At 46.1% G+C, this 69942-nt stretch overlaps 5 protein-coding genes across 10 annotated transcripts; 1 reads left to right on the forward strand and 4 right to left on the reverse strand.

The window, feature by feature from the left end:
- Positions 1 to 5110: 5110 nt before the first annotated feature.
- On the forward strand, positions 5111 to 7203 carry LOC133126874 (transcription factor HES-1-B-like). The gene is made up of 4 exons (XM_061239335.1): positions 5111 to 5505; positions 5665 to 5760; positions 5972 to 6059; positions 6380 to 7203. The coding sequence occupies exons 1-4, from the start codon at positions 5398 to 5400 to the stop codon at positions 6898 to 6900; spliced, it is 813 nt and encodes a 270-aa protein (XP_061095319.1). The 5' UTR covers positions 5111 to 5397; the 3' UTR covers positions 6901 to 7203.
- Positions 7204 to 46951: 39748 nt separating this feature from the next.
- Positions 46952 to 52523, reverse strand: LOC133126842 (platelet glycoprotein Ib alpha chain). 2 transcript variants are annotated; one of them, XR_009708554.1, is made up of 3 exons: positions 52430 to 52523; positions 48661 to 51311; positions 46952 to 48303 (listed from the first exon to the last, which is right to left on the reverse strand). XR_009708554.1 is itself a non-coding variant. In XM_061239266.1 (1 exon), the coding sequence occupies exon 1, from the start codon at positions 51298 to 51300 to the stop codon at positions 48748 to 48750; it is 2553 nt and encodes an 850-aa protein (XP_061095250.1). In that variant the 5' UTR covers positions 51301 to 51572; the 3' UTR covers positions 46952 to 48747. The 2 variants fall into 2 exon arrangements, 1 of the variants encoding a protein (XP_061095250.1); XM_061239266.1 differs by lacking the exon at positions 52430 to 52523 and having other exon boundaries at positions 46952 to 51572.
- A 1941-nt stretch (positions 52524 to 54464) lies between these two features.
- LOC133126856 (carboxypeptidase N subunit 2-like) lies at positions 54465 to 57084 on the reverse strand. Of its 3 annotated transcripts, none has more exons than XM_061239288.1 (2): positions 56964 to 57084; positions 54465 to 55895 (listed from the first exon to the last, which is right to left on the reverse strand). In XM_061239288.1, exons 1-2 carry the CDS (start codon positions 57031 to 57033, stop codon positions 54478 to 54480), a joined length of 1488 nt encoding a protein of 495 aa, XP_061095272.1. In that variant the 5' UTR covers positions 57034 to 57084; the 3' UTR covers positions 54465 to 54477. The 3 variants fall into 3 exon arrangements, with proteins under 3 accessions (XP_061095272.1, XP_061095274.1, XP_061095273.1); XM_061239290.1 differs by having other exon boundaries at positions 56968 to 57042; XM_061239289.1 differs by lacking the exon at positions 56964 to 57084 and adding an exon at positions 56082 to 56288.
- A 682-nt stretch (positions 57085 to 57766) lies between these two features.
- Positions 57767 to 63389, reverse strand: LOC133126840 (slit homolog 1 protein-like). 2 transcript variants are annotated; one of them, XR_009708553.1, is made up of 3 exons: positions 63278 to 63389; positions 59384 to 62222; positions 57767 to 58588 (listed from the first exon to the last, which is right to left on the reverse strand). XR_009708553.1 is itself a non-coding variant. In XM_061239263.1 (2 exons), the coding sequence occupies exon 2, from the start codon at positions 62209 to 62211 to the stop codon at positions 59485 to 59487; it is 2727 nt and encodes a 908-aa protein (XP_061095247.1). In that variant the 5' UTR covers positions 62212 to 62222; positions 63282 to 63356; the 3' UTR covers positions 58674 to 59484. The 2 variants fall into 2 exon arrangements, 1 of the variants encoding a protein (XP_061095247.1); XM_061239263.1 differs by lacking the exon at positions 57767 to 58588 and having other exon boundaries at positions 58674 to 62222; positions 63282 to 63356.
- Positions 63390 to 65148: 1759 nt separating this feature from the next.
- On the reverse strand, positions 65149 to 69803 carry LOC133126841 (slit homolog 3 protein-like). 2 transcript variants are annotated; one of them, XM_061239264.1, is made up of 2 exons: positions 69689 to 69803; positions 65149 to 68588 (listed from the first exon to the last, which is right to left on the reverse strand). In XM_061239264.1, the coding sequence occupies exons 1-2, from the start codon at positions 69756 to 69758 to the stop codon at positions 65869 to 65871; spliced, it is 2790 nt and encodes a 929-aa protein (XP_061095248.1). In that variant the 5' UTR covers positions 69759 to 69803; the 3' UTR covers positions 65149 to 65868. The 2 variants fall into 2 exon arrangements, with proteins under 2 accessions (XP_061095248.1, XP_061095249.1); XM_061239265.1 differs by having other exon boundaries at positions 69693 to 69780.
- Positions 69804 to 69942: the final 139 nt, after the last annotated feature.

Raw genomic sequence — 69942 nt, forward strand, 5'->3', positions numbered from 1 at the left:
GGGCGTTTGTAGTTATCAAGCGCTAGCCTCGATAATGCCGTCTTTCTGCACGCCGGTCCGCCCAGTCCCTCAGAGCAGCGCCGGACGCAGGCAGCACACACAGCGCTTGGGGGAGCGGGCGGGGGGGGGGGGGGACTGGGTTTAGAACTCAAAAGGTTGCAGGTCTGATTCCCGTCTGGGGTGCTGCCTGTCTGAGCTGTGAGGTCACAAATGTGATTAGAATGTTCTTAAGTGAGTGTTCTATAATAAAATGGATGGTACACCGTGCTCAATTTTTAAAAATGTATCCCCTCAAACCCACCTGCTCGGCTTGCCTCACTTTGGGGCCAGGTGAGCGCAGAGTTCTGGATGAAAGCTCCTGCATGTCTGAGAGGTTTGGGGTTTGAGTTCTCCCCTCTCAGAGGCTGGCAATGCTGCTACTCACACACACACACACACACACACACACACTCACACACACACACACACACACGCTGTGTGAGTCAGCACTCTCCTGCTTCTCTGCCCCTGAGCTCCTGACCCAAATCTGCACCCCACTGTCTGGAGATGCTGCACCTTGGGGGTGGGGGCTGTGGGGCTGTGGACGATCTGCAGAATGTCCAAGCCCTGTTCTCTCTCTATCTTTCTCTCCCTCCCTCTCTCTCCTCTCCCTTTCTCTCTCTCTCTCTCCCTCCCTCTCTCTCTCCCTCTCTCTCTCTCTCTCCCTCTCTCTCTCCTCTCCCTCTCTCTCCCTCTCTCTCTCCTCTCCCTCCCTCTCTCTCTCTCTCTCTCTCCCTATCTCTCTCTCTCTCCTCTCCCTCCCTCTCTCTCTCTCCCCTCATGTTTGACTGCCCCCCAGTCTGGTCTCGTCTCTCAACCAGCTCAGAGACAGCTCGCCACACTGCCTTCAGAATACAAACTCCCACACACACATATACACACTCCCACACACATGCCTATACACACGCACACTGCCACGCACACACACTCTCATACACACACACACCCTGGCTCACACACACAAACACACATACACACATATACACACTCCCACACACACATATACACACTCCCACACACATGCCTATACACACGCACACTGCCAGGCACACACACACCCTGGCTCACACGCTTATACACACACACAAACACACATACACACAGACCCACGCACTCACACACACTTCCACGGGCACACACACACACTCTGAAAGGCAACATTACTGTAAGGTGTTACCCAAGCTTGAAAGCAAATTACCTAATGTTCTGTCCCATTTTCTTTTTTTCGGTTTCGGTTAATATCCCAGACACCGTCCTCTGGATAATCTCCAGTTCAGCTTGGCACGGACGTTCAGAGACCGGTTACGTATTAAACGCGAGCTGAGCGTGATTGGTTTGGGATCGCGCTCTCGCGCACTTTCCCACGTACTTCAGCCCCGCGTGATTGCGTTATTGCTGCGTGCGAGAAGGCCGCGTGCGGTACATCAATGAGCACGCGGCCATGAGACGGGATCTCTGCGGTGATAAGCCTTGGCCGCCGGTAGCGTCTCAGACTGGGACATAAAGTCATTAACAGCCGCCAACCCGCAATTTATTTAGGTCTGACACCGGTCACTGACCAACACGCTCTCCACTTCATAATCAGGGGTGCCGTAATGGAGGGGGGGAGGGGAGGGGGGTTTTTAGGATCATTCCAAGACCCCTGACTGACTGGGACCCTGAAAAAGTTTTGTTTTTTTTATGTTGTTGCTGTTCTTGTTCTTTTTCTGCTACTTTGTAAAGTGCCCTCATGACAGTTTACTGTAAAAAATGGTATACAAATAAAAATGTATTTTGATTTGATCCAGAATCCCTGGTGGCACCTCCACTCATAATCTAAGATACTTGTGTGTTAGATTCAGTGATGGAACCCGATTAGCCCCATTCCATTCCAACAGCTTTTATAAGTGCCATTGTATGAAAAAATCCTGACCAAATATTCACGAAGTTTGATGAGCGTGTGTACCATCTTCACCTTTGCTGAGCTGTTCTGCCATAGATAGAAACTGTCTGAATGCTAGAGCCAAGGGCAGTTATAGAGATGGCATTGTACCGAAGTCCTAGACATACTGGCAGCCAACAGGTGCTTGCACCACAGTTGTGCCAGTTAGTATATCAATCCGAAACAAATTGTTTCTCCTTATCAATGTTGTTAAAAGTTTGTACTGTGCATTGGGCATAGTCTTTCAAAGAGCTACACAGTATCTCCACTCTAGCTACTAGTACTGAATTTAGTACATTCATAGTTTTATATTTGTTAATAAAACGTTGCGCCATTATCCGTGTAGAATGCGAGAATTCTAGTTGGGAAGCTTCAGTAAATCATTCAGGATCAAAGCATTTTCCATTCCCGCTTTCCCAGCCTATGAGTCAGAGGGGCACTTTGCAAATTTCCCCCCTCTCTCGCCCTCTCTTTCTCTCCTCACCTACAGCCGGTTTCCTCGCGTTATTTTTCTCACGGTGGTGCGTAAACAAAGCCGCGCGTAAAACTCGTGGGTTCGGTCTCAGTCCGTAGGTGCAGATAAGGTTCAGGACGCCGAAGGAGAGTCTTCCCGACTCACTGACTCGGAGACCTCCCGGAATCGGAGCGTTGAGAAGTTGCTCAAGTGGAGAGATGAACCCGTTCTTTCTATCTCCTGGCTGCATCATTTAATTATTTAATTTGCATACCATTCCGTCCTTTAAAACTGAACTTAGAATAAGCAAGCTAAAAAGCATCCCAGGTTAACCTATAGGGACTGCGTTTGCTTTGGCACTTACGTTTTTCCCTTAAGATAAAATTAACGGGTTGATAACCACAAACGTTAATTTATAATAATTCATGGGAAACTGGGGGTTTTGGCAACTTAACTGTGGGATTCCACTGTGTTATTGCAGGGAAAGTGTTGCTTCATAAAAGCAAAAAAAACAACAACAGCATATTAATCCATATTCTTATAAGAACTACACGGCGTTTGCTTGGGATCAATTTCCATTTCAGTATCAACAGGAAATCGCCTATACAAACGGATTAATACCGTTAGGTTCGACGGCAAAGGGGCGAAGCGTTTCGCAAGTCCACCCATCGAACTCCTGATCTGCGCGCGCGGGTGAGCGCAGCGTCGCGCAGCTGCCGGCTGCACTCCGGCGCGAGGAGCGCCTTCCCCCGGCCGCTTGCCCGCCACGTGTCGCGGGGTCCGGAACAGCTGGACGCCACCCAGCGCCAGCGGCACGAGGTGGAAGAGCAAACAACCTCCCACGTGCTCATGACTGCAACGGTATAGGAAACTGTTTATCCACCAAAACTAACAAAACACACCTTCCTGGAAATTATATTAGGCGATAAATTGTAGTAGGCCTAGGCTTTTTTTTCTTCTTTTTTTTTTTGCAGTCTGATAACGTTTATAGGACAAATGTAAATTGTTGGTGAAATCACATTCACAAAGTATATTTCCAATGCATAAGGAAAGCGAATTTCCAATCGAAGTAATACCAGACTGGTTTATTTAGACTCGCTAAAAGTTAGCATTTGAGTTGGGAAATTCACAACATTCTGTCTCAATTGTTGCTTATTTTGATTAATCTGCTTTAACTGTTTCCGACCAAGCATTCACATTAATGACGCTCATTCATATATTCTAAACTAGCTCCAAAACGTTCATAGATATGTTTTTAATTAATATACATGTATTACCAGTGGAGTGAATAATGACGGAAATGTCTTCAAATGATAGAATGATAATACTGAAATAATTGCATTTCATCAGAGGTTATTATAGTTACAATAAATGCCCATTGAGGTTACTCTCATACTGTTGTGAATTATGACATGACTGACGAGCGCCCCCCTTTTCCTTAGGCCACACGGGGTAGTGCAGGCAGCAGTCCGTCGGGCTTCTGCAGAAATAACTGCGCTGAACTCACATTCCAATAAGCCCGATCCTGCACACGGTGGGCGTGGTTTTCCCAGGCTTTTAAACACAGCAGCTGCTGTTTACCTTCCTCCCCTCTCTAATGTAAACCACCACCGCCACCCCCAGCCCGAAACCCGCCCGGCCGCCAAACCTCAGCCCGCAAGCGGCGATAAAACATCCTGGCACGTGCTCCGCGCTCACAATGCCGATCGCACGCCGACAGATGTCAAACTGCCAGGCTTGCGCCGAGCCAGCGCAGCGCTTTTTAAAGGCGCAGCGCAAAGTTATACTGAGCCCGAGAGTCGAGTGCCAGCAATTAAGACTGCGCCCGTAAAACTCTTCTGCGTTTAAACTTGTTGTTAATGGCGATGCGCTAATTAGATGTTCATTATAGATCCCTGAAATTAACACTTTAAAAACGTTTTTTTATTATTGTGTTCAGCTTCCTAAGACGTATTGTAATTCACACCACGCCACAACACAATTAAAGAAAGCGTCTTTCCCCCTGCGACTGCAGTTATTACAGTTATTTTATTTGAAACCCTCACATTTATCCATTATTAATGGGCTAATATAAACGCTAATAGCAATGTCCTAAGCATAAACTAAATAAAACTTCACGATTTGTGATTTGACCAAGACACGTTAAAATAGTATGCATCTGGTAATTTGATTGCCCTATTTTGGACACATTCTAAGTATTTATTTTCTAAATATGCATTTTAAGATCACAGTACAGGCAAACATTAGCCTATTCCGCTGTGTGTAATTGATAGTGAGGCTTGCTACTTGGCACTTTATAACTTCAAATGGGTTTGATCATTTTCATGCACACTTTTGGCACTGGTTAATTTTAGAAAACATTTAGCGGCAAAGCTGAAATCCTGCCACTTCTCTCTGGCAGTAAGAGCCGAAAGCGTTAACATGTAAAAAGACATGATTGATGGCGGAGGCCCGCTCGCGCCCTGACCGGGGCCGGCAGGCAGCGTGCCATTGGCCGGCCGCTCGAACGCCACACAGCCAATGGGAGTGCGCCGACCACGAGCCGTCCTCCCTGCGGGCCGCGTGTCCCGCACGCCGATTGGTGGAAAGTTACTGTGGGAAAGAAAGTTTGGGAAGTTTCACACGAGCCGTTCGCGTGCAGTCTCAGATATAAATAAGACCCGCAAGGAGTGCGATAAGGCACTCGCGACGCTGACAGGCCAACTGTGAACTCAGAGCTGGTCACACCGTTCCTACTGCAGCTCCATTGGGGACACACTTTTCATTCATAAAAGGTGTACCACTGCAAGCACTGCCTTTCCCCCCCAATCATCTCAAAGGACAAGGGATCATTTTATACAAAAACTGGGATTTAAATATTTCTCAAGGAGTTGTTTTTTTTTTTTTTTGGTTTTTTTTTAAGACTACAGTTGTCTCGGCAACAGTATTTTGAGGGATCCACAGATTCGCCGTTGCTGTGCGCGTCGGATATTTCCATCAGAAGATGCCAGCAGATATGATGGAGAAAAACTCCGCGTCCCCGGTGGCTGCGACTCCGGCGAGCATGAACACCACCCCAGATAAACCCAAGACGGCTTCCGAACACAGAAAGGTGCGTGGTCTTGTCGTTGCTACCACACATTATGACACTCACAATTAACAATGACACGATTATAGAAATGTAGTGCAAGTCGCAATATCTAATTTAATTTTTTCTCTCTCTCTATCTCTCTCTCTCTCTCTCTCTCTCTCTCTCTCTCTGTCTTTTTAGTCGTCTAAACCGATTATGGAAAAAAGGAGAAGGGCAAGAATCAATGAAAGTCTGGGCCAACTGAAAACGCTAATCCTGGACGCGCTCAAAAAGGATGTAAGTAACACTGCAGTTTATGTAATAAGTAATATGAACATCAGCCTACTATTTACAGCCCAAATTCATAAGCCGTCCTGGCGTATACCATGCGTAAATACTGGTAGTTTTGCTCCGAGTACTGTTTTAGATGGTGTGATACAATCCTGTTTACTTTATTGCTGAGATGTAGTCGACAGGCTTCTAAGCGACTTGAATCATATTTACACAGAGCTCGAGGCACTCAAAGTTGGAAAAGGCGGATATCCTTGAAATGACAGTGAAGCACCTCCGGAATCTGCAGAGAGCGCAGATGACTGGTAAGTTTATGATCCTTCGACGTGTCATTGCTCATTTATCCAAATTTCCGTCTGCGGTTAGCACTCAGCTGCACTTTTACCTTTGACTTGGCTTCGGGCGCATCGTCTACACCTATCATTCTTTATTATACACGTTTTTAAAGGTTTAAAGGTTGTTCCAGGTGAAGTTGCTCAACATTGAGTCATTTACTCATCGTTTGTTCTGATTAATACGCTTTGGGCTAATAGTGTTATTTAATAAGTTGCTTACTCGAATGTATCTCGGTTCAAATGTCACCGAGGAATGAGCGCTTACGCCGTTTTAATTTGCCTCCTGACAGCTGCCCTGAACACGGACCCCACCGTTCTGGGGAAATACCGAGCGGGATTCAGCGAGTGTATGAACGAAGTCACTCGCTTCTTGTCCACCTGCGAAGGGGTCAACACCGAGGTCAGGACTCGACTTCTCGGTCACCTCGCCAGCTGCGTGACGCAGATCAACGCAATGAGCTACCCCACCCAGCACCAGATCCCCGCCGGCGCTCCTCACCCCGCGTTCGGCCAGCCCATGGTTCAGATTCCCAGCGCGTCGCCGCCAGGCAGCGTGCTGCCACTGAACGGGGTTCCCTGCAAAGGCGGCTCATCTGCCAGTTTACAGTCGGAGGCGACGAAAGTATACGGGGGTTTCCAGCTTGTCCCGGCCACGGATGGACAATTTGCCTTTTTGATTCCCAACGCCGCATTTGCACCCAATGGACCAGTTATCCCAGTGTACGCCAACAACGCCAGCACGCCGGTTCCAGTGGCGGTTTCCCCGGGCGCACCCTCACTCACATCGGACTCCGTATGGAGACCCTGGTAGAGAGGCGGGATCATTTACCAAGACTTTGAAAACTGACTTAGATTATTCTTGAAATGTTACGAGATTCTGTTCAAAAAGTTTTGTTTTTTTGTATGAAAATGTATAAAAGAGAAGATTCTGCACTATATTTGTATATATGAGGGAGAAGTTCATATTGAAATGAGATTCGTATTGTCAAGTGAATGAAGTGCATTTTTTTTATATTCACGGTATGTTTTTACTGTGTGATGCCAAAGAAATGTTGAATGCTCTTAAAAAGTTCTTCATTTTGGAAGACAAATAAATTTCTAAAGATATCCAGAACATCACGTTGTCTCCGTGTTTACAGTTTGCTCCGATAAAACTGCATATGACCTAGGGAAACCGACGTTTCATTTCTTCATCTTACTTTGCCAAAGTTTAGTACCATGCATTAATTAAAAAGAAGAGGTGAAACACCGACACAAAGCAAAGCAGAGGTAACGTTTAAATAATAATAAATTAATTAAATAATGTACCGCCTATTAGAATGTAAAGTAGTGTCCTAATAGTGTGCGTAAAAACTACTCCATCGAGTTTTTCCCAGCGGGATATATAGCCTACCCACTGTGACATTATCTTGCTAATCGTAAATCGTTAAAGCAAACAGTCTAAGCTGTCTCATGACCATATCGTTTCAAAGTCTTTTAGCAAACCTCTTTAGTAGACGTATGCTGATGAGCGAGGGAAGAGCATGTCATATGTATCTCAGTCTTTGCCAAAATAATGCTCACATAGTTTAAATATTGTTGATGGTCTCATAAAATACGAGAAAATGTATTAGATCCATCAATTCTCTCTCTCTCTCTCTCTCTCTCTCTCTCTCTCTCTCTCTCTCACACACACACACACACACACACACACACACTCACTTAACACTCACTCACTCTCTCTCTCACACACACACACACACACACAGCACGAGATGAAAAAAACAGCACCTATCTAGTTGGATAATCACGTGCTAAACAAACACACTGCCTCCATAAGCCTTCGGTTCTCATCTGAGTGCGCACGGAAACGGACTGAACCCTACATTACAAGAGAACACGGTCTGCACATAAACACTTCCAGGATCCCACAGAGCAGGATCTACTCGCCCCCTCCAAAGCCTTTTGGATTTGGTCCTGGGCCAACCAGGTGTTTCACCAAATCCAGGTGATTTCAGAAATACAAAAACATAAGCAGCGGGAAACGAGACGAGACAGGATCGGGATATACGTTTTTGAAGTAGCTTTAAACGATTATAAAGCAAGTATGTCTACTTTACATTAATGTAGCGTGTTGTAACCTACATTCAAGTCTTATTCTATAGGCATTTGAATGATAAATTCCGACTCAACAAATTAACAAGTTACTTTCCAACCATATTTACTGAGACCGTTGTTAGTCTTACCACTCCTGTAATACTGATGTCATTAATATTGACGTTGATTTGGAACGCGTGGTATCATTCTTCGATCACTGGCGCCATCTAGCAAGATAAGCGTTTACTGCCCCTGGTCTGGAGCCAACAGTGGCGATCGACGAGCTTTGCAGAAGATAATACGTGTCTAATACGATCACAATCGGTCTATGGTCACAATGCAGACATTGCAAAACTCCGGGAGGTAAAAAAAAAATAAAAAATTTTGGGCTCTCATTTTGCGTAGTCTATATGTACAACAGAATGACAGACGTGAGTCGCGAGCGCATCCATAACTAATTGTGTGTCAAACTGTCAACGGAGTGCCGCGATGGCTGGCACGACATTGTTATTTTTACAATCTCCCAGGCAGCCTACAGCGGAAGAGCAATTACAAGCTAAAATTACTGAATCATTAGAGACGGTTAACGTTTTCTTTGAGGTTCATTTGTGAGCGCTCGGGAGAGTAAAGAGAGGGACAGTCGTCTTTCATCACCCAGGAGCCGCTCTTTGCTGGGCCTTAACGCGCTATTGTTTGGAGGCCCAAGAGCGAGGCAGTTAATACCCAGAATTCCCTGCTGCCAGGTTGGGAAGATTACGCTACATAGAACCAGACAGTCCCGCGTGTGAAAAATGCCTTGAGAGATGGTCACAGGAGAATGGCCAGACTGAAGGCGACAGTAAATGAAATAACCGTTTGTTGCAACAGTGGTATGCATAAGAGCATGCTCTGACCACACAACGCATCAAACCTCTTAAGTGGATAGGCTGCAGCAGCAGAAGATCAACACGTCAAATTAATAAGTGTAATAAATTCCTAATGAAGTGGTTACTGAGTGTACATTTCACGCCAGACAGGGAAGAATTAACACTGAGAGTCAGAAGGTCTCAGAATGCCCTCACACATTGTTTTGGGCACAAAATATCATTTTCTTCATGGCTGATGACGGTTCCCAGTGTGTGCGGTGAAATGCAGCGATACCCTCCTGTTGCAACAGAACCCCCTGTTTCTAAGTGCCACAGATTCCCACCCACATTCCTATGCCGTTCCAGTGTGGGCAGTTCTGGGAAGGGCGGGAATTTCAGGTGTTTGCGGTGAGAAGTGCGTTTGAGAGGCACGAGGTGCGAGTTTCCATCGCGCCTTCTCACCGGACCGGACCGGAGAGGCTGGAGCCACATGAGAGGCGGAGAGTCCGCGGGGAGGAACGTGTTTACAAGCTGTGAGCCTTTATCTGTGATGCAGAGCAGTCATCTCTCGTTCTCTCACACTCACACACTCACACACATGCCCTCACGCACACGCACACTCACACACATACACACACATACCCACTCACTCACTCACACACACACACTCACACACATGCTCTCACACACACACACACTCACACACTCACACACTCACACACATGCTCTCACACACACACACACTCACACACATGCTCTCACACACACACACACTCACACACACACACACTCACACACATGCTCTCACGCACATTGACAAACTGACACACACGCATATGCACAAACACACACACACACACACACACACACATACCCACACACACACCCATTCACTCACATGTGCTCACACACACCGACACACTGACACACACACACACACACCCATTCACTCACATGCTCTCACACACATACCCACACACGCACACTCACGCACAGACCCACCCAGACACACACACACACACACAGACCCACACACACACACACACACACACACACACTCACGCACAGACCCACCCAGACACACACACACAGACCCACACACACACACACACACACGGCCACAGTAGCCCTTCTACTACTGTATTGGGGTCTCACTGTCGATATCGCAGCAACGTGGTGCGATGAATCGCACTGGGAAAACCGGGAATTGCATGAAGGGGCTGAAGGGGGTTTGCACTTTGTAGGGGGTGTGTGTGTGAGGATGGGGGGGAGGGGGGGGTTATGGTGGAACCGCAACCATGTGTGTGTGTATGTGTGTGTGAAATGACTGTCCATCATGCAGACCAGCGGTGTGTCGGCTGCTGTCAGTTTTCCCACACTCAGCGCGTGCAGGCTGGGGGGGGGGGATCTCTCCCTGCTTGTTTCCTCAACTGCTGCTTAAGTGGTTCCATATGGAGCCAGCTCTCAAGTCTCAAACACACTCCCTCTCACCTCCTGCCTCCCCCACCCAGATACCCCTGTACCTCTGTCTGTAACAGGGAGGGGAGAGTGTGATTTAAACCCAGTCCCTGTGTGCTCAGTATTGCAGTCAAGGTGGAGATTTAAAGAAATATAATATCATTTTTTCTTTCTCTCTCGTCTCGATTGACACCCCCTTCCCCCCCACACCCATCCTGACGGCTATGGCTGTTTTCTGGCAGGAAATGAACAGCTCCCAGATGATCTCAGGAGCTTGAGAGGTCGTGAGAAAACGGCAAAACTCCCCCCTCCCTTTCCCTCCCTCTCCCTCTCCCTTCCTCTTTCCTTCTCTTTACCTCTCTCTCTCCTTCCCTCTCCCTTCCTTTCTCCCTCCCTCTTTCCCTCTCTCCCTCCCTCTCCCTTCCTTTCTCCCTCTCTCTCTTTCCCTCTCTCTCTCAAGTGTGTCTCTGCGGGAGTGTGTGAGAGGTGTGTGTGTGGGAGCGGGTCTCTGGGGGAGTGTGTGAGAGGTGTGTGTGTGTGAGCGGGTCTCTGCGGGAGTGTGTGAGAGGTGTGTGTGTGGGAGCAGGTCTCTGGGGGAGTGTGTGAGAGGTGTGTGTGTGTGAGCGGGTCTCTGTGGGAGTGTGTGAGAGGTGTGCGTGTGTGAGCGGGTCTCTGCGGGAGTGTGTGAGAGGTGTGTGTGTGAGAGGTGTGTGTGTGGGAGCGGGTCTCTGCGGGAGTGTGTGAGAGGAGAGTGTGTGAGAGGTGTATGAGAGCAGGTCTCTGACACACGCATCCCTGCTGGCGATCACTGAGGGACACGCCCGCCCAACACTGAGGGGGGGGTTACACCAGGTCCTGGCATCTCCTCGGTCCTGGGCTCCATGTCAAACACCCGACCCATCCCTGGCGCGTGTGTTTGTGCATACCTGCGTGCGCTCGTGTGTGTGAGTGCGTGTGTATGAGAGACGAGTGTTCTGTATTGCAGAAGAAACCCACATGCCCCCCCCCCCCACACACACACACACACCCAACACACACACACACACCCACCCCTCCATGGGGTCCCCACACAGGTGCAGCACCCACTGATTACTGTACCCCTCTGTAGAGAGTATGGGGGGGTGGGGATGGGGGTGGGAGTGGAGTAGAGCGGCCATTTTAAATGTGACCATACTGTGCACGTCTGAGCCAGCCACTTTTCTGTATTTACTGTACCAGAGTGTGTGACCTCTTCTTACTTACAAGAGCGAAAATGAGCAAATTAGAGTTAAAAGGACCAGGAGGATGTGCAAAGATCGTTTGGTGTGTGGAAATATTACTTCTGTAATAGCTAGTTTGTTTGTTTTTTCAGATATATACAGGACTGTTTTAATACACGTCATACCTATTAAGGTTTTTGCACCAAATACCTTACCTCTGCCCCCTAGTGGTCAGGGATGGCTTTGCAGCTGGTGTACGGCAGGGAATTACGTCACGTCATTGAGTTCCTGAAACGTCATTAGAGGAGCGTCTCAGAGCGTGTGCGTCGAGCAGGGGAAGCGCGACCCTGGAGGCTTGCAGGGTGCGCCGGATTTCACCGTTAATCAGCATTTCACTGATCAATTAAAGCTGCCGATTAATCGCGGTTTCTCTGTTCTAAACAGCTTGGTGATTTTGAGGTGATTGGAAAAAAATTAAAAAATAAATAAAAAACATCAGCAGATCCTACAGCTTTTCAGTCCTACACTCAGAATACACTGCAGAAACCCAAAAATAAGTCAGTCTCGACAAGTATTTTCATCATTTACCTCTTATGCTATTTGGGGCCCTTGGGCTGATATTTCCCATCCTATCCTCCCCTCTGTTACTCTGTACAGCATATGTGGGACAGTCTGTTGTGAAAAGCGCCGTGCAAATAAAATCAAACCGAATTGGCAATATCTTTGTCACATTCAACAGAACATGTAATAGTATCGATTGAAATCATCTGAATACGAGTCTGGATATGAGACAAGAATGCTTGATAAGATGGGGCTTACTGTGCTGGCGCAGTGCGTGCCGGCCGTGGCTCGCTCCAGATCCAGGTTCTGACGACAGCGCAGTCGTTACGCCACTCAGCACCTCTCCGAGAGGGCCTCCCGCCGGCCCGCTGTCGGTTTGTGAGTCAAAGCACAGCGAACGGCCCTGAGGGCGGAGTGAGAGACAGAACTCCGCTCCGGCAGAATCGATACGCAGCTCTGCGCGCCTGAGTTTCATTATTTCATTATTTCTGCGCTGCTTGTTCCTCCGCCTTTGCACTGCTGGAGAAGGAAGAAGCCGCACTATCGATGAAATGATTGTTGAAATACGTCTAATGCTGAGTCTAAATACACGACTACATTTTTAAAGATTTATTTTGAGTTTTCTTTTGCATATTTCCTGTAAATAAGACAAAATGTTTGCCAATGTGGTGAAGACAATTTGAGTAATTTCAAGATTTGCCAAATGATGTGAGACAATTTCACTTGAGAAGAAACAAGCAAACAGTAACTTAAAACAAGCTTAATATTTTCCTCATTACAAGACTAAAACACTGAAGACTTTTTTTTTGCAGTGTGATCCAGAACACATGGCTTGATGGGAGTTTGTGTTAACATTTCCCCCATCCTACATCCTGTGTGTGCGCATGTGTGAGAGTGTGTGTGTGTGTGTGTCCGTGTGTGAGCATGTGCATGTGTCTGTGTGCGAGTGTGTGCGCACATGTGTGTGCGTGTGTGCGTGTGTGCGTGTGTGAGTGTGTGCATGCATGTGTGTGTGCGCGTGTGAGAGAGTGTGTGTGTGTGTGTGAGTGTATGTGTGTGTGTACGTGTGCACGTGTGTGTGTGTGGGAGTATCTGTGTGTGTGTGTGTACGTGTGCATGTGTGTGTGTGTGTGTGTGTGTGTGTGTGTGTGTGTGAGTGTGTGTGCGTGAGTGTGTGTGTGTGTGTGTGTGTGTGCATGTGTGTGTGTGTGCATGTGTGTGTGTGAGTGTGTTTGTGTGTGTGTGTGTGTGTGCATGTGTGTGTGTGTGTGTGTGTGTGTGTGAGTGTGTGTGTGTGTGTGTGCATGTGTGTGTGTGTGTGAGTGTGTGTGTGTGAGTGTGTGTGTGTGTGTGTGTGCATGTGTGTGTGTGTGTGTGTGTGAGTGTATATGTGTGTGTGTGAGTGTGTTTGTGTGCATGTGTGTGAGTGTGTTTGTGTGCATGTGTGTGTGTGTGAGTGTGTGTGTGAGTGTGTTTGTGTGCATGTGTGTGTGTGTGAGTGTGTGTGTGTGTGTGTTTGTGTGCATACCCGCAGGGATTAGCTCCACAGAAACAGAGCCTCGTGCGATGGCGTTACCCTCCCTCCTCTCACACTGTCCAGGCAGGCTTACGCGTCTCCACAGCGATGTTAATCACATTTCCCCCGGAGTGCCCGCGGCAGGACTGGCACACACCTGGGCACGGCGATAACGCCCCTGCAGCCTGCGCCACATGCCATCCCTGCTTCTGCCTCGCAAAAACACAAAACCACTAAACCACAACACCACAACACCAAATACAATTTACACTCACTGATGCTCTTATCCGCTGAAAGATGGTGTGAGTGCTATCTTACCAACATTTTGAAGTTGCCAGATTTTCTCCACAAAAACTGTAAATGGGACAAATATTGTCCTCATATGTAGACTTTAAGTCTAATTTCTATTACTTTTTTGCTAACTAAGACAACATTATTGCCAATGAGGTAAGATTTATGGTGACCTCTGACACACGTCTTTAAGTGGCCGGCTGTCCCCAGGAAAGGTCAGGTGCCTGCGCCAGGTACGCGACTCTGCCAGGTGGAGCCGGATCGGACACGAGCTCAAACAGAGAGGTCCGCCTTTAACACCGTCACGTCTGGGACAGAGGCTCAGAGAATCACACAGAGAGACAGAGAGAGAGAGAGAGAAAGTGAGTCAAGATAAAGAGAGAGAGAGAGAGAGACAGACACAGAGACAGAGGCTCAGAGAATCACAGAACCAAGAAGAGTCAAAAAGAGAGAGAAATAAAGAGACAAACAGAGACTCAGAGAAGAAGTCAAGAAGAAAAGAGACAGAGACACAGAGAGGAAGAGAGTCCAAATATATAGAGACAGACACAGAGACAGAGACAGTCCAAATAAAGAGAGAGAGAGAAAGACAGAGACAGAGAGAGTCTAAATGAAGAGAGAGTTCAAATAAAGAAAGGGAGAGAGAAAGTTATAACTGCCCCAGGCTGAAGGAGAAGGCCAGGCTCTTGATTAAGCTGCTGTCAGAGAAAGTGGGGTAGTGTTTAACCCTTTGAAGAGCAGGCTTTCAGAAAGTCAGAGTCCAGTTGCTTTCGATTACCAGCAGTGAGTTGTTATCGCTACCCGTGGCATTGGGGGAAGGCATTACCTGTGGTGAGTGGGAGGTGTCTGTGGGGGGGCGTGCAGGTGCAGGTTTTTAGTTCTAGTCCAGCACTAACACACCTGATTCTACTTGTCAGGGTCCCCTCTGACCATTTACATTTACATTTTTGTCATTTGGCAGACGCTTTTAATCCAAAGCGACTTACAAGTGCATAGGTTCTACCATAAGTCAGAGCATCACATCCAGAAACTAGCAAAATACACAGGAAATGCTGTTCTAAACATAGTTGTCATGAGAAGTACATTTTTTTTTTTTTTGGGGGGGGGGGGGGGGGGGGGGTTAGACAAGGATAGGGATATCAGAAAGGAGGGGCAGGGGAAATCAGGAGGGAGGACTAAGGTAGAGTTTGAAAAGGTGGGTTTTGAGTCTGCGTCGAAATAGGGGGAGGGGAAAACCTGGGAGCCAAATGGTTGGTGGTTCAAGCCCCAGTGTAGCCACAATAAGATCAGTGCAGCTGTTTGGGCCCTTAACCCCACATTGCTCCAGGGGGGACTGCCCCCTGCTTAGTCTAATCAACTGTAAATCGCTTTGGATCAAAGCAGCAACTAAATTATGAATTATAAACGATAAACCCAAACCCAGAATTTCCCACAATACCCCTCTCTCCATTCGCCCGCCGCTTCCCCAGACTGTCAGGCTCCCTCCCCAGACTGTCAGGCTCCCTGCTGACCACCAGAGGGACACACACAGGGACACACACAGGGACACTTGTATGCAAAGTCAGGCGATATAAAAAAAAAAAAGAAAGAAATTCTTTGCATATGAATCGTTTTAAAAGCGAAACGTGAAAAGCTCGACCTCAAAAGGAGACGCGCTAAAAACGCATATTTTTCTCATCTGCTTAGCGGTGGTGACCGATTCATTTCTACTCTGACGGCTGTAAACGTCCACAAAAGGCCTCAAAATAATGCGCAGTGACTTAAAATACGGGCGTCGCGGAGCGCCGTGCCCTGTGACCAATTGCGTTATAACTTCCCTTTGTGTCGCGCGCCTCTTCAGAGGCCGTCGGTAATATCCGATTTGTGTTAAGACCCCTTTGAGGACGGAGCGCGGTTTTTATTAACATATTCAAAGTGGAACTTCAATGCGCGAGTTTTTTCCCGAGGGCCTTAATAATAGTCACGTTCAATTTACCTTAGCGGTCGTCGCCGGAGTGACAGTTTGCGGTGACAAGGGCTAATATAAGGGCTTTGGCTCTTTTGGATTCAGATGGTAATGGGACAATTGTAGTCCAATCACTGGTGAACAGATGTATGCGTTTCACAAGGTCCTTTGATGCAAATGTGTCCCTGTAGTTATATTGATTTAAAAGCTTTCCCGGCGTTTCCCATGAAAAGCCAACTGTACATAATAGAGATTGTCCGAGGCATGCCTTCAACCGGGCGAATCGTTTGCCCTGAAAACGGCTCTGACGTGACAGAAGATGAGAAATAGACGAGAGAAGTAAGCCGATTCACACGTCTCCACCGGGCTGTACTGTACTATGCGTGATTGTAAATAATTTGAATTAAATTATCGAATAATTTGGTTACCGAAATTGATTGACACGGTAGGTCAAAAGAGTGATGTTGAAGGTTAAAGTATAAGGAGACACTTTGCACACAGCCACGCGCACACACACACACACACAAATATGCATGCATGCATATGCACATGCTTGCTCTCCCACGAGTGCACACACACACACACACACACACACACACACACACACACAGACACACCGCACCCTCACTCAGCTCAGGCGAACACACAGAACCACACCACTGTCTACAGCAGGAAAGGGCATCAGCACTGGCTGTACAGTGTCACATCCAGTTGCAAATGTCCAAAATTGTCTGTCTCTGCCCAAAACCGTTTTTTTTTATAGCTGTCCAACAGAGGCCACATGTTATAGGAGCCTCTTTCCAGAGTGTCTTTCCAAGTTGAGCCCTTTTCCATAAAGATCTTTTTCTGTGTGTGTGCTACAGTTCTTTTTGATTGTTCACAGAAAGGATAGACCAAGAGAAAATGTTGGGCCTTTTTTTTTTTGTCATGGCTGTGTTGACGTCCTTGCGTCTTTTAGCCATTGTGAATGCTTGGATACTTGAAAGGCTTATAGACAACCAGAAAGATTATCCAACCACAGATTTACAACAACAAAAAAACCAGGGGAAAGAAATGCTACTACGGTGACAGTATTATGTAGAACGTTAAGAACACGGTGAATGAAATTGTAAAAGCTGAGGTTTTTGCTCAGTATCATACAGCTCTTCAGAATTGGGGGGGCGGGCGATATGTGTGGGTGGGGTGGGGGGGGGGGGTTCAGGGAGAAAGCAACAGGTGGTCATCTCAGACGCACGGCGAGGTGAACTCATCGCAGGGGTATCGATTTCAGAGAGATAGGGTCCAAGGTTTGTTGCCTCCCCCCCGTTTTCTTTTTTTCTCAGGAGGTGTGAAAAGATGGAAGACTCTGAGCTCCTTGTCTTTAAGTTGCGGGGGCCTTGGCCTTCATGTGGGGGGGGGGCGGGGGGGGGGGGTCTTTTATCCACCGGATGTGAAGAGTGGGGTGCCTGGGACCCCCTGCTCCAACCTTTCACCGCACGGATCAAAACGACCCGTCACGACCGACCTAACCCGCCACTAACGACCTGACACGAGGACAACCAGAGGAGGGAAAGAGGTTCAGGAAGTGCTCCAAAACCCGAACTCATACACGCCAAATAAAGGCACAAAAACTGCCCATAAAGGTACAAAGGCTTGTCGCTGGGGCGGTACCCTACACATACAGACTTGTGCCCCTAGCCAGCAATATATCCTTCATTTGTACCTTTTCCGCTCACAAAACATTATCATTTGGACCCTGAACTGTACTTTCAGGGTACATTTGGTAAATTTGATCCTTGAAGAACAACACTGTATCTCCCCTGTCACTTCATTTCTGATAGTGTACAGAAGAAACTTAGCGTAGATACAGCAAGTCTTAATTCCAGCTCAATTAATACATTTAGGAGCACACTAACGCATCCCAAGTAGTAGATGGGCACCAAACTTATTCATCAAGTGAGCAGACATGACATCGGTATTTTTAGTTGGCTAGGTAAGCAGTGTTTGGATAGTTAACTTTGGTCACTTTTGCTCTGTTTGTTTCTTTGTTTGTTTCTTTGTTTCTTTGTCCGTTTGCCCTCGTCCTTATCTTTGTTGTACAGGTAGCAGTTGAAATTGTACTTCCCTCTAGGGTCTTTCAGCGAACTTATCCCTGGTTATGGGTATGCACTTTGTTGTACGTCGCTCTGGATAAGAGCGTCTGCCAAATGCCAATAATGTAATGTAATGTAATGTGACATGAACTCTGAGAAGCAAATGCTCCCAACACGGGAGCAGCGTACAGCGCTGGGTAGCGCACAGGGCCGCGATGCTCGCGTTTCATCTCCTCAAGTCGAAAAAGCCGCGTATTGATTCCTTCCTACAATATTTCCAATACTTCCTGCATGATTTTTATGGTGATCTATCACAGAGCCGAAGTCTTTGAATGCGATGTGGGAAGAACAACAGCAGATACCAGGGAAGGGGGCTAGGTTTCTGTCAAGTTTTTTTTCCAGTTTTTTTCTGTGCTTTCAGCACTGAATCTAACCTGACTGTGGGGGGGGGGGGGGGGGGGGGGCAGAAACTCAGGAGCCACACCTGGGGGGGGTTGGGGGGTTGGGGGGTTGGAGAGGGAGGGGTGGTGTGTCAGGTTCAAGGTGTGGTGAGTGAGAACAGAAGCCACCCCACTCCACCCCAAAACCTCCAACCCCGACGTGTGGCCCAGCTGCTGCCAGGCCCTCATCTGGAGTTTCAGGGGGGGGGCGGGGGGGGGGGGGGGGGGCACAGGGCGGGGTGGGCTTGTGCTGCTGTAACTAAAGTCAGGTGATGACAGACAGAAGCATCGAGGTGCGGGCGGGTGGGCGGGCAGGCGGGGGGGGGGGGGGGTTAAGACCGCACGGGTGGGGGCTCAGGTGTGTGGTTAAAGGGGGGGTGGGTGGAGGTTGAGTGGGTAGACGGGCCCTTTTTAAAAAAAACATTTTATTGTGATGATGTTCTGCTCGAAGGAGCCTGAAGAATGCCCATGAGAAAGAGCTCCTTTCACCGAGGGCAGGACTCCAGCCCCGTTCAGCTACCCTCAGCACAGGCCTTATGAATATAAACTACAGGCTGGAGATTATCCCTGTTCAGGTTCATCCTAACTCTTTCACAGGCGAGACTCCTCTGAACAAGGTGCGCTAAAACTATCCCAGTACCTTAGAACCTATCTCAGTACCTTAGAGCCCATCCCAGTACCTTAGAACCTATCCCAGTACCTTAGAGCCCATCCCAGTACCTTAGAACCTATCTCAGTACCTTAGAACCCATCACAGCACATTAGAGCCCATCACAGTACATTACAACCTATCCCAGTACCTTAGGGTCCATCCTAGGATCTTACAGCCCGGTTGAGGAAGGGGTATCCTTATCTGAAGGATTTGTTTTCCTGTTTTATATTTGAAAAATCTTCTGGAATAAGAGGGAGACACACAAATTGACGTAAAAGAAGGGGAAAGTTTACTTTGGGTTCCCTGAATAACCTCTCAGACTAAAATGACTCCATTGAATGAGTCATTTAAGAGGTACAAAAATACACAGTTCAGGGGAACCTAAATCAACTGTCAAAAAACCTTGCAGATTCCTGTACCCACCCTCCTCCTGACCCTCGTCCCTCCTCCCCCCCTAGGGTAGCGGCTCCGCGGCCCTCCTACAGGCCCTCTGAAAGACCAGAAGCAGGAAGACGCTCAGCACTCAGGCGCTAACGAGGCCTGCAGGCCCGCGTACGACCTGGGAAGGGGGGGACGAGTCTCACGTTTCCATCTGAAAGTCTCTCAACTTTTTATTCCATCTTCCATTGCCAGGCTTTTGTTCAAGCCCCCCCCACTCCACTCCAGCATCCTACCCGCTGTATCCCAACCCCCCCCCCCAGCCATGCCACTGTGCATCCAGCGTCCAGCGAGCGGAGGGGTGCGGGGTCGGTTAAAACGGCGACTGTTCTGCCACCGTTGCCCAGCCAGGACGGCGCTCACACCGCCCCGCTAGGGGGTGGGATTACGGGGGGAGCTCAGAGCGCGGAGCGGGGGGGGGCTATAGAGCGCGGAGTGAGCGGTGTGGAAAGCGGAGCTGACGTGAATGTGAGGGGGGGCCCCGGGGAGGGGCCGTGGGGGACGCCGCCCTGCGAGGCCGCCAGCGCCGAGCGTCCCTTTCACACCCCGCCACTGCCCCGGGACGCGGCGCGGAGGTGGGTACCCTTTCACATTCAAAACAGCCCCCCCCCTGCCCCCCAGCCCCCCCACCTCACTCAGCTCAGGACAGGACAATGCCAGCCTGGAGATCAGCTGGAGGCCAGATCGCACTTCGTCTGCTCAATTATGGGGGGTTTTTTTTTCTTCAAATATTTTTTTCAATATCACTGTGACTGTGTGGTATTTAGGGATTTTCAAAAAATAGTTTTTGATTTGTTTGTTATGCTGTTTTCATTAAATAATAATTCCCAAAAAGAGAGCGACAGGATGAAAAAAAGGCACTCCATGCCACTGCACCCCCCAGACAAAAGGGGGCCTTGACCCCCGTCCCCCCTCCCTCCACAGATCCCCAAGCAGGACCCCCGTCCTACCTGTCAGCACCGGCGGGTCGCCCCTGCTCTTTCATGTTCACCCTGGGAAACACATCGTACCCCACAGCTCAGGCCCTCCCCCCACCCCTCACGTCCCAAATAAATATATTTAAATGAAATATATCATCAAAGCTACTGCAAATCTTCACATTATTATAAATAGTAAATATACAAACTGTTGCCACTTTCAAGATATTAAAACACATAACAGTGAATAAATATTTACTGATATATCTGCAAATGGTTAATCACAAAAAAAAATGTTTCGTGTACTCATGCATTTCCACAACGGATATAAAATAAAATAAAATCCATATAAAAAACCCTTTAAGGTGTGAGGTCAGAAATATGTGATTAGAATGTGGTCACAATCAGGACTGGTAAGTGAAAGAAGTGGAAAAACATTGACTAAAAGCATAAAAAACTACTCATAAAATTTTTAAACCTTACATTTCTATACCCAGGATACATACTCTGTAGACTAGCTCATATGGTCCATGTGTCTTGCCCCGGAGATGCTGCAGTCAAGCACTTTATTACACTTTTTAAATATATGTTCATTGTGTTCATATGTTCAGTTCCCTGGTCCACAGTCAGCAACAACCCCCCCCATACAGTTTGTGATTCCTTCCACCACTCTTGATCACTTCCCTCCGCTTCATTCTTGTTTAGGGCCACCACTCTGATGGGACTAATCACTAAATATCACAAATCTTCTCTGTTATCTGTTCAGTTTAGAGCATATAAGAGCTATAAGCCCCTATTTTCCCCTAGTTTACCACAATGCCAGAGAAAAGTGCTTGACGTGTTTGACGAATGAAATGTTCTCAGCCCAGGTTGTGTCGTCTTAAGTAAAGAAGAGTGCCGAGATTGGAGGTCAGAGGTCAGGAGCAGAGCAGCGTTCGATGCGATTCGATCCTCCTCTTTTGATGTGGAGCGGAGGATGGCTGTTTGGGGATCACGTTGCAGTTTCATTTTCTCCCCGGACCCCGGCATGAAAGAGTCTGGAGACCCGAATCGCAGGAGCACGTTTAAACTCGCGGGGAACGTGTGGCCTGTCAGTTTTAGATTTACACCCCCCCCCAATAAACCAAACGCACAAAAGCACACTTCTACACGCTTGTGGCTATTTTTCCTGCTGTGTGCCCCAGTGACAACATATCCTATTCCCGTTGCCGCTGGCAAAACGGATTGAAATTTCAGAACTCAGAAGAAATAGTTTTTGAACTCTCAGACGTGTCAAAGTAGGTATATTTGGTTGAAACAGATGTAAAATATGAACTGTTAACACTACAAATGCACCACCACTTAAAAGGAGAAAAACATTCTTCCAATGTTACAAAGGGAAGATTTTATTTTATTCCGGGCCCACATTTGTTTGTGTAGGACTTGCCACACAAAAAGGATATGACTCTTCAAAATATCTTGAACCATGCACTTTTGTTCCCATTAGTTGCCCATTACGGTCACATTTAGCGTGATTTGTGTTCCAGTGTGTTTAGAATGGCAGGAACTGTACACCTCTGTACAACGCCAACGGCAACATATTAGCAACAAATTACAGTAATTTAAATCGGAGATCCCAAACCGAAATACTGCTGGGCTGCAGTGTCTGCTGGTTTTTATGGTACGTCCCAGAACTCTAGCGATTAATCTAAGTCATTGATTGGGTTCTTTCCGAGGCCTTAAATCCAAGCAGGCTGCTCACTGTCAGGAAACCGCAAAAGAACAGCAGACACTGCGGCCCTCCAGGACTGGAGTTAAACCTGCAGACACTGCGGCCCTCCAGGACTGGAGTTAAACCTGCAGACACTGCGGCCCTCCAGGACTGGAGTTAAACCTGCAGACACTGCAGCCCTCCAGGACTGGTGTTTGAGGCCCCTGTTTTTAGTGTTGCCTGAGAGGGAAATTGTATTTGCTATTATTATGAATAGTAGTACTGTAGTAGGCTAAGAGTTGCAGTAGTCATAGTAATAGTCTGAAGTAGTGGCAGTTAGACATTCAACAGCTACAGCAGGGCTGCCCAACCCTGTTCCTGTAGGTATTCACTCCTGAACTGCCCTGTCCAGCACATTTCAAACACTGTTTTTACACGTGAATAATAATGTCAGAGCTGTTAATGTAACAGAGCCTAACTCGGTCCGTCTCCAGGGGAAAGGCCAGGGGCTCTGCTGGCTGTGTGCTGCAGCAGGGGGGGTCAAACGTGCCGGAACATCAATCCTGCCGGCCTGAAGGTCCATGAGAAAGCCGTCCGCAGCTGGACGCTTGTGACTAACGTTCATCATCACTTATCTCCTGCCTCCCTGTGTTCCAGGCCTGGTCCTTCCAAAACGAATCGTTTTCCCCAGTTAATTATTACAGTGCAGCCCTTTATCTGGGGCTACACCCCCCCCCCCTACAACCCTGCAAAAGGCCCCCTGCCCCTCTGTGGATGTGCAAATTACATCGTTCAGGTCCAGCCTGAAAACTAACAACCGCGAAGGTTCCCAGAGCTTTTTGCTGACGTCGGCCATTAGCGGAGGATGCGAAAAGGTTGCCCCGAGTCCGGGACACGTCACGTTTGACGGATTCTCCGGACGCTGCAGAGCAGAGTCAAGTGATTCTTTCAGGGCAGAGAATTTGGGCCTTTCACTCTTTTCTGTGACAAATAGGCAACACGACCTTTAACCCCTTGATGAGTGAGCTTTCAATTTTCTTCAAAATTCCAAGTCAGTGTTCCAGAACTCCGCCACTTTCACTTGCCAGCAGTGACTGTGACATCAGCATTAGAATGTTCAGCTAAGGACATTCCAATCGCGTATTTGTGACCTCACTGCTTAAAGGGCTAACGTGTTCTCTGCACGATCTGCATGGAAAGCATAACAACTCTAGGACACAAGGTCCGGTCTCAAAATGGGTGCTCAAATATTGCGGTCAGTGACTGATTTCAGCTGCTCTGTATCTATGATCTGCTTCTCTATGATCCACTCATTTCAGCTTCATGCTCCGGACCTGAGGGGACATCAGGACAAAATGAACCCACAATAATGAGCATACTTTAATCATTATTACACTTTAATTATGATACTATAATCATTATGATACTTTAATTATGATACTATAATCATAATGTTAATTTAAACATTACTGTGGGTAATAATGATTATACTGGAGAATTCCAACTGCTGCCGACCTACAATAATAATAAAAAATACTCAAGATTTGTGACATACACACACACACACCTACACTCCCACACACGCACACACAAACACACATACTCCCACACACTCGCACACACACACGTACACTCACACACGGACACGCACTCACACACACACGAACATGCACACACATACACTCTCACACACACACACACACACACACACATACTCCCACACAAACACATACTTTCACTCTCACACACACACACACGTACACTCACACACAGACACGCACTCACACACACACACACACACACACGCACACACACACACACACACACACACACACACACACACACACTCACACATACACTCCCACACGCACACATACACACATGCACACACACACACACACACACACACACACGTGACGGGGAGCTGTTTCTAAACGCCTGCACCGCCAGCCTGGAGCCCAGTAGGGGGCGCTTTCCTCTGCTGTCACCCTGACGACGTCATGGCAACAGGCAGTTACAGGCGACGTGCGCCTCCGGCAGCTCGTCAGGCAGTTATTATTCATATCCTACGAGCCGGCTGCCTTTCATTTCTTGATCGTGTTCTTTTACCCCCTCCCGGGGTAACTGTGTGTTCTGCCCGGCTGGAGTCCAGAGTCTGGGGGGGGGGGGGGGGCGGAGAACAGAGAGAGCCACTGAGCGGTTTGCGGCGGCTAATCGAATAACCGGCGTGGCATGGTGCCCCAGCGTGGGGCCTTTCTCAGCGGGGATGGGTTTGGGGGGGGGGGCTACAGGTAGCTTTCCTGCCCCCAGGCAAGCAGGCCGTGGGCCCACAGACGTCCTGCTGCTGAAATTTGTCGCTGCGTTGCGCTCGGAATCAGTACCGTCATAACCTGGGCCCCGGCAGGAGGTCTGCTGATATGACAACTCCATTAGGACCCCGAATGATGGACGATCTGGGGCCACAGAGGTGCCTGATCCCCCCCACCTCCTGAGGGACATTCGTTTATGAGAAAATAACCCAAAAATGGCGTAAATAAATTATGTAAGTGCCAATATATTCTGCAGTGTAGAATACAATGGCCATCTCGTTTTCAGGGCAAAACCAAGCTGTCAAAAGTGCACAAAGTGAGCGAGGTCTGTTGAAGACAGCTTCGGCTGCAAAGTTTCAAGCAAACATTACATTTATTTCCAGCCTTGACAGAACAGAGTTGTGGCCCGTGTCACTTTCACGGTGTAAAATCATTGCAGAATTAACCTAGATTTTCACAAAGCAGGAATTTTGACTGTCCGTAGGGAGCGTGCTGATTTTGCTGACGTCGGACATCAGTGGAGGATGCGGAAGAGCTGCCCCTAGTTCTGGACGCGACACTTTTGACGGATCATCTGGACGCTGGAGAGCAGTGTGAGGCGATTCTTTCAGGGCAGAGAATTAGGGCCTTTCACTCTTTTCCGTGACAAACAGGCAACACGACCTTTAACCCCTTTGGAGAGTATGTTTTTTGGAATGTTTTTTTCTTTCTTCCAAAATTCTAAGTCAGTGTTCTAGAACTCCTGCTGCATTCAGTAGTGAATCATACACCTCCTCAGCATCACAGCCACATTCATTCTCCGAATTTTCTGAGCTGCACCAGGTCAAATCAGAGCTTCAGCAATGTACAAAATAAAATGAAAATCATGTCCAAAAAAACCGGTATAATGGAATCCATGGAATTTAGCGAGGACAATTCGGATAAACAAACATCCTCACATTACACACAGTACCTGACGACATTTTTGGCACGTACATTTTTATACCCAGCCTACATTAATTACTGACTTCAGCCGCTATTCTTAAAATTGCCACCAAACATGTATTCAAGACCGACGATCATTTTGTCAGAGGACACCAGCAGGAAAATACGGAAATTACCACCGGTATTTTCCTGTATCTGAAATCAGCGGCCCCCCCGACTTCCCACGTTTTTGGTGGGAAGCGGGGGCTCTAATCGCGCTGTGAATGTAACGTGACCCGTAGCCCCGGCATGACAGACAGCGTTAGCCTCCGAACATGACAGCGCTCCACAATCAGCGCGGCTGAGACGCATGAAATTTAAGCGGCTCGTATCCAATGGCGCCCGTCGCCCGGTTGTCATGTGAATGATGTCACTGTAACCTGATTTTTTTTTTTTTTTACAGTGGACATTTCATTGGTTCATTTCAGTTGTATTCATACTGTCGTAAAGTGCCCCCGGGCCAAATTCCCACTTGTTGCCAGACAAAATTCCTTAACTTGTTGATAACTGTGATACGTAAGATATGTAATATCGTTTCATATAAAGACAAGACTGTCATGCACAATTCACTCAGCTTACTCTTTCTTTAGACCAGAATTTGCTAGACTATACTTTTAATAGATTATTAATTTGTGTACATTCTGTACGTGCGGCAAACTGTTTGATGACAAGACATATTGAGACATACTGAAACAAGCTAGGTTTTGAAACCGTAGCTGGTAATTTCAAGCAAGTCATAGCTGGATTTTACAGCAGGTTACTCCCGCACAAAATACTTCAAATACTTCTGCAAATGCCAATAATGTAATAACGTAATACTTCAGTCAAAGTGCAGAGATGGGGGAGGGCGCGTGACAACTACATCAGTACGGCCTTTTTTGTAGACGCTAAGAAACTAGTGACAGATGAAGATTGTTCTACATTAGATGTTTTCTGGTCATTTTAAATAGCATGACAGTGCGTTTTGAGAACGAGGTTAATACTAATACTAATAGCATACAGAAGAGACTAATTCGCTATGAGCTAATTTGCTGTTACCCGTCTCTATAGTTTCCAAGTTTGTGATGGTTTTCAATCAACTGGCGTTTCATGAACAAACTGTGATATCAAGGCACACGTTAAGACATGTTGATTGTTTTCTAATACATTAATTACTCACCTGCAACGTGGCTGGGTGCTTGAAATGCTACCGCCATTAATTTACTGCACGTGAACGGAAGTGGGGTAAGTAATTTGCAAACGAAAAAAACGCCATTGACTAGTAAACGATCGCTATTTCACTAATCGAACACTTGTGACGACCAATTTATGCAAACGCGACAAAGCGAGAATGGAACGGGTATTTTTTGTTCCGTCTCTCAGCGATCGCGATGAGGAAATTGCAATTGGGGATTTATTGATTCGTGGAGATGACAAATTGGACATTTCTCAGTATTGTGTGGGAGATGTCCCCGACCCCTGTCAAAGTTGGTCTCCGATATGTTGTTAAAAAGAAAAAGAAAAAAGAAAATATACCTCCCAAATGTACGGGAGGCCAGAAAACCATATGACGTACATAAATTCATAAGAATAGGTTACATATTTCATACGCAGTAAAACGATCATGTACATGTATTGCTAACAGTTTACATGAGGCCAAATGGGATCAAATGCACACATTTCGCATTTTGCTCTCCAGCTCTCTCTCTCTCTCTCTCTCTCTCTCTCTCTCTCTCTCTCTCTCTCTCTCTCTCTCTCTTTGTGTATGGATAACTAGGCTATAAACATGATCTATAATCCACTCTATCATTCCCTGTTCCAGTCCGGTTTTGGCATTCTGAGGCTCCATTGTCAATTATGTTCACATCACATCTCCGCACGGCCAAACAAGACAAATCCAGCGATATATTCCTGCTAAAAACCAACCTGGAGCCTCCCCTTTGACGGTGAGACCATCGATGAAAGGGGGGTTCAAAAAAGACAGCACCCAAAAAGCAGGCCCCTTCTGTGTCCCTCCAGCCCCCTGTTTGAGGGCCGCTGGGCCGGCATAAAGGAAGGGGGCAGTTCTGTTTGCCCAGGGGGCGGTTTAATGGTCCCGGGGCAGAACAATAGCCCCCGCTATTCACCAAACCCGAGGGGCTCATTACAATTTTCGGAGGGAAGAGTTTCGGAGGGAAAAAGAAGAGAGCATTCCCATTGCAGCTGGACCGGGGGGAGGGTTGGGGGGGGGGGGCTATGAAGGTAATGGACAGGTTACACTACATTACGTTACATTATAGTCATTTGGCAGACACTGTTATCCAGAGCGATGTACAATAAAGTGCACATCCATAACCAGGGACAAGTGCGCTGAAAACCCTAGAGACCCTACAGTGATCACAGATAAAAACTGAACTCTTAGTTCTGCATCCCCCCCCCCCACACACACACACACACCTCACACCCTCAAAATGCCTCCTCACCTTGCTATCAGGCTAGAGCCTACCCCCCCCCCCCCAACTCCCCCCCCCCCACCACACCCAAAATGTACAATGGCCAAATTTAGTGTGTCGAGAGGGGCCCCTGAAATGTCCAGTGTAAGAGGGAAGATAGGAGGCCATTGAGAGAAATATCAACACCAGGGAAAGGGCATGTCCCTACCCCTCTCTCTCTCTCTCTCTCTCTCTTTCTCTCCCTCTCTCCATTGACCCGGGACGTGGATTCTCTTTCCTTTTTAATTCTTTTCTCCTTTCTTTTTTCCATTCAGTAAAAAAAACCCTCAGTAAATCTCTCCCTCGTTCCTAAAAAGAAAAAAAAAACTCTCGGTTTGATGCTATTTTTCCCATACCTTGCAAAGGGGTCGGACGACAAGAATTAAAGTTAGTTCTGCTGGTCTCCCTGGCCCCCCAACCCCCCCCCCACCCAAAACTCCCCTCTTAACCCTCCTCCCCCACCCCCTTCTCACCCCCTGGCAGGTATCTGGGGGAAATGGTGAAAGGCTCATTAAGGACTTTTTGAGGCCCAGCGGTTACTTTTCCCTCCCTGGTCTGAATGGACCGTTTACCTGTGTCTAAATACCAGGGGTTTTGGGCCCCATGAAAAGATCACTCACTGGGCCCCACCACTCCAGAAAATCCATATCTTTTGAGGGGCCCCTGTCAGTCAATCATACCTAAATTTTACAGCACCCCTGCCAACCACAAAAACACGGTGTTATATTAAGTCTTACAATGTACTGTATATGTGGTTCCTATTGCAGTAATATCAATTCTGCATTCAATTAACACTGGATATATCACTGTACATGAGGGGCTGTGGGTGTATATGTCAAAAAATGGAGTGGTCAATTTCTACCGTATCCAGTTTGAACCGACAACCCCATCAGGATATAAGCCTAAATTCAGACTAGGCTTTCCTGTGTGCGAGAGATAGCTGCAGTTTGGGTTACTCTGCTGGAAGTAGCATCGGTGAGCCAGTAGGGGGCACTGTTTCCTCTAAACAGAAATCCAATATCCTATCAGAGTGATGGGGGTACTGTGTTGTGGAATGTGTCTCCCTTGGGGTGAGTCCATGTTAAGTCCAGACTATTAAAAATAAAACTGCATAAAGTCCACCGCTTTCGTTAATTTATAGCTATCGCAACAAAAACGAACAAAAAAACATCTTTCCTTAATCAAAGCTATACCCTCTCTCAACACGAGTATTTCAACCGGAAGGTCTCGGAGATGCCCCAAAGGATAATTTAACTTTGCGATAATTGCAATAAATTACTTTAAAATAAATCCTTTGCTTTGCACATTTGATGAAGATGAGATGTTTGTTTTTCCTCTTCGGGGAGTGATGGAAATGGTTGCTTTCAGCAGGACTGGCCTGCGTTATGCTAACGGCTGTATTTGGGAAATGAATGCAATGTGGACACAGGAAGGGCAGGGGGTTCCCCTACAGCCAGTAATGACAGCAAATTACTGTCAGCAAGACAGTCTCAATCTGAACTGGCTAATTCATCACAACTACACTCAGTGTCAACATGAAAATATTACAATGTAATGCTATATATTATTACACCTACCCGGTGTAAATGAAAGTCTGTAACATATCAAGGTAGTATTACTTCTTCCAATAAACATGACATCAAGTCTTAAGCCTCCTCTTCTTCTGGCCTCCCCAGGCACCTCCAGTGTGCGGATGGAGTGAGCTGCCCCCCACCCCCACCGGGCAGGAGTTTTTTGGGGTTCCCCAGAGATCCCAGGGGTCCCCTGTACCCCCCACAGGAAGTACAGCCACCTCACAGCGGGGGCTCCTGACCTCTGCCTGCGCCCCGCAGGGTCCAACACAAGGGGGTACCCCACACACGGCCCTATTCCCAGAGACACCCCGAAATTCCCGGCGGGGTGTTACAGCACCCCCCGCAGGGACACAGAATGGGCCCCCGTCTCTCCAGAGCCAGACACCAGACTTGTCCCTCCCTGGGGGAGCCCACAAGACTCCCCTCCCCTCCCTACAAGGGACAGGGGGTCCCCCGTACCCCACAATACCTCTGTCTGCGTTTCCTTGTTCACAGGGAACTTAGACACTCCAACTCCAGTGTCTGCAGCTTTTTTTTGGGTGATTTCCTTTCAATCAGGGCTCCAATTTAGGCCTTCGGAAACAAGGCCTCTGCTGTGTGTGTGTGTATGAACTCTCAAAGCCAATCAATGGCTTAGACTGAAGCACTCGAAGGTTACAGAAACACACAGAAAAACCAGGCAGACACTGTGCGTGACCCCCCGTGAAGGATCTCAGTCTGGGATTCCTGCGTCTGGTAGACACACAAAGCAATACAAGAGGTTCCCCTACACTGCCTGCCCAAGAGCCCGTCTGACTTTAAGGGCCTTCTCCATTGAGCGCCACCTGAGACTGAGGAGGTTTAAATTACATTACGTTCAGTTAGCAGACGTTCTCACCCGGAGTGACTCACGCTATAAGAGGACATAAGCGCTTCCACCTGAGTCATGTGACCAGCAGGGGCAGACCAGTCTGACGGCTCTCCCAGATCAGAGAGAGAATGCGCAACATCACTTTAACACTAAATGTAAGGCAACTCACCCCAGCCTAGAAACATAAAACAAATGATAGATTAATATAGCTAACATCCATATAAAACCACAAAGCGTGCTATAACAGTCCTGAAGTTGTCTCTTGAGAGGAGGGTCCCGGGGTGTGGGGAACAGGGAAGGCCCGGGCGATCGAGTCTGCTTCGGAAGATGGCTGGAGATTCTGCCGTCCTGACATCCATGGAAAGTTCATTCCTTCACTGGGAGGTCAGTACAGACAGGTGTCATGACTAGGCTATAAACACCATCATCCATCGTTTTTATATAACAAACAATAACCTTTTTATATATATATTGTGTGGTTAAACTTACATATTCCAAAATGAATTTTTTCTTCGAGTGAATTGACATTGCGCAACTTAGGAGCTACCAAAATAAAAGGTAGTTGTGTTGTTGGGTCTTTGTGGAAGTCTCTCAGCGACAATTTCCCCAAAGCTTGAGACACTTCCACTGAACATTGTTCCACTTCTCTCTGGGTAAAAAAATATATGTAAGTGGTACCATAATTTAGTTTTCTAAATAGATAGTTCAGCGATTATATAACAACACGTGTTATTTTTGTGTACCCCCCCAAAAAAATACGAAATACTCGAGAAATAAAACGCGGATGAGAAATGACCTTGGACACGGATCGCCCGGAGAGTTTCTCGGCATAAAAGCAGCCCTTTTTCTCAGAATAAAAATGAGGCATTTTAGCTGCCGGGGCCAGGAAAACGAAGCAGCAGCCCGCCAAAAATGATGAAGCGCTTGGCAACCGGCGAGGTTTAAGCTAACGTGCTCCCAGCGAAAGCCGCGCGCCTTTCAACAACACTTCTTTTCCTACAAGTCGGCGAATTTACAAGCGCAACCGGCCTCGGAGCGAAAGTCTTTTGCGCGCTTGTGCGCAGAGTCGGAGCAGCGGGGGCGTAAGAGGATGTGGTTTTTGATTCGGTCGGGCTGGACCGGATCGCCTCAGAGCGACAGAGGGCTGTGTTGGCGATCTGAGAAAAAAACAAAACACAAAAAAAGGAATTCCTGGAAAGCGTTCAGCTGACCTCTGACCCGGGGTGCTGGCTCTGTATCCATAATCAGCTCGGTAAACAGCGTCCCGGAACACTGATCCTGGATCAGCTCAAACGACGCCGTTGTCTGCCCGCAAAAAACATTTTGAACATAAAACTGAAATGGAGCCAGGGTCTTTATTTATGGATTCAGGTGTGCAAGAAGACAGGTGAGAGCTGCTACACTTGCTACATGGAGGCTGGGCTGTCTGACTCATAAAATATGTACTGTCTACTAAACACTCTTTAGTGTGTATAGAGGGCAGTATGCAAGAAATATATATATTTTTTGGTGTTGAAAAAGAGTATTGTTACAAGACTTCTAGCCCCACAACTTCCCCCTCGTTTATGGGACCTCCCACACAGATCTGTGGGACATTCCTAAAACTATGGTTTGCATCCTCAAAAGTGTGCACTCAGTGTAATCCTGGAAATAAGTATATAATCCGTGGATCTTTAGTAGACTTCATTTAGGAAAAAAAACTTACTTCTACTTTTTGTTCCACCTGAGCTCGAACACACAAGTTTGATGGATGATTAAAGAAACGTCCTGAAACGTGGAGTGCCTCCAGCACACAGTCTCCTGCATTCATTAACCCTGATTAATTACAACTAATTAAAAGGACTTGAATTATGTAGTTACAGTCTATGTGTATGTTTGGATGCGGCAAATACCAGGACCTCTGATCTCTGACACTCCAGGACCTGGTTGCCGACCCCTGCCCTAGTCTGGGTTTGGGAGGGTTACTGGAGGATACCAGGGAAACCACGGCAGCCCCACAATGCTTTGCACATTCAAATAAATCGGATACCAGCCTGGAATTGAATCTCAGGTGATCCTCAGGTGAATTCTCCCCTTCAGATGATCTCACTCAGAACCGAAGTGCAATGCCCCCTGATGGGGTATTACAATAAAGGCTCTTATCCTTTTCCACGCGTGAGGAGCAACCGAGGCTAGTCCGGGAAAGTGGACTCACTCGCGGTGTGTATTACCAAGCAGGTGCGTTGCGTCACACTAAAGTAAGTGGATGTTTGCAGGGAGACCGTAAAAGCCACGGACGCACTTAAGAGGAAGTGCTTAAGAGGTCAGCTGATCTCTCTGTCATCCCCCCCGGCAGCTGAGGAACCCAGATTTCCCATAATCCCATCTGGCACAGTCGGGGGTGTGATGCAACGCAGTAGCAACAGAGCGCTCGTTTTGAATTCCGCCGGGCGAATCCTCCTGGCTGTATTCTTCCGTGCGAGGCCTAATCTTCTGTATAGTTTGAACAAAGACAGACCTAGAAGCAAGAGAGTTGTTGATGGTGGAGGTGTTTTTTTATGGAACTGAAGCAGTTAGGTTATTGTATAACCACAACACAACACAACATAACATAATGGCAAAAACAGGCTGTCCAGCCCAACAATGCTCACCTTTTCCAACCACCAAAATGTACCTACTGTTTAGTTTTCCTAAAAGTGCAATAGTACCTAGTACCGTATCAAGCCTGGTCTTAAAACCCCCCAGAGTTTCTACATGTCCTGGTAAGCTATTCCACACAGTGACCGCTCTCTGTGTGAAAGCGTACTTCCTAATGTCTGTGCGGAATTTATCCTTTGATCATGTTGTTATGTTAAGTTATATGATATTATGTTATGTTTGTTACATTGTGTGGTGTTATGTTATGTTATGTTATGTTATGTTATGTTATGTTATGTTATGTTATATATTGTTATGTTGTGTTATGTTTTCTCATGTTATGTTATGTTATAATCTTAAAAAGGTGCTGTGGGGCACCATGGTTCCTGGGGGTGCACAGCGTCAGGAGACTGGGGGGGAGGATCAGGTGACACTCCGGGGGCTGCTGTGCTCCGGACAGGGTGCCGGCTAAACGCCAGGGTCATGGGCCCAGGCTGTCAGGCCATGTGTGTGCGGGCGTCTGGGGGCGAACGCTCAGCTTCCAGGAGGGACTGGACCTCCCGAAAAAAAACCCCAACCCTCTCGCCCCCACTCACTGTCTCTCTGCACCTGTAATTGAAAATGCGTTCGCCGTGCGCCCTGGGGTTGCGGCGGTGTGGAGAGAGGGGCAGCAGCTGGTGAGAGGGGCTGGGGTTTGGGTCTGGGTTTGGGTTTGGGTCTGGGAGGTGGGAGGTGGGATCTGGATGGATGGGGGGCTGGGGGTGTTCTGGTTGCTCCACTTTTCCCAAATTTCCCAGCACGCTTTGCATCAGCGTTTTTATCCTCCTCTCTCCACTCTCCCGTGTTATTTTGTTGTTTATTATTTACACCCAATATTACCGCCAATTCACACCTTTCCAAAAAACGGTTATTTCCTAGGGAAAACTGAGGAAAGTTGTTAAAATTGCAATTCTCGAATTTATCTTTTCGATTCATGCTCGTGTTGTAGTCAATGAGTTGAAGACATGAAATTTGCTTTCTCCGTGTACAACAGAAACAAAATGATAACCCATGCAAAACTTTACAAACCACAAAAAACATACTGAAAGGACGTGTGAGCACAAGATAAACATCCAGACAGGTCTGCTACTCCATCTCGTAAAGGAGATGCACTGCACTTGGTGGGAAGGCCTGTTTATAGTGGGTTGTCCATGTCTTTTGAGGGATCATCCTTCCTGATCTGGCAGGGTTTTGTGGGAGTGAGCCGAAGATAGCTGCTTCGGCACGGACGGGCGCAGGATTTGGGATTTAATCCCCTCCCCTTCCTCCTCGGCTAGCCTGGCCATCTCCTGTGTGACCAGCCAGGAGAGGAGGAGGAGGAGGAGGAGGAAGAGGAGGATGATGAGGTGTAGACCTCCTGTTTTTCATTAGACTTTAAAATAAAAACAGAGCCCAGTGTGTTGGCCTCTCTCGAGCAGACCCCACGTGAAAGGCCTGTAAAATGTGATTATTTTTTATGGGTTTCCCTTTTCAATTGGGAGAGTGTTGCTGCCTGTGCAACACGGCTCGCTGCCATCCGTGGGCGTAGGGGAACGGCGGGGCGAAGGAGATTTGGGAGTCTTTCTCCTCTTGTATTCACAGTAATCATGCATTCCCAGGTAATCTATAATTAGACACACTTTCCATCAGATTAGTCCAGTTATTAGGACTGATGCTGCAGCTAAAGATGATTAGGTTAAGCGATGTTAACTTTGCGTTTAATTTGGTTGCGTAGTTTGTAGCTAGGAGATGGGAAACCCTGGTCTTGTGGACCAAGAGATGTTTTTGGTCTTTGTCCAGTAAACCCCTAAATACATCACATAACGGGATTAATCATTAGGGTTAATTAACACCGGTGGCCATGTGACAGAGGGACATCTACCATTTACTGACAATTCTGGCTCAGCCTCATATCAGACTTTAACGAAATTTGCAATGTTTGATTACTTATTAGCATTTATACAGGACCGATTGCTCTTTTACAGCAACACCCTGTGAACGCAGCCTAGCCTGACAGTCTTTGGACAGTTTTGCACGGGGAGAACATCCAAACTTCACGCAGAAAGGCCCCGGCCCGGATTCGAACCCGGGACCTCCTTCCCGTGAGGCACAGTGCGATCCACCGCGCTGCCGAAATGAACGAGCAATCCTGCTTGCGCGGAACAAAACCTCTGAGATTTCTGGACCATGGTTGCGTGCCCAAGCTGTTCAGTGTTGACTGTTGACTAAGGAATATTGTCTGGACTGCAGTTTTACTGCACTTTGTGCTTTGTTTGCTTGATATAATGGATATAATCGAATGGATTTCTGTCATATCCATCTGCCATTACACCTCGCTGGCCAGCGGGGGGATGGGCTCCCCCTCTATAGCCGGGCTCCTCCTGAGATTTCTTCCCACTGGGCAGTTTTTTTCTCTCACCACTGATTGAGAGTTTTTCACCTCACACGCTTACTATTTTGGGGGTTCAGGCCTGGTGTTTGCTCTTCTGTAAGGCCTCTAGAAGGCATCTTTGTGTCTTCTGCAAAAATACAAATACAAATACAAATACAAATACAAATAAAATTTCATTTAATTTAATTTCCAGTTTCTTCTTTTCACAGATGTGTCTGCTGGAACCTGCCGCTGTGAGCAGGGCTGTGCACACGCTCCCCGTGATGGAGCCTCATATTCCCCGTGATTGGACCGCAGCGGCCCAAGCCGTGTCTAATCTGTGAGGGGGAAAGTGATCTGTGTGTGTGTGTGTGTGGGGGGGGGGGGAATGTGATTTTCCGGAACCTTCCACAGAGGCGGCGGCTTTTCCCGCCGCGTGTGAGGCATGGCGGCGGGCGGCACTGCCCACTCCAAACCCCCGCCGGCGAAGCCAACGCTGCGGGCTGGACTGGTGTAGCGCCGTCACACACCACCACCGCCATCACCACCGCCGTGGAGAAGACACCGGGGCGAAACTGGGGGGCGGGGGTGGGTGGGAAAGGTACGGTCCCCCCTCAAGAAGAACAGCCTGGCCAGGTGATGGTCAAACATGCTAAATACTCTCTGTGTTTGAGTCGGGGTCTGTGTTGGGCTGGGGGGTCTGTGTTTGGGTGGGGGTCTGTGTTTGGGTGGGGGTCTGTATCTGGGTGGGGGTCTGTGTTTGGGTAGGGGTCTGTGTTTGGGTGGGGGTCTATGTTTGGGTGGATGTCTGTGTTTGGGTGGGGGTCTGTGTTTGGGTGTTGGTCTGTGTTTGGGTAGGGGTCTGTGTTTGGGTGGGGGTCTGTGTTTGGGTGGGGGTCTATGTTTGGGTGGAGGTCTGTGTTTGGGTGGGGGTCTGAATCTGGGTGGAGGTCTGTGTTTGGGTGGGGGTCTGTATCTGGGTGGAGGTCTGTGTTTGGGTGGGGGTCTGTATCTGGGTGGAGGTCTGTGTTTGGGTGTTGGTCTGTATTTGGGTGGGGGTCTGTATTTGGGTGGGGGAACCATTTGCAGGCAGCAGGACTGCAGTGTGTCCGGTGATGAGGTACAGGAGAGCTGGCCAACATCTATGCAGTGGGCTTTTTGCATTATATTACCCACAATTCCTTCTGTCACGAGCGCGGGCGTAGAGTCGACTGGCAGGCCGAGGTGACCCCGCGTGCAGACTGAGGGGCCGGACCAGAGCCTGGCGAAAAACAAAAATCTGAGAGTAACAGGGTTGTGTGCGCCTCATCCTGGCTTGCATCTGCCTTATCCCAGCTCCTCTCCGAAAGAGCTTTAAAGGGAAGAGTAGAAATCCCCGGAAAATCTGCACTGAATGGCACATTCCGACCAGAAGGCGTTTCTTTTAGCTGTCTCTCCTTGGTAAAATCCCATTAAATATAAATCCCATTTCCATACTAACCCACTGTAATTAAGGAGAGAAAGAAAGGTAAAAAAAAACCCACAAAAAAACAAGAACATTCAACATTCATGGACATTCAAACCCATGTGACTCTAACCCTTTGAAGAGTCGTTTAAAAAAAAAAATGTTTTTGCCAAATTTGAACAAATTTGCCAAGTTCTAGAACTCCATTACCGGGGCTGATTGTTACATCAGCATTTTAAAGTTAAGCACTTTCCAATCTTATTATTTGTGATCTCGCATCTTAAAGGGTTAAAATGTGTCTTTGCTCAGGTGTTGTCCTGTTTACCTGTTTGTGTTTTTGCGCAGTATGACACAGAGAGAGGAAGGTGACACAGTCAGGGCAAAGGTTAGTTTGCATTTTTAAACCAACACCTTGACACAAAGCCACTTGTGTTCTTCCACTCATAAACTCAGCTGATTTCACCCATTAGTTCCACCTCCTGGCTGAAGAATTGTGCTGATTAGCAAATCCAGGTAACGGGAACACGATACCGGGGAGTACTTTTACTTTCTGAACTTTCTGAATAATTTTCCACCTCAGTCCACGTTTCTCTGAAGGTTATTTACGGCGGCATAAGAGACTTTATGAAAGAAAAAAAAAAGAAAATCTCCTTTTATGTCTCTCTTTTTTTTTTTTGGACTAGACTTGAAAGTTAAACCGGCAAAGGAGCCCCTGAAGCCATTATCTCATTAGTCATCACCTTTAATTTCATGGCACACAGTCACACATCGAGACAAATAATAATGAAGCGGGGCTCGGGGTGAACTCAATATGTTCACTTCCCGACTATTTATTAGCCTAACGATTGCCTCTTTTTTCCCAGAGAGTGGCCTTCCCTTGATGTGGGGAGAAATATTAGCCCCTTGTTGGCGGTCGGGGGCCGATCTTCAAATTTCGCCCGTTGACAGGAAGACAAAGCCGGCTCTGCGGCGGACATAACGAGGTCTGGCTACGCGTACCCCCCCCTCCCAGGGTCCCTCGCGGCTGCCTGGTGACCTTTGACCCCTCGTTTAACCCAACACACTCTCAAAGGCTGAGGGCACTTCTGTGTCTGCACTCTCTCTCCGCCTCTCTCAGGGGTTGGCCGTACTGAACTCTGTGCTTTGTCCAGCGTTCTCGCAATGTCTCTTCAACGTTGTGGCAGTGTTGTCACGCCGCTGTTGATCAGGTATTTTATGGACAGTAGAGCAGGGCGGCCTGACCCTGTCCGTGCGGATCTACCGTCCTGTAGGTTTTCACTCCAACCCTAACAAAGCACACCTCATTCAACAGCTAGAGCAGGGCGGCCTGACCCTGTTCCTGGAGATCTACCGTCCTGTAGGTTTTCACTCCAACCCTAACAAAGCACACCTCATTCAACAGCTAGAGCAGGGCGGCCTGACCCTGTCCGTGCGGATCTACCGTCCTGTAGGTTTTCACTCCAACCCTAACAAAGCACACCTCATTCAACAGCTAGAGCAGGGCTGCCCAACCCTGTTCCAGGAGATCTACCGTCCTGTAGGTTTTCACTCCGACCCTAACAAAGCACACCTCATTCAACAGCTAGAGCAGGGCTGCCCAACCCTGTTCCTGGAGATCTACTGTCCTGTAGGTTTTCACTCCAACCCTCACAAAGCACACCTCCTTCCACAGCTAGAGAGCTTGTTGAGCTGCTAATTAGTAGAATCTGGTGTGCCAAATAAAGCTTGGAGTGAAAACTGACAGTAGATCCCCAGGAACAGGGTTGGGCAGCCCCGCTCTCGCTGCTGAGGGAGATGTGCTTTGTTAGGCTTGGAGTGAAAACTGACAGGAGGGTAGATCTCACTGCCACACGTAGGGTAAAGATGTGGGGGGTGTAGGATTAGGTATAGGTGTGCCCACAAAATCCTGCTTTTCTCCAAGTGCCTGGGGTTGGAGCACGATCTTAAGGCAGGGAAATGTTGGGTTTTCATCCTGACAGCCACACTTTTTACTGTGTGTGTGTGTGTTTAATCATGTCTGAGGTAAGAAGGCTATTAAACGTGTTCACTGATTATTAATTAATCCGGTTGCTTTGTTTCCCAGTGTTGTGGAGAGGAAACACGTGTATGCCCGCTAGCAAGGCACGCTAACAGCCTTTAATAATGGGAGCGCTTGAGTAAAAACACCTGGCCCAGGTGTGATTTCGCCAGTCCTCTCAGTCAGTTTGTGCTCGTTAGGACCCACAGTGAGAAAGTGTTAGCATTCATGAAGATTTTCATGGTCCTAAACAAGATGGCGGACTGCTTGGGGGCTGTTTAAACTTTAAACGTCTCATATTGTGGAAAGCGACATTTCCCTTGCAATGTGGATTATGAAGGAGATGTTATAAAAACGCTATGAAAGTATCAAAGTCACAGCCCCCAAATAAATCCACACAATCCGCATTAAGACGTGTGCATTTTAACGAGCAGTTTGAACTCTGTAACTTTGTGACATCACAACTGTACACTCATTTGCATATGTCCGCCTTCTGCATGGCTCACCTTTTAGCACTAGCCTATGCTAGTATGAGTAATAGATGGTAATGGGTAATGAGACTTGTAATGAGACTTAAAATCTTAGAAAGTATGACCTTGTTTTAAGGTACAATTTGCTTGACAAGTAAAATCTTGAAACGAGGCAAAACTGTCTCATCTCATTGGCAATGGTTTTGTCTTATTCAGGAAAAAAGTCATCGAAATAAGATTTGAAATCAAAGTATAATACTTAAAATACTTATTGAGACTGTCTTATTTGTTGGTTTTGGCAGTTTGGTCCAGCAGCCTGCTCTGTGTTTGTTCCTGTAGCTCCACAGTGAGGTCAGAATAACATCCATTTGAGTCGAAGAGCTCGGACAGTCTTGGCCCAAGCTCTTGAACTGTTTAACGTTTATGAATGGCCTGTAAAACACTTACAGAGGCCTTCTGCCCTAACTAAGCAGTGTCTCTCTCTGGCCCAGTATAATAATTTTAGCTTTTTTCTGCTTACCGTTCTTTCGCAACCATTTCGCAATCATTCACATTTTTTTGGTGATTCGTCTTTGAATGCGTAGTCATTAAACTTGCTTTTATTGTCTAGTGTTAAAGAACAATGGTGTGTGTGTGTGTGTGTGTGTGTGTGTGTCAATGAATGCATGTATGTGTCCTTGTGTGTGTGGTGTAGAAATGGGGATTAGTATCCCCCCTGATCAGGAATGCAATAAAATAAAAAAACCCCTCCTGAGTAACTCCTTAATGAAAAGCAGTCGATGTGCAATGAAACATTGATTATATGCGTATTAAAAGCACTTCATCTGCAGAGCTGATCTCACAAGGGAGGCCGTGGTCCCTGAGCTGCCCCCCCTCCGGCCCAGGGGTCCCGATTCTCCTCCAATAATAGTAATTCGGCGATAAGGAGCTTAGCCCCCATGTTATCCCGCGCTGGACGGGTCGGGATAAAGGGCCCGGGGGCGCAATAATCTGGGAGATTATCGTTTTGGAGAGCCCTCCCTCTCGCCCACTCAACGTTTGCTTCAGGTCAGCCGTCCCTAATGTTCGAGCTCATTCGCCCCCCCGGTGAACAAAGATGGCCCCCATCCCTCCTCTCTCGCGGTTTTTTCGGGTAATGAACATTGCGACCCGGTTCATTGGCACGCCAAAGCCGGGCCTTCGCTCAATGGCTGGGTCTGTGTGTAAGCCACTGGGGCATAAAGCCAGAATTTGCCCCTGTTGTGTGTATTTTTTTTTTTTTTTGGTGTTCTTATATGAGTGTCCCTCCGTCTGCCACCTCACTATTGGGACAGACCCTCCCAGTCTCTCCCCCCCCCCCCCCCCCCGAGTCCCCTGTGAAAGCATTTCTCATGAAAGTTTATACCTTTGATGTGTGTGTAACCTTTTCCACTCCGCTGGAGCGGTAATGCGACACACAGGAGCGCTGCCGTGGTTCGAGCTGGCATGGGTGTGCAACCACCGGTCTAAATGAGTCACTTCCAGGTGATTACCCGGGTGGCTTCCTAAAGGCTCCCCTCCTAAAACTACATTTATGTTTGGCAGACGGTCTTATCCATTACATTACATTATTGGCATTTGGCAGACGCTCTTATCCAGAGCGACGTTACAGTTGATTAGACTAAGCAGGAGACAATCCTCCCCTGGAGCAATGCAGGGTTAAGGGCCTTGCTCAAGGGCCCAACGGCTGTGCGGATCTTATCGGGGCTACACTGGGATTCAAACCCCCAACCTTGCCTGCCCCAGTCATTTACCTTAACCACTACGCTACAGGCCACCCCAGTATCCAGAGCAACTTACAAAAGTGAGTAATAAATAACAGTCCACCCAATTTGTTGTGTTTTAAACATTAATGGTTTGTTTGAGCTTTTTACTTTCACAGGAACCGTGAAGTAGGAAGATGCGACAAGTGACTGTCAAGTGTTCTGAGATCTTAAGATCTTTTAATATCACTTAGAAAAAATATTAGCTTGTTCTAGGTTACCGTTTGTTTGAGAAGTTACATTTTTGGCAAGTCTTGAAATGAGTCGAGTGTTTTACAGGTGTGTGGAGTGTTTTACAGGTGTGTACATTTTTAACAGTGGAGTGGCGGCACAGGCCCTTGGGTGTGGCCTGGTGTTTCGCCATGTCCTTCACCCCGGAGTGGGTCGGTGCCGATCTGTCATTCACCCCGGAGCGGGTCGGTGCTGATCTGTCCTTCACCCCGGAGTGGGTCCATGCTGATCTGTCCTTCACCCCGGAGTGGGTCCATGCTGATCTGTCCTTCACCCCGGAGTGGGTTGGTGCTGATCTGTCCTTCACCCCGGAGTGGGTCCATGCTGATCTGTCTTCCACCCCGGAGTGGGTCCATGCTGATCTGTCCTCCACCCCGGAGTGGGTCCATGCTGATCTGTCCTCCACCCCGGAGTGGGTCCATGCTGATCTGTCCTTCACCCTGGAGTGGGTCAGTGCCAGTCGGTGGTCTGCCCCAGAGTGGGTCGGTGCTGATCTGTCGTTCACCTCGGAGCGGGTCGGTGCTGATCTGTCGTTCATCTCGGAGCGGGTCGGTGCTGATCTGTCCTTCACCCCGGAGTGGGTCCGTACCGCTCTCCCGCCAGCGGTAAAGTGGGAGTAATCAGAAGCACCTGGGCGGCCACGAGCCTGCAGTTAGAGGCGCTAACGGGCGGTAAGTGCTTAATCGGGCCGAGCCGGACCGTCAATGTTCCCTTTCACATCGGGACGGGAGAGGGTGAAGTCTGTCCTGTCGGACGGATCCTACCCCCCCCCCAAACCCCCCTAACCCCCCTATAACCCCCATGAGAGTGGCGTAAAGTGTCCCTTCCAATACTTCCCCATAATTCCCCCCACTTTCAAACGTCCTGGCTCGTGTGTGGTCGCCCTGTTTGATACACACCCCACACCCCCTCCCACACACACACCCCAGCACACCCTAGTCTCCTCTTTGGACCCGAGCAGCATCTGTGGCAAGGTTTGTTACAATTGCAATTTTTTCTGCCCCCTGCCCCCCCCCCCCCCCCTCCCCTCTGTATAAAAGCGCGGGCCGCGGAATAACAGCCCCCACTCGTAGGGCGTCTTGCCCTCGGCTCTCCAGGGCAAACAAAAGCATGCGATGAACATCACAGCGCGGTCCAACCGTGTGAGAAAAGGCCTCTAATAAACGACAAAAAAAAATAAAAACTGTAGCCTTTTTCTCCAGGCTTTCGCGCCCCCCCCCCATACCCCCCCGCCCCCCGACGCGCTTTCTTCTACCCGGCTTAGCCTCTCATTCTCCCTCCCCGCTCAGGCAGAAAGGACCGCAGATGTTGACATTATTCGCAGCAAGTTAAGATGGATTCTAAAGTCCATTATCCCTTCCCTTGTAACTTCTTTATGACGGGGTTTTTTACCCTGTTCTGCCCTCTGCCCCCCCCCCCCCCCCCCCCTGCCCCTCAACCCCTCTCTGGCCTGGGTGGTAGGAGGACAGAGTTGAGGCTCTGGAGGATGGCAGCTCCACCGGGGGGCCCTTCTGCAGGCCCGGCCCAGGGGATAGGGACCACTTTGTGGGGAGCGGCGGGTAGCTTCGGTGGGGGCGCGACGGCGTTCCGTCTGCTCCTCACCGTGTGACCCCGTCCAGGACTCTCCAGCCTGCCTGGGGGGGCGGGGGTCAAAGGTCAAAGATTCAGACCCATTCTCGACACCACTGGCAAAGACCCCCGAGACCACCGTCAGATTCATACCTATGCTGGCCTGAGAAAGAGAGAGAGAGAGAGAGAGAGAAAGGGAGAGAGTGTGTGTGTGTGTGTGTGAGATGGCAGGTGAGAAAGTGTGTGAGAGTGTGTAAGTGTGAGAGAGATAGACAGAAATGTGCATATATATATATATATATATATATATACATACACCTCATCCTCAAACCTGAAGTTAATGTCAAGGCACCTCTGGTATGATAAAGCCTTTCCGCTCTGTGAAACTGAGAACCAGAGCTGATGGTATCTGGGGCTTTGGCTTTGTTGATGGGGGAGCTGTGGGGGGGGGGGCTGCTGAAAGACTGAAGAGAGCTGAAATATTTGGAACAGACGCCTCTTTTCCCGGGCCATCTCCCCTGATGTTTGAAAAGCCCCCATCCTACCTCAAAGGCCCCCCCCCCCTCCCCCCTCCCCTTAACCATCACAGAAGGGCACACGCACACTTACACCTACAGGGACAGACAATGCATTACAAGCATTTAGCAGTCGCTCTTATCCAGAGCGACGTTACAATGAACTGCAAATCAAACCCAGGGACAAATGCGATGAGGACCGTAGAGGAAAGTCTATCTATCTATCTATCCATCATCCATCTACCTATCTATCTATCTGTCTATCCATCTATCTATCCATGCACCAGAGCATTGTCTGCAGGGGAAAGCCCCGCCCCCTCCACCAGTATGAGTGACAGCTGTCACCCTGCACGTGGACACGTTGACCCCCCCCCCCCCCCACCACCCCCCCCCCCCCCCCCGGGCCGTGAGGGTGTGACCCCGTGTCCACGCCCGCCTCTGTGAGGTCCTTCCTCACTTTTACAAACCAGTGCCACGACCCACACCGTCACACCGTGTACCCCTGCCTCATTCTGTCCCAGTAAATAATGCCCCCCCCCCCAATCCCTCCCATCACCTCCCTGGGGGGGGCTGGCCAGTTACAGGTAGCTTCCATTACATGACATTACATTACAGTTATTCGGCTTCTCTGACACTCATTACATTACATTGCATTACATTAATGGCATTTGGCAGACGCCAACGTACAACAAAGTGCATACCCATCACCAGGGATAAGTGCGCTGAAAGACCCTAGAGGGAAGTACAATTTCAACTGCTACCTGTACAACGAAGATAAGGACCAGGGCCTATTTGAATTTTCTTTTCTTTTCTTTTCTTTTTTTTTAAACAAACAAATAAACAAAAAACAAAGCAAAAGTGACCAAACTTAACTAGCCAAACACTGCTTACCTAGCCAACTAAAAATACAGATACACAAAAAAGTTAATCACAGAAAGACAACAATTAAGGTTCACAGGGAGGTAGGGAGGGACGGGGAGAGGTGCTGCTTGAAGAGGTGCGTCTTCAGTTTGCGCTCAAAGGTGGAGAGAGATTCTACAGTTCTGACCTCAACGGGGAGTTCATTCCACCACCATGGAGCCAGAACAGACAGTAGTCGTGAGCGTGAGGTGGAAGTTTGGAGAGAGGGAGCTGCCAAGCGGCCTGTGGAGGCTGAACGAAGAGGTCTGGCAGGGGTGTACTGTCTGATGATTTTTTGTAGGTAAGCTGGGGAAGACCCCTTAACTGCTTGGAAGGCTAGCACCGATGTTTTGAATTTGATGTGAGCCATGACAGGCAGCCAGTGGAGGGAAGTAAGCGGGGTGACGTGTGAGTATTTGGGAAGGTTGAAGACCAGACGAGCTGCTGCATTCTGGATAAGTTGGAGGGGTCTGATGGCGGACACTGGGAGGCCAGCCAAGAGGGAATTGCAGTAGTCCAGGCGGGACAGAGCCATCGCTTGGACCAGGAGCTGGGTCGAGTAGGGGGTGAGAAAGGGGCGGATTCTCCGTATGTTGTATAGGAAGAACCTGCATGACCGGGTCACCGCCGCAATGTTCTCGGAGAGGGACAGTCTGCTATCCATCACCATGCCGAGGTTCCTTGCACTGGGTGATGGCGTAAGTGTGGTATCCCCGAGGGAAATGGAGAGATCCAGATGGGGAGAGGTATTAGCAGGGATGCAGTCATACCTGGGTTGAGCTTTAGATGGTGGTTGTCCATCCAGCTCTGGACTCTTATCCAGAGCGACATACAATAAAAGTGCATACCCATAACCAGGGAAAACCCTAGAGGCTCCAGGTACTAGAGTGATCACATAGATAAAAACTTGAGTCCTTGTATAATAATCAGATAAACTGGCCAAGTGGCAATACCACAGTTTTTGGCAACTGGAACACTTACAATAGTAAAATAATTATATGCAAGTGCAATCATTACAGCATATAGCATCATGGCTGATTATAAATTACAGGGAGGTAGGGAGGGGAGGGGAAAGGTGCAGCCTGAAAAGGTGTGTCTTCAGACTGCGCTTGAAGGTGGTCAGGGTCTCCACAGGAAGGCCTTTCCACCACCGTGGGGCCAGTCCAGGCGGCAATTGTGCAGTCCAGCTTTCCTGCCCCCCCGCCAGGCAGACCGTGGGCCCACAGACGTCCTGCTGCTGGAAATGTGTTGCTGCGTTGCGCTCGGAATCAGTACTGTCAGAACCTGGGCCCCGGCAGGAGGTCTGCTGATATGACAACTCCATTAGGACCCCGGATGATGGACAATCCGGGGCGTCCACGGAGATGCCCGATTCGCATTGTGTGGCGTTAAGGACTCGCAAGTTAATTAACCAATTAGCAGCTCAATTTGCTGGCCCCTTGAGGGGACTTTAAGAAGCAGGATCAAAAAGATCTAATCGTTGGTAAGTAATTGAATTGCCTCTGTTACGCTGGGAGTATGCTTGACACGAAGGCAAACTTGGCTGGAATGAAACGACAGCTGCCGCATACAAATGTGAGGTATGTACCTATTGCAGCTCAGAACTGTTCGCTTAGTGGCACTCCACAACGTTGGGGGGGCGCTGATTGTAATTCTGCGGTGGTGATAACCAGAGGAAACATGGAAGTAACAAATAATTGTTTCTTCTGACGTAATTTTCCTGTTGAACTCGATGGAAAAAAAAAAAATTTCAGGAGAAACTAGTCTAATCTACTGAATATGTGGCAGCAGCACGGTAGATTGAGACTCTTGGACCCTTGATGACTTAAAGCCGTTTAGCCAACAAACGTGTTTCATACTGTATCAGCATCATTTACAGCTGAATTTTGAGCGGGGGTGTATATTTTTGCGTTTGAGGCTGAGATCAGGCCTCTTCTGTCTCCCGCAATGGCAGGTTTACCTCTTGATTTGAGTCAAGTGAGGACTATAAGCATTGTCCCCCGCCGCTAATCGTACACGCACTGCGCCATTTTGCTATTGAGTTTAGGCTAATGAACTGGCCCACTCGGCTGACCCTTGACCGCGGATTTAGGGCGGATTCATTCAAGGTGTTGCCATCTGTGTTCCCCTGACCCCCCAAGGCCAGCCTTCCCTCTCTAATTTCCCTCTCTCCTGCCGGCCCGATGTGTGGCTGAGCACTGTTGTGTGAAGCTGCTTTCGGCTAACGGTTCTCTGGGCTCTTTTTGCGAAAACCCTCTCGACCCTGAAGAGGCGGGTGGAGGCTGCGACCTTTTTTAAAAAAAAAATCTTCTTTATTTGCTACGCAAAATGAGCTTCGCTTGTTCGTCCCGTCTCAGGGAATTTTAAATGCCGTTACGAATGGCTGAACAGTTGGACTGAGGGATGAGCAGCGCCGCGGTGACGTCTAGACCTGGAATCGTCGTGTGAGAATTCTCTTAATTTAAGATTGTACATTTGTCGATGTAAAAACACATTATTTTACTATGCGTTTGTGACACTAGTTGCCACGTGTCTACGTCCATCCACATTCAGTCCATATATGGCACTTCATGTCAATTGGAATAAAGAATATATAGACAGAAACAAAATTGTTAACGTGTCTGTTCATGTGTATACATTGTCGATGTGCGAATTGTCAACACTAACTTTGAAAAAACGGTGTGTTTCAGTTGAATCTGGTTCTTTTATTATATCCATGCAACCAGAGCAGGACACAGCTGTAGCAAATGTTCGGAATTACATTTAGTCACGTAAAAGTCAGAGCAATTGGGAGTAAAACATATGTGTACACAGACAATCCCGCCAAAATTAATAAATTCCACTGCAAAATGTAATCTCTAACTCAAACCGCTCGCACGTTTTGTGGAGATTTGTGGAGTTTTTCCGCTGGCGATGTACCGAAAGCTGACACTTAAAAACTCAGAAATGAAAGGACGAGAAGGCAGCAGAGATTAATTAGCTCAAAAAACAACTCTCAAGTCGCCATTATTTCATGTTTCATACTAACGCCACAGTGGATCGCAAGCAATAAAAACGAGTAATTCTTCAAATAAATAATATTTTAGCCCTTGTAGCATGCAGGTCGGAGGACATTAGGGGGGGTTGTTCAGAGTAAACCAGTCTACAGAAATGACAAATCACTATTTCTCTGAGGAGATTAAACCTACACTTGATAGAGGCGGTGAATGAGGCTGTGTTTTTAGATCAATGCAAAACATCTGACGCAATTAATTATACCGCCCTCCTCTCAAAACTTTCCAAGTTAAAATGTTCTTTTAATGTACTGAAATGAATGGTCTCTTACTTAAGTGACAGCAGTGAAAATATGTCGAATGCAAAAACCATCAAATTAATATTATCTTCCCGCAAGTGCATAATTGGGGTCCCACAGGGACTGGTTTTGGGCATGACATCATATTTGATATTCAAGCTCATGCAGATGACACTGCTGTGTTTGTACATGTCCATTGCACTCTCAGAAGAAGGGATTCCAGAAGGTGCCACGTGTTGTTTTACTAGGAGAATGGTGCAATCTAGGAGCTTTCACACTTTCACACACTACCATAGAGCGTTCCATACATAAATTAATTAATAAATTAATAAATAAATAAAGGGTTCCCCTATGGAGACCTAAGCCAATGGCTCTGTGTTTCTGAATGTATGAAACTGCAGAGCTAGTTTTTTCTTCTTTTTCTTTTCTTTTTTTTTTGGTCAATGAAAATGGCAACCAATGAATCTTGCTGTAAGATAGTGCCACCTACTGGAGAGATATACTATGCACTTTATTAGGAACACTTTTACTTCATTACTTTAGCCAATTGTGTGGCAGCAGTGCAATGCATACATACAATCATGTAGATGCGGGTCAGGAGCTTCAGTTAATGTTCACATCAACCATCAGGATGGGGAAAAGATGTGATCTAAGTGACCGTGGAATGATTGTTGCTGGCAGACAGGGTGGTTTGATTGATCTCAGAAACTGCTGACCTCCTGGGATTTTAACGCAGACTAGTCTCTAGAGTTTGCAAAGAAGGGTGCAAAAAAACTTTTAAAATCCAGTGAGCAGCAGTTCTGCAGACAGAAACGCCTTGTTAATGAGAGACGTCAGAGGAGAATGGCCAGACTGGTCAAAGCTGACAGGAAGGTGACAGTAACGCAAATAACCACACATTACAACAGTGGTATGCAGAAGAGCATCTCTGAATACACAACGCATCATAACTCTAAAGTGGATAGGCTACAGCAGTAGAAGTCTAAAAAATAAGTATAAAAAATACCTAATAAGGTGCTCACTGAGTGTATATACATAGCATGTAAAAAAAATTATATATATATATATAAATTTATATATATGAGGTCTTGTTAGTACTACCTGTTAGTAGTCAGTGAACTTGGACATGCCATGGAGGTCATTCCAGGTTAAGTTGACTGAGCAGTCCGGAGCTCTCCAGGCTCATATTCACAAGGCTACAGTCTCGGTGTGGGTTACAGGCCGTAGGATGACTTCCCTCCTGTGGGAGAAACCCGTCAGTTTGACTCTGGTGTAGAGTCGCTCCCCTTGCTGGAGCGAGCGGTACAGGGTGTAGGTGAACCGGGCCAGAACCACGGTGCAGCACATCTCCCACACGAGCGTCGCCGTGTAAATGATGAGCGAACACCGGCACTGAGCGCCTGTGGTTTCCCTTTCCGAGCGGAAGGCCAGGCGAGGAGAGGTGAAGGAAGTCACAGGGCAAGAGAACTCCCTCGGTGTTGTGGGTAATGTAGTCCTTTCAGTGCTGGTGGCTGGTGTAGATGTTGTCGGGGCGGCGGTTGTGGTTGGGGCAGTGGTGGTTGTGAGTGCAGTTGTTGTTGTTACAAGAGCGGAGGTGATGGCTGCAAAGGTTGTGATCAGGGCTGTGGTCGTTGGAGTAGTCGCCAAGGCTGTGGTTGTAGGCGCAGTTGTCACAGCTACCGTTGTTGGCACTGTGGTTGTCAACATTGTGGTGGGTGCAGTTGTCATTGCTGGTGTGGTTGCCACGGTGGTTTTCAACATTGTTGCGGGTGCAGTTGTCATAGCTACCGTTGTTGGCACTGTGGTTGTTAACATTGTGGTGGGTGCAGTTGTTGTTGCTAGCGTGGTTGGCAAGGTGGTTGTCAACATTGTGGTGGGTGCAGTTGTTGTTGCTAGCATGGTTGGCAAGGTGGTTGTCAACATTGTGGTGGGTGCAGTTGTCGTAGCAACTGTTGTTGGCAGGGTGGTTGTCAGCATTGTGGTGGGTGCAGTTGTCGTAGCAACCGTTGTTGGCACTGTGGTTGTTAACATTGTGGTGGGTGCAGTTGTTGTTGCTAGCGTGGTTGGCAAGGTGGTTGTCAACATTGTGGTGGGTGCAGTTGTTGTTGCTAGCGTGGTTGGCAAGGTGGTTGTCAACATTGTGGTGGGTGCAGTTGTCGTAGCAACTGTTGTTGGCAGGGTGGTTGTCAGCATTGTGGTGGCCGCAGTTGTCGTAGCAACTGTTGTTGGCAAGGTGGTTGTCAACATTGTGGTGGGTGCAGTTGTCGGCACCATGGTTGTTATTTTGGTGGTAGGTGCCGGGGTGGTGTGGATCGTGGTGGGTACTTCTGTTGTCATGGCAACTGTAGTGCTGGTTTCCGTGGTAAGAGGCAAAGCTGTGGTGATTGTAGGAGTTGTTGGGCATATCAGCTGATCTTCTGTGAGAGAGTTGAGAATTTGTCCTTTCAAGCTGTCAGGAGATTCACAGTGATCTGTTGAGAGAGACTTAATCTTTTTACTGTTAACTTTCATCCAGTTAAAGAAAGATATCAGATTGCAGTCACAGTGCCAAGGGTTGTTGTCGAGATATACCCTGCTAAACTTTAGTAAAGAGTCAAATATTCCTTCAGGAAGAGTTCTCAATTTGTTATTTGCTAACCTGAGGGTATGCAGGTCTGTCAAATGTTCAAAGGTTTTTGGTTCTAATGATTCAATCATATTATTCTGTAGATTCAAGTCTGTGAGTTTCACAAGCCCTTCAAAATAGTCACTGGACAAAGAGGTAAACTTATTTAGAGACAAGTCAAGCTTCTTGAGTTTCTTCAAGGGACTGAATACACCTGCAGGCAGGACAGTGAGATTGTTTCCTTTGAGACTCAGTTCATAAAATTTTGGCATTTCTCCAAAGAGCAAGGGAGGCAGGCTGCGGATTTGATTCTGCTGAAGAGTCAAAGATTTCATGTTTGGAAGTCCCACAAAAATTTCAGAGGGCAATTCAGACAAACGATTTCTATCTAAATTTAATAATTCCAAGAAGGGGTTGTTGGAAAATAAATCTGGTGGTATCTCAGTTATCTTGTTATCCCGTAAGCCGATCTCTTTCAGATCCGGTAGGTCATCAAAGATCCCGGGTGGAATAGTGGCGATGTCATTGTCGTAGAGCCTGAGCCTTTGTAATTTACTAAGTTTTGTAAACAGCGCTCTGGAGACGGACGTGATCTTATTCTTGGCCAGGTGAAGAACCGTAAGGTTATCGAGCTGATCGAAAACTCCCTCGTCGATTGAGGCGATTTGGTTGGTGTGAAGCTGGAGCTCCTTCAACATTCTCAGGCCGTCGAACAGTCCCTTCTCAAGCTTCTGGATTTTGTTGAGCTTTAGGATCAGTCTCTCGAGCATCGACTGGTCCTGAAACACGCCCAAGGGCAGCGACGTCAGATTGGTCGTCGTGATTTCAATGAGCTTCAGCTTACGCAAACCCTCGAAGGCGTGCGCTTCCACGGACACGATGGGCATCTGCAGGAACTCCACCGTCTCCAGCTGAGGGCTGTTGATGAAGGCTCTGTTCGGGATGTTGGAAAACCTGCTCCCGATGAAATAAACGTGAATGGTCCTCGGTTTCAGTGTGGCCGGGATCTCGGTAATGTTTTTAACATAGACTTCTTGGTGTTTTTTGCATTCAGCGCTGTCAGCGCTGTCCTTGCACTGTCCGGTCGCGCTCCCGAGCACCAGCGGGAGAAGGTAGACGCAGAGTACAGGATGCATGTTGTGTTTTTCTGAAGAAAAGCAAGACGATGTTGAGTTACTATTTCAATTTCAACACTGTTCACACAGTTTAATATAATTTTTTTAAAAGACGCGGCGATTTTCGGCACAATATATGGCTGGACACGAAACAAATGCTGCTGACCAAAAACGTGGACACCTCGCCCCCAAACCCTACGCCAAAGCTTGCCTCCTACCGGACTGAAGCCTCCCATACCCTGGGCAACACAACCACCGATTGCACATTGCCCAATGGTGCTAGCAGCCACAGTTAGCCCTGGCACACTCTGAATCCAACCTGAGACCTTGGGGCCTTAACCACGCAGTTCTTTTGGGTCGATGTATCTGCTTTGTCGTCAGAAGGTGCTTCAAGATAACATTGATAAAGTTATACGTACATACATTGCACTACACACAATAACTTACATATAATTTCTACATGAAGCCAACATTTTTTTTTCCTTTTAAAACTGGGAGTGATATAATACACTTCTAAAAAAATTTTTTTTTAAATACATTTGCAAGGTAGCATTCATCAGAAAAAAAAAAATTAGGAAGCCATTTTAAAAGCACACACAGTTCTTACAACACTGTGTCCTTATAGGGGACATGAATACTGTCCACATGTAGAGTCGGGATCAAATTTCTGAGGACACTACTAAGTCCTGGTTGTTTTAATTATACATTTATATATCGGCACCTTTTTTAACTTATTGTTTTAAAGTGCATGCTGCACCTGTGCTTTATAGATTTTCAACATATTTCTTCTTCTTCTTCTTCTACATCATGATCACCTATGTTTTCTGTTGCTTGCAACATTCTGTATTGCTGTAAGACTATCATTGTTTAATTCTTATATATGTAATTTATTCAATTTCAGCAAATCTTCACTTTATTCATATTATACAAAGTGCTTTCAAGTATTATTAATATTATTATTATTATTATTATTATTATAATTATTATTAGTAGTAGTAGTAGTAGTAGTAGTAGTAGTAGTAGTAGTAGTACTGTATTGCTATGTCAGTAACACAGTAAAATTAGCAATCAAGGAAATGAATTATGTTTTAGCACAAATCCAGAGTTTTAAATCCTTTCATTATTTAAAGAAGGAAAAGCAAAGTCTTACCCACATTCAGCAACGCAGCTACTGAATGTTGTCTTGCAGTTGGAAGGAGAAAAACAAACAGGGGAAGCATGCAGAGAGCCTTATCGCCTAATGAAACATCTGTTTGGGTGGTTCCAGAAGGCTCCGTGCAAACGTAGATAACGTATGTGTGTGCGTGTGTGTATGTGTGCTGGTGTGTGTGTGTGTGTGTGTGTGTGTGTGTGGTTGTTTTTGTGTGTATATGTGTGCTGGTGTGTGTGTGTGTGTGTGTGTGTAGGTGTCCACTGTTAAAGTGTGGGTGTGACTTTAACCTTTATCTAACATACAATACAATGCGTGCATCATAAAATTAACCCACAGGTGTTTTTTTTTCCAGCCACAGATCTTTCAAAGATCAATTAACACACAATGGTGGAGCTCCACAGATACAGTGACTTAAACTTCTGTGTGTGTGTGTGTGTGTGTGTGTGAAAAGTGGGCTGTTCCTCCTGCCCGGATCTTTCATGACATTTCCACTACTGATACAGAGGGGGGCAGCAGTGAGTTTTCCCATATGAACCATTCACCAAATCAACTTTGGTTCTTAACAGAGTCGTAGAAAGAGAGAGTTACGTGTTCGAAACATCTTGCTGGCATACTTCTAAATTTCAGGCTGTTTTCATTGAAATGCGAGTAGTGGCCTATGTTGCAAAATCTACTTCAATGTGATACTATTACCACATTTGTTTCAAATTAACAATGCGGTTTAGAGCATGTTAGCTCATTAATTTTCACCAAATTAGAAGATTTAGGTAGCCTAATTTAATGTTAAGGTTAGCTAGCAAAAACATAATAACAATAGCCTCGGTTGTAAGGCGTTGCGTTGTGATAATGCCATAATGTATAACATTAATAAATTAGACACATGTGTTTAGGGGGAAAATAGGTAGTTATTATAGATGTAAATAGATATAGCCTAACACCAATGATGAATGAATGAGTATTGTAGGATTACATTTTAAATTTAAGGATTTAATTCAGCTTTTTGAATTGTAACATTTATTATTTATAGCAACGTGAAAAGACAATAATGATTTAAATGTACTCCTTTGGGCAAGAAGAATAACTAACAACTTTCCGCATGTGATTGACACCACAAACTCCCCGCCTACCTTACAGTACAAGCCCGGACAAGTGCAGACAATTGCAGACGGGATGCAGAACGGGAGACGGGAGAGAGACATTCTTAAGGTCAGTTACACATATGTTCCTTGGACCGAAATGTAGTGTACTGTATTAATATTGAAATCCTCCTCATTTTCCAAGAGCAGAGCGGAGGTGATGGCTGCAGTCGTTGGGGCCAAGGTTGTGATCAGGGCTGTGGTCGTTGGAGTAGTCACCAAGGCTGTGGTTGTAGGCACAGTTGTCACAGCTACTGTTGTTGGCACTGTGGTTGTCAACATTGTGGTGGGTGCAGTTGTCATTGCTGGTGTGGTTGCCACAGTGGTTTTCAACATTGTTGTGGGTGCAGTTGTCATAGCTACCGTTGTTGGCACTGTGGTTGTCAACATTGTGGTGGGTGCAGTTGTTGTTGCTAGCGTGGTTGGCAAGGTGGTTGTCAACATTGTGGTGGGTGCAGTTGTCGTAGCAACTGTTGTTGGCAAGGTGGTTGTCAACATTGTGGTGGGTGCAGTTGTCGGCACCATGGTTGTTATTTTGGTGGTAGGTGCCGGGGTGGTGTGCATCATGGTGGGTTGGGTTGTTGTTGTGGGTACTTCTCTTGTCATGGCAACTGTAGTGCTGGTGTCTTGTCTAGGAAACAACAGAATTCTTGACGTGGGAAAAGACACCACGGCAGCAAACTCTTTAGGAAAATCAGACTTTATTAGCATGAGTGCATAAAGCCGGACCAGTTTTGCAGAAAATGGGCCTCGAATGTCATTTTTACACCCATTTTATACACAGTTCTTATCTTAACTCCTCCTAAAACTCCTCCTAAAACAGGTGAAAACATCATTGTGACAAATCGCCCAAGGTCCCCATGTTCTGCCAAATCTCTACAAAGTGACTTGTGATTGTTTATCATGCTATTAGGAGGGAGATCTTTTGCTCTGTGAATTTTCCCCAACACTGGTTGTCGTGGTAAGAGATTGTAGTTGAGTTGTTGTTGGGCATATCAGCTGATCTTCTGTGAGAGAGTTGAGAGTTTGTCCTTTCAAGCTGTCAGGAGATTCACACTGCTCTGTCTTTTTACTGTTAGCTTTCATCCAGTTAAAGAAAGATATCAGATTGCAGTCACAGTGCCAAGGGTTGTTGTCGAGATATACCCTGGTAAACTTTAGTAAAGAGTCAAATATTCCTTCAGGAAGAGTTCTCAATTTGTTATTTGCTAACCTGAGGGTATGCAGGTCTGTCAAATGTTCAAAGGTTTTTGGTTCTAATGATTCAATCATATTATTCTGTAGATTCAAGTCTGTGAGTTTCACAAGCCCTTCAAAATAGTCACTGGACAAAGAGGTCAACTTATTTAGAGACAAGTCAAGCTTCTTGAGTTTCTTCAAGGGACTGAATACACCTGCAGGCAGGACAGTGAGATTGTTTCCTCTGAGACTCAGTTCATGAAATTTTGGCATTTCTCCAAAGAGCAAGGGAGGCAGGCTGCGGATTTGATTCTGCTGAAGAGTCAAATATCTCATGTTCGGAAGTCCCACAAAAATGTCAGAGGGCAATTCAGACAAACGATTATTCTCTAAATTTAATGATTCCAAGAAGGTGTTGTTGGAAAATAAATCTGGTGGTATCTCAGTTATCTTGTTATCCCGTAAGTTGATCTCTTTCAGATCCGGTAGATCATCAAAGATCCCGGGTGGAATAGTGGCAATGTCATTTTCATAGAGCCTGAGCCTTTGTAATTTACTAAGTTTTGTAAACAGTGCTCTGGAGACGGACGTGATCTTATTCTTGGCCAGGTGAAGAACCGTAAGGTTATCGAGCTGATCGAAAACTCCCTCGTCGATTGAGGCGATTTGGTTGGTGTGAAGCTGGAGCTCCTTCAACATTCTCAGGCCGTCGAACAGTCCCTTCTCAAGCTTCTGGATTTTGTTGAGCTTTAGGATCAGTTTCTCAAGCATCGGCTGGTCCTGAAACACGCCCAAGGGCAGCGACGTCAGATTGGTCGTCGTGATTTCAAGGAGCTTCAGCTTACGCAAACCCTCGAAGGCGTGCGCTTCCACGGACATGATGGGCACCTGCATGAAGTCCACCGTCTCCAGCTGAGAGCTGTTGATGAAGGCTCTGTTCGGGACGTTGGAAAACCTGCTCCCGATGAAATAAACGTGAATGGTCCCCGGTTTCAGTGTGGCCGGGATCTTGGTAATGTTTCCATGGTAGACTTCTTGGTGTTTTTTGCATTCATCGCTGTCAGCGCTGACATCGCACTGTCCGGTCTCGCTCCCGAGCACCAGCGGGAGAAGGTAGACGCAGAGTACAGGATGCATGTTGTGTTTTTCTGAAGAAAAGCAAGACGATGTTGAGTTACTATTTCAATTTCAACACTGTTCACACAGTTTAATATTATTTTTTTAAAAGACGCGGCGATTTTCGGCACAATATATGGCTGGACACGAAACAAATGCTGCTGACCAAAAACGTGGACCCCTCGCCCCCTAACCCTACGCCAAAGCTTGCCTCCTACCGGACTGAAGCCTCCCATACCCTGGGCAACACAACCACCGATTGCACATTGCCCAATGGCGCTAGCAGCCACAGTTAGCCCTGGCACACTCTGAAGCCAACCTGAGACCTTGGGGCCTTAACCACGCAGTTCTTTTGGGTCGATGTATCTGCTTTGTTGTCAGAAGGTGCTTCAAGATAACGTTGATAAAGTTGTACATACATACATTGCACTACACACAATAACTTACATATGATTTCTACATGAAGCCAACATTTTTTTTTCCATTAAAAGCTGTGAGTGATATAATACACTTCTAAAAAATATTTTTTTTAAATACATTTGCAAGGTAGCATTCATCAGAAAAAAAAAAATGAGGAAGCCATTTTAAAAGCACACACAGTTCTTACAGCACTGTGGCCTTATAGGGGACATGAACACTGTCCACATGTAGAGTCGGGATCAAATTTCTGAGGAAACTACTAAGTCCTGGTTCTTTTAATTATACATTTATATATCGGCACCTTTTTTATCTTATTGTTTTAAAGTGCATGCTGCACCTGTGCTTTATAGATTTTCAACATATTTCTTCTTCTTCTTCTTCTACATCATGATCACCTGTGTTTTCTGTTTTGTTTATATCAAATGCTTGCAACATACTGTATTGCTGTAATACTGTCATTGTTTCATTCTTATATATGTAATTTATTCAATTTCAGCAAATCCTCATTCATATTATACAAAGTGCTTTCAAGTATTATTATTATTATTATCATTAAAAATATTAGTAATAGTAGTAGTACTGTATTGCTATGTCAGTAACACAGTAAAATTAGCAATCAAGGAAATAAATTATGTTTTTAAATCCTTTCATTATTTAAAGAAGGAAAAGCAAAGTCTTACCCACATTCAGCAACGCAGCTACTGAATGTTGTCTTGCAGTCGGAAGGAGAAAAACAAACAGGGGAAGCATGCAGAGAGCCTTATCGCCTCATGAAACACTGTTTGGGTGGTTCCAGAAGGCTCCGTGCAAACGTAGATAACGTATGTGTGTGCGTGTGTGTATGTGTGCTGGTGTGTGTGTGTGTGTGTGTGTGTATATGTGTGCTGGTGTGTGTGTGTGTGTGTCTGTGTGTGTAGGTGTCCACTGTTAAAGTGTGGGTGTGACTTTAACCTTTATCTAACATACAATACAATGCGTGCATCATAAAATTAACCCACAGGTGTTTTTTTTTCCAGCCACAGATCTCTCAAAGATCAATTAACACACAATGGGGGAGCTCCACAGATACAGTGACTTAAACTTCTGTGTGTGTGTGTGTGTGTGTGTGTGTGTGTGTGTGTGTGTGTGTGTGTGTGTGTGTGAAAAGTGGGCTGTTCTTCCTGCCTGGATCTTTCATGACATTTCCACTACTGATACAGAGGGGGGCAGCAGTGAGTTTTCCAATATGAACCATTCAACAAATCCACTTTGGTTCTTAACAGAGTCGTAGAAAGAGAGAGTTGCGTGTTCGAAACATCTTGCTTGTATACTTCTAAATTTCAGGCTGTTTTCATTGAAATGCGAGTAGTAGCTTATGTTGCAAAATCTACTTCAATGTGATACTATTAGCACGTTTGTTTCAAATTAACAATGCGGTTTAGAGCATGTTAGCTCATTAATTTTCATCAAATTTCTTGCAACGTGAAAAGACAATAATGATTTAAATGTACTCCTGTGGGCAAGAAGAATAACTAACAACTTTCCGCATGTGATTGACACCACAAACTCCCCGCCTACCTTACAGTACAAGCTCGGACAAGTGCAGACAATTGCAGACGGGATGCAGAACGGGAGACGGGAGAGAGACATTCTTAAGGTCAGTTACACATATGTTCCTTGGACCGAAATGTAGTGTACTGTATTAATATTGAAATCCTCCTCATTTTCCAAGAGCAGAGCGGAGGTGATGGCTGCAGTCGTTGGGGCCAAGGTTGTGATCAGGGCTGTGGTCGTTGGAGTAGTCGCCAAGGCTGTGGTTGTAGGCCCAGTTGTCACAGCTACTGTTGTTGGCACTGTGGTTGTCAACATTGTGGTGGGTGCAGTTGTCATTGCTGGTGTGGTTGCCACAGTGGTTTTCAACATTGTTGTGGGTGCAGTTGTCATAGCTACCGTTGTTGGCACTGTGGTTGTCAACATTGTGGTGGGTGCAGTTGTTGTTGCTAGCGTGGTTGGCAAGGTGGTTGTCAACATTGTGGTGGGTGCAGTTGTCGTAGCAACTGTTGTTGGCAAGGTGGTTGTCAACATTGTGGTGGGTGCAGTTGTTGTTGCTAGCGTGGTTGGCAAGGTGGTTGTCAACATTGTGGTGGGTGCAGTTGTCATAGCAACTGTTGTTGGCAAGGTGGTTGTCAACATTGTGGTGGGTGCAGTTGTCGGCACCATGGTTGTTATTTTGGTGGTAGGTGCCGGGGTGGTGTGCATCATGGTGGGTTGGGTTGTTGTTGTGGGTACTTCTGTTGTCATGGCAACTGTAGTGCTGGTGTCGTGTCTAGGAAACAACAGAATTCTAAGTCCAATCCCCAATTTGTCAAAAAACATCTTGACGTGGGAAAAGACACCACGGCAGCAAACTCTTTAGGAAAATGAGACTTTATTAGCATGAGTGCATAAAGCCGGACCAGTTTTGCAGAAAATGGGCCTCGAATGTCATTTTTACACCCATTTTATACACAGTTCTTATCTTAACTCCTCCTAAAACTCCTCCTAAAACAGGTGAAAACATCATTGTGACAAATCGCCCAAGGTCCCCATGCTCTGCCAACTCTCTACAAAGTTCAGGACGCCCCGGCCCCCACCATTTTGTATCTTTCCATGGTTTTTTTAAGCATACACGCCATTTCGTATTTTTCCACTCAGGTTACATATGGGTCACTTATGCACTTCTAACACAAACTTATCAGCAGTAAATCATTGAAAATATACAGACATACTAAACATTTGATTAATATTCTCTTCTAATATTCTTTTCTAATATACAGACATACTAAACATTTGATTAATATTCTCTTCTAATATTATTTTCTAATATACAGACATACTAAACATTTGATTAATATTCTCTTCTGATATTATTTTCTAATATACAGACATACTAAAATTTGATTAACATTCTCTTCTAAGTGAATAAATGTATGTTGCATTCTTTGCATTCTTTGCTCTCATTTCAACAGTTTTCACTGTGGTTTCTTGCGTTTTCATAAGCTCAGCTGTAATTAATGTTCTAGGTTCATTTGATTTGATAACAAGCAGCATACATTTGATATATTGATTACAAGCCACTTACATATATATACACTTCTGGAATGAATCATTAAGAGTTTTGGAGGAACCAGCTTGCTCATCAAGGTTGAGTCTGATTTTGACTTGTGATTGTTTATCATGCTATTAGGAGGGAGATCTTTTGTTCTGTGAATTTTCCCCAACACTGGTTGCCGTGGTAAGAGATTGTAGTTGAGGTGTTGTTGGGCATATCAGCTGATCTTCTGTGAGAGAGTTGAGAGTTTGTCCTTTCAAGCTGTCAGGAGATTCACACTGCTCTGTTGAGAGAGACTTAATCTTTTTACTGTTAGCTTTCATCCAGTTAGATAAAGATATCAGATTGCAGTCACAGTGCCAAGGGTTGTTGTCGAGATATACCCTGCTAAACTCTAGTAAAGAGTCAAATATTCCTTCAGGAAGAGTTCTCAATTTGTTATTTGCTAAGCTGAGGGTATGCAGGTCTGTTAAATGTTCAAAGGTTTTTGGTTCTAATGATTCAATCATATTATTCTGTAGATTCAAGTCTGTGAGTTTCACAAGCCCTTCAAAATAGTCACTGGACAAAGAGGTAAACTTATTTAGAGACAAGTCAAGCTTCTTGAGTTTCTTCAAGGGACTGAATACACCTGCAGGCAGGACAGTGAGATTGTTTCCTCTGAGACTCACTTCATGACATTTTGGCATTTCTCCAAAGAGCAAGGGAGGCAGGCTGCGGATTTCATTCTGCTCAAGAGTCAAAAATGTCATGTTCGGAAGTCCCACAAAAATTTCAGAGGGCAATTCAGACAAACGATTTTTCTCTAAATTTAATGATTCCAAGAAGGTGTTTTTGGAAAATAAATCTGGTGGTATCTCAGTTATCTTGTTATCCTGTAAGCTGATCTCTTTCAGATCCGGTAGATCATCAAAGATCCCAGGTGGAATAGTGGCAATGTCATTTTCGTAGAGCCTGAGCCTTTGTAATTTACTAAGTTTTGTAAACAGCGCTCTGGAGACGGACGTGATCTTATTCTTGCCCAGGTGAAGAACCGTAAGGTTATCGAGCTGATCGAAAACTCCCTCGTCGATTGAGGCGATTTGGTTGATCTGAAGGTGGAGCTCCTTCAACATTCTCAGGCCGTCGAACAGTCCCTTCTCAAGCTTCTGGATTTTGTTGAGCTTTAGGATCAGTTTCTCGAGCATCGGCTGGTCCTGAAACACGCCCAAGGGCAGCGACGTCAGATTGGTCGCCGAGATTTCGACAAGCTTCAGCTTATGCAAACCCTCGAAGGCGTGCATTTCCACGGACACGATGGGCATCTGCAGGAACTCCACCGTCTCCAGCTGAGGGCTGTTGATGAAGGCTCTGTTCGGGACGTTGGAAAACCTGCTCCCGACGAAATAAACGGCAATGGTCCCCAGATTCAGTGTGGCCAGAATCTCGGTAAAGTCTCTATCGTAGACTTCTTGGTCTCTTTTGCATTCATCGCCTGTGGTAAGAGGCAAAGCTGTGGTGATTGTAGGAGTTGTTGGGCATATCAGCTGATCTTCTGTGAGAGAGTTGAGAGTTTGTCCTTTCAAGCTGTCAGGAGATTCACACTGCTCTGTTGAGAGAGACTTAATCTTTTTACTGTTAGCTTTCATCCAGTTAAAGAAAGATATCAGATTGCAGTCACAGTGCCAAGGGTTGTTGTCGAGATATACCCTGGTAAACTTAAGTAAAGAGTCAAATATTCCTTCAGGAAGAGTTCTCAATTTGTTATTTGCTAACCTGAGGGTATGCAGGTCTGTTAAATGTTCAAAGGTTTTTGGTTCTAATGATTCAATCATATTATTCTGTAGATTCAAGTCTGTGAGTTTCACAAGCCCTTCAAAATAGTCACTGGACAAAGAGGTAAACTTATTTAGAGACAAGTCAAGCTTCTTCAGTTTCTTCAAGGGACTGAATACACCTGCAGGCAGGACAGTGAGATTGTTTCCTTTGAGACTCAGTTCATAAAATTTTGGCATTTCTCCAAAGAGCAAGGGAGGCAGGCTGCGGATTTGATTCTGCTGAAGAGTCAAATATTTCATGTTCGGAAGTCCCACAAAAATTTCAGAGGGCAATTCAGACAAACGATTTCTATCTAAACTTAATGATTCCAAGAAGGTGTTGTTGGAAAATAAATCTGGTGGTATCTCAGTTATCTTGTTATCCCGTAAGCCGATCTCTTTCAGATCCGGTAGGTCATCAAAGATCCCGGGTGGAATAGTGGTGATGTAATTTTCGTAGAGCCTGAGCCTTTGTAATTTACTAAGTTTTGTAAACAGCGCTCTGGAGACGGATGTGATCTTATTCTTGGCCAGGTGAAGAACCGTAAGGTTATCGAGCTGATCGAAAACTCCCTCGTCGATTGAGGCGATTTGGTTGGTGTGAAGCTGGAGCTCCTTCAACATTCTCAGGCCGTCGAACAGACCCTTCACAAGCTTCTGGATTTTGTTGAGCTTTAGGACCAGTTTCTCAAGCATCGGCTGGTCCTGAAACACGCCCAAGGGCAGCGACGTCAGATTGGTCGTCGTGATTTCAAGGAGCTTCAGCTTACGCAAACCCTCGAAGGCATGCGCTTCCACGGACACGATGGGCATCTGCATGAAGTCCACCGTCTCCAGCTGAGGGCTGTTGATGAAGGCTCTGTTCGGAACGTTGGAAAACCTGCTCCCGATGAAATAAACGTGAATGGTCCCCGGTTTCAGTGTGGCCGGGATCTTGGTAATGTTTCTATAGTAGACTTCTTGGAGTTTTTTGCATTCATCGCTGTCAGCGCTGACATCGCACTGTCCAGTCGCGCTCCCGAGCACCAGCGGGAGAAGGTAGATGCAGAGTACAGGATGCATGTTGTGTTTTTCTGAAGAAAAGCAAGACGATGTTGAGTTACTATTTCAATTTCAACACTGTTCACACAGTTTAATATAATTTTTTTTTAAGACACATTTACGGCGCAATATATGGCTGGACACGAAACAAATGCTGCTGACCAAAAACGTGGACCCCTCGCCCCCTAACCCTATGCCAAAGCTTGCCTCCTACCGGACTGAAGCCTCCCATATCCTAGGCAACACAACCACCGATTGCACATTGCCCAATGGCGCTAGCAGCCACAGTTAGCCCTGGCACACTCTGAAGCCAACCTGAGACCTTGGGGCCTTAACCACGCAGTTCTTTTGGGTCGATGTATCTGCTTTGTTGTCAGAAGGTGCTTCAAGATAACGTTGATAAAGTTGTACGTACATACATTGCACTACACACAATAACTTACATATAATTTCTACATGAAGCCAACATTTTTCCATTAAAAGCTGGGAGTGATATAATACACTTCTAAAAAATATTTTTTTTAAATACATTTGCAAGGTAGCATTCATCAGAAAAAAAAAATAAGGAAGCCATTTTAAAAGCACACACAGTTCTTACAACACTGTGGCCTTATAGGGGACATGAACACTGTCCACATGTAGAGTCGGGATCAAATTTCTGAGGACACTACTAAGTCCTGGTTGTTTTAATTATACATTTATATATCGGCACCTTTTTTAACTTATTGTTTTAAAGTGCATGCTGCACCTGTGCTTTATAGATTTTCAACATATTTCTTCTTCTTCTACATCATGATCACCTGTGTTTTCTGTTTTGTTTATATCAAATGCTTGCAACATACTGTATTGCTGTAAGACTGTCATTGTTTCATTCTTATATATGTAATTTATTCAATTCCAGCAAATCTTCACTTCATTCATATTATACAAAGTGCTTTCAAGTATTATTATTATTATTATTAAAAATATTAGTAGTAGTAGTAGTACTGTATTGCTATGTCAATAACACAGTAAAATTAGCAATCAAGGAAATTAATTATGTTTTTAAATCCTTTCATTATTCAAAGAAGGAAAAGCAAAGTCTTACCCACATTCAGCAACGCAGCTACTGAATGTTGTCTTGCAGTCGGAAGGAGAAAAACAAACAGGGGAAGCATGCAGAGAGCCTTATCGCCTCATGAAACACTGTTTGGGTGGTTCCAGAAGGCTCCGTGCAAACGTAGATAACGTATGTGTGTGCGTGTGTGTATGTGTGCTGGTGTGTGTGTGTGTGTGTGTGTGTGTGTGTGTATATGTGTGCTGGTGTGTGTGTGTGTGTGTGTGTAGGTGTCCACTGTTAAAGAGTGGGGGTGACTTTAACCTTTATCTAACATACAATACAATGCGTGCATCATAATATTAACCCACAGGTGTTTTTTTTTCCAGCCACAGATCTCTCAAAGATCAATTAACACACAATGGTGGAGCTCCACAGATACAGTGACTTAAACTTCTGTGTGTGTGTGTGTGTGTGTGTGAAAAGTGGGCTGTTCCTCCTGCCCGGATCTTTCATGACATTTCCACTACTGATACAGAGGGGGGCAGCAGTGAGTTTTCCCATATGAACCATTCACCAAATCAACTTTGGTTCTTAACAGAGTCGTAGAAAGAGAGAGTTACGTGTTCGAAGCATCTTGCTGGTATACTTCTAAATTTCAGGCTGTTTTCATTGAAATGCGAGTAGTGGCCTATGTTGCAAAATCTACTTCAATGTGATACTATTACCACATTTGTTTCAAATTACCAATGTGGTTTAGAGCATGTTAGCTCATAAATTTTCACCAAATTAGAAGATTTAGGTAGCCTAATTTAATGTTAAGCTTAACTAGCAAAAACATAATAACAATAGACTCGGTTGTAAGGCGTTGCGTTGTCATAATGCCATTTAATGTATAACATTAATAAATTAGACACATGTGTTTCGGGGGAAAATAGGTAGTTATTATAGATGTAAATATATATAGCCTAACACCAATGATGAATGAATGAGTATTGTAGGATTATATTTTAAATTTAAGGATTTAATTTAGCTTTTTGAATTGTAACGTTTATTATTTATGGCAACGTGAAAAGACAATAATGATTTAAATGTACTCCTGTGGGCAAGAAGAATAACTAACAACTTTCCGCATGTGATTGACACCACAAACTCCCCGCCTACCTTACAGTACAAGCCCGGACAAGTGCAGACAATTGCAGACGGGATGCAGAACGGGAGACGGGAGAGAGACATTCTTAAGGTCAGTTACACATATGTTCCTTGGACCGAAATGTAGTGTACTGTATTAATATTGAAATCCTCCTCATTTTCCAAGAGCAGAGCGGAGGTGATGGCTGCAGTCGTTGGGGCCAAGGTTGTGATCAGGGCTGTGGTCGTCACAGCTACTGTTGTTGGCACTGTGGTTGTCAACATTGTGGTGGGTGCAGTTGTCATTGCTGGTGTGTTGTTCCCACAGTGGTTTTCAACATTGTTGTGGGTGCAGTTGTCATAGCTACCGTTGTTGGCACTGTGGTTGTCAACATTGTGGTGGGTGCAGTTGTTGTTGCTAGCGTGGTTGGCAAGGTGGTTGTCAACATTGTGGTGGGTGCAGTTGTCGTAGCAACTGTTGTTGGCAAGGTGGTTGTCAACATTGTGGTGGGTGCAGTTGTTGTTGCTAGCGTGGTTGGCAAGGTGGTTGTCAACATTGTGGTGGGTGCAGTTGTCGTAGCAACTGTTGTTGGCAAGGTGGTTGTCAACATTGTGGTGGTGTGCCGGGGTGGTGTGGATCGTGGTGGGTTGGGTTGTTGTTGTGGGTACTTCTGTTGTCATGGCAACTGTAGTGCTGGTGTTGTGTCTAGGAAACAACAGAATTCTAAGTCCAATCCCCAATTTGTCAAAAAACATCTTGACGTGGGAAAAGACACCACGGCAGCAAGCTCTTCAGGAAAATCAGACTTTATTAGCATGAGTGCATAAAGCCGGACCAGTTTTGCAGAAAATGGACCTCGAATGTCATTTTTACACCCATTTTATACACAGTTCTTATCTTAACTCCTCCTAAAACTCCTCCTAAAACAGGTGAAAACATCATTGTGGCAAATTGCCCAAGGTCCTCATGCTCTGCCAACTCAAGTTCAGGACGCCCCGGCCCCCGCAAACTGCTTTCTAACAAACATGTCATTTTGTATCTTTCCGTGGTTTTTTTAAGCATACACGTCATTTTGTATTTTTCCACTCAGGTTACATATGGGTCACTTATGCACTTCTAACACAAACTTATCAGCAGTAAATCATTGAAAATATACAGACATACTCAACATTTGATTAATATTCTCTTCTGATATTATTTTCTAATATACAGACATACTAAAATTTGATTAACATTCTCTTCTAAGTGAATAAATGTACGTTGCATTCTTTGCAGTCTTTGCTCTCATTTCAACAGTTTTCACTGTGGTTTCTTGCGTTTTCATAAGCTCAGCTGTAATTAATGTTCTAGGTTCATTTGATTTGATAACAAGCAGCATACATTTGATATATTGATTACAAGCCACTTACATATAGATACACTTCTGGAATGAATCATTAAGAGTTTTGGAGGAACCAGCTTGCTCATCAAGGTTGAGTCTGATTTTGACTTGTGATTGTTTATCATGCTATTAGGAGGGAGATCTTTTGTTCTGTGAATTTTCCCCAACACTGGTTGCCGTGGTAAGAGATTGTAGTTGAGTTGTTGTTGGGCATATCAGCTGATCTTCTGTGAGAGAGTTGAGAATTTGTCCTTTCAAGCTGTCAGGAGATTCACACTGCTCTGTTGAGAGAGACTTAATCTTTTTACTGTTAGCTTTCATCCAGTTAAAGAAAGATATCAGATTGCAGTCACAGTGCCAAGGGTTGTTGTCGAGATATACCCTGCTAAACTCTAATAAAGAGTCAAATATTCCTTCAGGAAGAGTTCTCAATTTGTTATTTGCTAACCTGAGGGTATGCAGGTCTGTCAAATGTTCAAAGGTTTTTGGTTCTAATGATTCAATCATATTATTCTGTAGATTCAAGTCTGTGAGTTTCACAAGCCCTTCAAAATAGTCACTGGACAAAGAGATAAACTTATTTAGAGACAAGTCAAGCTTCTTGAGTTTCTTCAAGGGACTGAATACACCTGCAGGCAGGACAGTGAGATTGTTTCCTCTGAGACTCAGTTCATGAAATTTTGGCATTTCTCCAAAGAGCAAGGGAGGCAGGCTGCGGATTTCATTCTGCTTAAGAGTCAAATATCTCATGTTTGGAAGTCCCACAAAAATTTCAGAGGGCAATTCAGACAAACGATTATTCTCTAAATTTAATGATTCCAAGAAGGTGTTTTGGGAAAATAAATCTGGCGGTATCTCAGTTATCTTGTTATCCCGTAAGCTGATCTCTTTCAGATCCGGTAGATCATCAAAGATCCCAGGTGGAATAGTGTCGATGTCATTTTCGTAGAGCCTGAGCCTTTGTAATTTACTAAGTTTTGTAAACAGCGCTCTGGAGACGGACGTGATCTTATTCTTGGCCAGGTGAAGAACCGTAAGGTTATCGAGCTGATCGAAAACTCCCTCGTCGATTGAGGCAATTTGGTTGGTGTGAAGGTGGAGCTCCTTCAACATTCTCAAGCCGTCGAACAGTCCCTTCTCAAGCTTCTGGATTTTGTTGAGCTTTAGGATCAGTCTCTCAAGCATCGGCTGGTCCTGAAACACGCCCAAGGGCAGCGACGTCAGATTGGTCGTCGTGATTTCAAGGAGCTTCAGCTTACGCAAACCCTCGAAGGCGTGCGCTTCCACGGACACGATGGGCATCTGCATGAACTCCACCGTCTCCAGCTGAGGGCTGTTGATGAAGGCTCTGTTCGGGACGTTGGAAAACCTGCTCCCGATGAAATAAACGTGAATGGTCCCCGGTTTCAGTGTGGCCGGGATCTCGGTAAAGTCTCTATCGTAGACTTCTTGGTATGTTTTGGATTCATCGCCCATGGTAAGAGCCAAAGCTGTGGTGATTGTAGGAGTTGTTGGGCATATCAGCTGATCTTCTGTGAGAGAGTTGAGAATTTGTCCTTTCAAGCTGTCAGGAGATTCACACTGCTCTGGTGAGAAAGACCTAATCTTTTTACTGTTAGCTTTCATCCAGTTAGATAAAGATATCAGATTGCAGTCACAGTGCCAAGGGTTGTTGTCGAGATATACCCTGCTAAACTCTAATAAAGAGTCAAATATTCCTTCAGGAAGAGTTCTCAATTTGTTATTTGCTAACCTGAGGGTATGCAGGTCTGTCAAATGTTCAAAGGTTTTTGGTTCTAATGATTCAATCATATTATTCTGTAGATTCAAGTCTGTGAGTTTCACAAGCCCTTCAAAATAGTCACTGGACAAAGAGATAAACTTATTTAGAGACAAGTCAAGCTTCTTGAGTTTCTTCAAGGGACTGAATACACCTGCAGGCAGGACAGTGAGATTGTTTCCTCTGAGACTCAGTTCATGAAATTTTGGCATTTCTCCAAAGAGCAAGGGAGGCAGGCTGCGGATTTCATTCTGCTTAAGAGTCAAATATCTCATGTTTGGAAGTCCCACAAAAATTTCAGAGGGCAATTCAGACAAACGATTATTCTCTAAATTTAATGATTCCAAGAAGGTGTTTTTGGAAAATAAATCTGGTGGTATCTCAGTTATCTTGTTATCCCGTAAGTTGATCTCTTTCAGATCCGGTAGATCATCAAAGATCCCGGGTGGAATAGTGGCAATGTCATTTTCATAGAGCCTGAGCCTTTGTAATTTACTAAGTTTTGTAAACAGCGCTCTGGAGACGGACGTGATCTTATTCTTGGCCAGGTGAAGAACCGTAAGGTTATCGAGCTGATCGAAAACTCCCTCGTCGATTGAGGCGATTTGGTTGGTGTGAAGGTGGAGCTCCTTCAACATTATCAGGCCGTCGAACAGTCCCTTCTCAAGCTTCTGGATTTTGTTGAGCTTTAGGATCAGTTTCTCGAGCATCGGCTGGTCCTGAAACACGCCCAAGGGCAGCGACGTCAGATTGGTCGTCGTGATTTCAAGGAGCTTCAGCTTACGCAAACCCTCGAAGGCGTGCACTTCCACGGACACGATGGGCATCTGCATGAACTCCACCGTCTCCAGCTGAGGGCTGTTGATGAAGGCTCTGTTCGGGACGTTGGAAAACCTGCTCCCGATGAAATAAACGTGAATGGTTCCCGGTTTCAGTGTGGCCGGGATCTCGGTAATGTTTCTAGCGTAGACTTCTTGGTGTTTTTTGCATTCATCGCACTGTCCGGTCGCGCTCCCGAGCACCAGCGGGAGAAGGTAGACGCAGAGTACAGGATGCATGTTGTGTTTTTCTGAAGAAAAGCAAGACGATGTTCAGTTACTATTTCAATTTCAACACTGTTCACACAGTTTAATATAATTTTTTTAAAGACGCGTTTTCGGCGCAATATATGGCTGGACACGAAACAAATGCTGCTGACCAAAAACGTGGACCCCTCGCCCCCTAACCCTACGCCAAAGCTTGCCTCCTACCGGACTGAAGCCTCCCATACCCTGGGCAACACAACCACCGATTGCACATTGGCGTGGCGCTAGCAGCCACAGTTAGCCCTGGCACACTCTGAATCCAACCTGAGACCTTGGGGCCTTAACCACGCAGTTCTTTTGGGTCGATGTATCTGCTTTGTCGTCAGAAGGTGCTTCAAGATAACGTTGATAAAGTTGTACGTACATACATCGCACTACACACAGTAACTTACATATAATTTCTACATGAAGCCAACATTTTTTTTTCCATTAAAAACTGGGAGTGTTATAATACACTTTTTTTTACACAAAGACTTTTTTTTAAATACATTTGCAAGGTAGCATTCATCAGAAAAAAATAAATGAGGAAGCCATTTTAAAAGCACACACAGTTCTTACAACACTGTGTCCTTATAGGGGACATGAATACTGTCCACATGTAGAGTCGGGATCAAATTTCTGAGGACACTACTAAGTCCTGGTTGTTTTCATTATACATTTATATATCGGCACCTTTTTTAACTTATTGTTTTAAAGTGCATGCTGCACCTGTGCTTTATAGATTTTCAACATATTTCTTCTTCTTCTTCTTCTTCTTCTTCTTCTACATCATGATCACCTGTGTGTTCTGTTGCTTGCAACATACTGTATTGCTGTAAGACTATCATTGTTTAATTCTTATATATGTAATTTATTCAATTTCAGCAAATCCTCATTCATATTATACAAAGTGCTTTCAAGTATTATTATTATTATTATTATTATTATTAGTAGTAGTAGTAGTAGTAGTAGTAGTAGTAGTAGTACTGTATTGCTATGTCAGTAACACAGTAAAATTAGCAATCAAGGAAATGAATTATGTTTTAGCACAAATCCAGAGTTTTAAATCCTTTCATTATTTAAAGAAGGAAAAGCAAAGTCTTACCCACATTCAGCAACGCAGCTACTGAATGTTGTCTTGCAGTTGGAAGGAGAAAAACAAACAGGGGAAGCATGCAGAGAGCCTTATCGCCTAATGAAACATCTGTTTGGGTGGTTCCAGAAGGCTCCGTGCAAACGTAGATAACGTATGTGTGTGCGTGTGTGTATGTGTGCTGGTGTGTGTGTGCATGTGTGTGTGTGTATGTGTGCTGGTGTGTGTGTGTGTGTGTGTGTAGGTGTCCACTGTTAAAGAGTGGG

The sequence above is a fragment of the Conger conger genome, chromosome 4 (assembly GCF_963514075.1).
Source record: "Conger conger chromosome 4, fConCon1.1, whole genome shotgun sequence".
In the NCBI taxonomy this organism is placed as follows: domain Eukaryota; kingdom Metazoa; phylum Chordata; class Actinopteri; order Anguilliformes; family Congridae; genus Conger; species Conger conger.

Bases quoted from the DNA above. Each gene is read 5' to 3' on its own strand.
- LOC133126841 (XM_061239264.1), bottom strand. From the start codon at position 69,758: ATGCTTCCCCTGTTTGTTTTTCTCCTTCCAACTGCAAGACAACATTCA. The intron at 68,589-69,688 runs GTAAGACTTTGC...GCTTTTCTTCAG, and splicing joins AGCTGCGTTGCTGAATGTGG to AAAAACACAACATGCATCCT.
- LOC133126840 (XM_061239263.1), bottom strand. From the start codon at position 62,211: ATGCATCCTGTACTCTGCATCTACCTTCTCCCGCTGGTGCTCGGGAGC.
- LOC133126856 (XM_061239288.1), bottom strand. From the start codon at position 57,033: ATGCTTCCCCTGTTTGTTTTTCTCCTTCCGACTGCAAGACAACATTCA. The intron at 55,896-56,963 runs GTAAGACTTTGC...GCTTTTCTTCAG, and splicing joins AGCTGCGTTGCTGAATGTGG to AAAAACACAACATGCATCCT.
- LOC133126842 (XM_061239266.1), bottom strand. From the start codon at position 51,300: ATGCATCCTGTACTCTGCGTCTACCTTCTCCCGCTGGTGCTCGGGAGC.
- LOC133126874 (XM_061239335.1), top strand. From the start codon at position 5,398: ATGCCAGCAGATATGATGGAGAAAAACTCCGCGTCCCCGGTGGCTGCG. The intron at 5,761-5,971 runs GTAAGTAACACT...ATATTTACACAG, and splicing joins TGGACGCGCTCAAAAAGGAT to AGCTCGAGGCACTCAAAGTT. The intron at 6,060-6,379 runs GTAAGTTTATGA...GCCTCCTGACAG, and splicing joins GCAGAGAGCGCAGATGACTG to CTGCCCTGAACACGGACCCC.